This window comes from Macaca fascicularis, chromosome 1, assembly GCF_037993035.2.
Source record: "Macaca fascicularis isolate 582-1 chromosome 1, T2T-MFA8v1.1".
Taxonomy (NCBI): Eukaryota; Metazoa; Chordata; class Mammalia; order Primates; family Cercopithecidae; genus Macaca; species Macaca fascicularis.
In genome coordinates, this window is record NC_088375.1 from 103641919 (window position 1) to 103714007 (window position 72089).

Here is a 72089-nt window from a genome sequence, read left to right on the forward strand (position 1 = left end):
ACAATCAATTCTCCCGGGAGCAAATAGAGCAAGAACTCACTCATTACCACAAGGATGGCACCAAGACATTAATTAAGGATCCACCCCCATGACTGAAACACCTCCAACACTGGCGATCTAATTTCAACATGTGATTTAGAGAGAACAAATAGCTAAACGATATCACCACCTTTCCTGAGTTCCTGCATTAGATTCCTAGGATTGTCAGATAATAAGAACTGAGTGGCTGAAACAATGCAAATTTATTGTCACACAGTTCTGGAGACTAGAAGCCCAAAATCAAGGTGTTGACAGGGCCACACTACCTTTGAAATCTGCAGGGGTATATTGGTCAGCTATGGATACCATAATAAAATATTATAAACTGGATGGCTTAAACAACAAAGCCTTATTTTCTCCCAGCTCTAGAGACTGGAAATTCAAGATCAAGGCTGTGGCCAATTAAATTTCTGGTGAGTGCTCTCTTCCAGTTTTGCAGAAGGCTGTCTTCTATGTCCTCACATGGCCTTTCTCAGAACATATGCATGGAGAAAACTCGCTTGCTCCTTGACGTCTCTTCTTATAAGGACACTAATACTATTGGGTCATGGCCCCACCCTTATTAACTCATTAAACCTTACTTCATTAGAGGCCTCATCTCCAAATACAGTCACATTGGCTGTCAAGGCTTCAACATATTAATTTGGGGGTAACATAAATATTCATTCCATAACAAGAGACACCTGTCCTTGCCCTTTCTTAGCTTCTGGTGTTTGCTGGCAATCGATGGTGTTCCTTGTCTTGTAGCTGCATCAGTCCAGTCCTCCATCTACACACGCCTTCTCTCCATGTTTCTTCCCATTGTCTTCCCTGTTTGCATTTCAGTGTCTGTGCTAAATTCCCTCTTTTTATAAGAACATCAGTCATACTAAATTAGAGACCACCCTCATGACCTCATCTTAAATGGACTGTATCTGCAAAGATCCGATTTCCGAATAAAGTTGCCTTCTGAGGTGCTGGGTTTAGGACTTCAACATATCTTTTCTGGGGGACACAATTTAACCCATGCAGTCCCTCTCCCTCTCCCTCAAGGACATTGCCTCCAGACCGGGAGACACTAGAGTCTAATAAATATGTCTGTAACATCACCTTCCATGTATCCTGGGGTGCCCAGCTAGAGACTACATTTGTTTTTCTTCTTTGTTTATAAATTTTGACAGATGAATCTTTAGATAAATGACTAAAAAAAATTACCCTCAAAGAAGCCTTTCAAAACATTTCCCCAAGTGTTCTCCCTTGGTTATGAAAGTACAGTATGAGCAGGTCACATTTTGGGGAAAGAGAAACTAGACCTTTAGGATTTTAAGACACTTCCTTCCTGTGGGGTACTTTCCTGTGGGGAGTATGGGTGTGGGGATGTCACTGTATAGATGTTGGGTGCAGTGTGGGAGCTCACTGTTGGGGAGGGCAGGTGGTCCAAGGTTCTGGGTCTGTGAGGTGGCTGTCCTGGAAAGAGGCCATGTGTGAGTTGAAAGTGGCTCTCTCCCATGGTCCCTGCATCTTCAGCCTCTTTGAGTGGGCCACTTCCCACTATCAGGGAAGGACCTTGAGACATGGAAGGCCAGATGGCCTTTCCCCAGAAGCTTCAACATCATGGCCAACACTTCCTTTCAGAACTATTTGATCCTCGGATGGTCATCTTCCTACGAAGGGAGAGTTAATGAAGGCCCTGAGCAAGCTCAGTTCACCTGTTTGCTCTCCGGCCCTCTACCTGCACCTGGCCACAGAGGTGCATCTACTCCCATAATGGGGGTTCAGGATCTAGTGTAAATGGCTGCCCCAAACCTTGGCTGTCTCACCCCAGTCTCTCTTTCATCCCCTCCTCCTTGGGACAATCTTGAGCCCTGTGAATGGCTTTAACTTGGACGGGCAAGGCTACTTTGGTTGACAGTCACCCTCACTTAGTTTGGATTTGTGAACAGGGAGCCTGATTCAGAGAAGGTGCAATTGCCAATCACAGCAGTGTCCCAGCACTCACTGCAATTGGAAGAGTGGAAATTTGTCTGACTTCTGTCCGTGTGGCAAGATCCACCAGGAGCAGCCTCTACTTAGTGGGTATCACTGGTCTCCATTCTCCAGCCAGCACATTGCTCCAGGACAGGCTAGGCTGGACTCCTTCTCGCTGAGACTCAAAGAACCCTGAAATACTCAGCATCTCATGGGTACATAAAGGAAGGGGGTGGAGCTAGGAGAAGGAAAGAGTGCATTTCTACCCTTTCTGCTACTGACAAGCGGGCACTGTGTCTGGGGACCCGTTGGACTGTGGCCTTTGTGCTCTGGCTTGCTTAGAGGGCTTTGGCAGCACAGCCTCATCTGACTCTCCTCAACAACCTTTTGTGGGCCAGGTCAGGCGTCTGTGCTGTGCCCCAGGATGCTCTGTGGGAGAGCATAGGCCCCCTCTTGAACTGGGTGACAGAGGAGTGTGAGATGTGGGAGGAGGACTGCGGAGGAGCTGGAGGTGATAAGAGGAGGCTGGTGGCTGAACACTTGCTGCCTCTCCTGTATGGTCCTAGGCGGAACTGGACAGGGCACTGCCCCCTTCATTTGGTTTGGGTGTTTGTCCCCTCCAAATCTCATGTGGAAATGTGATTTCCATGGTTGACAGGGGAGCTGGTGAAAGGTGATTGGATCATGGGGGCAGGTCCCTTGTAAATGGTTTGGGGTCGTTCCCTTGGTGCTCGGTGGGTTCTTGCTCAGTTAGTTTACAAGAGATCTGCTTCTTTAAAAGTGTGTGGCACCTCCCCCTATCTCTTGCTCTTGCACCTCTTCACCTTTGATGATAACTGTGAGATTCCTGAGGCTCCCACCAGGAGCACATGCTGGCTCTCCACTTCCTGTACAGCCTGCAGAGTCCAGAGCCATTTCAATATCTTTTCTTTATAAATTACCTAGCCTTAGGTGTTTCTTTATAGCAACGCAGAAATGGACTGACAAACCCACTAACCCTGTGATGTGGATCCTGAAGGCCTGTAGCTCTGGTGCTAAGGGGTGTTGAGCCTTGGGTGGGGTCTAGTCCCTTAAGGGAGTTGAAGGGAGGGAGTGGAGCCCTGGCCCAGATGAGGGGCCTGGTGAACTGAGTTAGTGAATAACTGCAAACAGAAATATTTGAAATACTTCCACATCTGAGGATTTGCATGAGCTATTCTCTGCTTGCAGTGAGAGCCAGGGATGGGTGTAAGGACAGAAGCAAGGTACTGGCTGGAAATAGAGAGAAATTTATACATTAGAGAGAGCACTGGGCACCCTGCAACTTAGCAGCAAACCCAGGGGGACCTGAGCTGCTTTAAGGAGGAGACGGTTCTTCCTTTAAGATCAAGGGTGTTCTGTGGCAGTTTCCCAGGTCCAGATTGGCCCCACCCTGGTCCCCAGGAAGAACACAGGTCTCTCGGTTCATTGTGGCTGTGGCTAGTGGGCAAGGAAGGGCTCAGGAGGAGGCAAATTGAGGTGGCTGTGGCCACTGGTCAGGGCTCTGTGGGACACAGTGACTGAGGGAGACTGACCGGGGGCCTCATGGGCACTGCGTAGGGAAGTGCTCTCTTGGTGGCAGGGACACAGCACAACCAAACAGTCCATCTGCTCCCCCACACTTTCAGTTCCTAGAAGTTAGCAGAGTCTCCTGACTAGTTCTGTCCAGAAAATATGGGCAAAGATGACATCACTTCTGGACAGTGCAGTGAACGCCTCACAGGTGCCTCTCTTGTCTCCTCCCTTCTCTACCGTGGGGGCTGAGGATGCTGTGAGGAGGGTGTGGGTTCCATATGGAGCTGCTACAAGGTGTGGAGCCTCCATCCATATATGACATGACCCTTCCCTCACTATCCCTTGCAGGACATGTAGTGTGAGTAATATACAAACTTCCCTTGTTCTAAGTCCCTGACTTTTGTAATTGTTGCCACAGGACAACCTGTCTAATTCACTTCCATCCTATCCTGCTCTATCGTATCCTAATTCCCTTCCTAGAAGGAAAGGCAAAGGAAAGCAACCTTCGTCTTTGCCTGCGTTATGTATTGTTGTGTGAGCTTTTACCCTAGAACTTAGTTCCTTAACACAACACAGGGCATTGTTTCACAGTTTATGGAGGTCAGAATCCAAGTGTGGTTCAGCTGAATACTGTGGCTCAGGGTCACAGAGACTGGAATGAAGTTTTTACCCGAGGCTGCCCTCAGCTCCCTGCCATGTGGCCCTCTCCACAGAGCAGCTCACAACGTGGTAGCACTTCATCATCCTTAACAGGAGAGACTGATGGAGACAGAGGGTGTGAACAAGACAGAAGGGACACTCCATCACTTTTGCTGCATTTGCAAGTAATCAATGCAGCCCATACTCCAGGGGAGGGCATTACACAGGGGTGTGCACACACTGGGGAGGCATCCTTGGGAGCCATGTTAGAAGCTGCCTCCTGCAGTTATGCACTTAGCACATGCCAGAAAACGTGCTAGGTGCTTTTGATCTAGGATCTCATTTGATCCTTACTGTCATTATGGGGCAGGTAAGAAAATAGAAGATCGGGGGGTTCAGGAACCTGTTCAAGATCACACTCCACTAGAACCAGGACTTGATTCCAGAATTGCTTCAAGTCCATTATGCTAGGCAGCCCTCCCAGAATCAAGGGAGGATTTTGGATGGATTTCTGTGACTCTGAACCAAAGTTCTGTGGTTCTTTCATTTGTTCTTGATGAGGAAATACTCACGTTTCCTGTTTCCATGCCCTAGGTGTCTGCAGCACAGCAGCCAGCACTTCTGGAGCACATGGCTCTGCAGTGAAGGATTCTGGAGCCCCTATTCATCTGAAGGGGATCCGAGGAGGTTCTGTCTTGTTGCATGTGATCGAGAAGCTCAGAGTAGATGGAGGAGCCGAGCTGGAGGAGGTTCTGTGGGCTTTGGGTACTCCGTCAAATTATACACAGTTGCTGCGAGTCCACAGAGGGGCCGTCTCTCCAATCTGGTGGAGCCTGGAGGATAAGTTCAAGCAGAAGGTTCATGTACCCAGCATGTCATCCCTGAGGACTGAGAACCTGGCCCCTGAGGACAGTGGGCAGAACTTTGCCGTCATCACCTCTACTGAGGAAGATGGGATTTTGCAGGTTTTCTACTTCACTGTCTATGGTGAGTGACACTCCTCCCTCCCCCATCCTCTGGCTTACCTGCTTTTTTTGTCCCTAGAGTGTCACATAGGTCCCATGTAGGGTTCTACTCAGACACCGGCTTTCAGACTCCATTTTCTCCACTAAAAATAAGGCACATGAAGTCCCCAGAGATAGAGCAGAGCTGAGATTCACACCAGAAAATGAAGCCCTTTCAGTGTTTTGGGAGAGGAAATGGAATTCATCAAACTAGCAATTTTTCCAGTAACATTAACTGTCCTATATATGATTAATGTTACTTAATTTGTGTAGTAGGTTTTTTTTATTACAGATGGAAAAATTGCCAAAAATTATTGGCTGAAAGCAACACAAGTGTATTATCTTACTGTGCTGTAAGCCAGAGGTCTGACACAAGTCTCCATGAGCTAAATTGAAGGTGGTGGCAGGGCTGTATTCTTTCCAGGTGCTCCAGGGAAGAGCCCGTTCTTTTGCCTTTTTCACCTGCTAGTGGCTGCTGGCATCCCATGGCTCGTGACCATCATCCTGTACCTCCTAATAGAACACTGATGTTAGTGTTCTATTAGAAGTGTCAGAATCATCTCCCTATTTGAAGGTCAGCTGATTAGCAACCTTAATTCCATCTGGGACCTTAATTCTCCTTGCCTCGCAGCCTAATCTATTCCCAGGTTACCAGGATGGGTCCTGGACATTTTGGAGGCCACTGTTCTGCCTGCCACAGTTAGGAATCTCTATGAATAAAGTCCTCCCAATCTCCTCTCCTCTTAGCCTCAGCCAGAGGCCAGCTTCAGTCACACAAGCCATCACAAATGCAGCTCTCAAAGCCTCCATAGGTGGTGCGAGAAAGCGTACACTGCAACACATCTTAGGACACTCATTTACCAACTCTTTCTTTCCCTAAAGTTCCTCTCCACTTGGAGAAATATCCTGCCATGGAGAGAGTGGCTTTTGCAGCTTTAGGTCCCACGTGATTTCTCAGGCTGCCCTATGAATCCCATTCTTCTCTTCTGCCTGTACCACGGATTCCAGTGGCTTCTTTCTTTCTTTCCTTCTTTCTTTCTTTCCTTCTTCCTTCCTTTCTTTCTTTCTTTTCTTTCTTTTCTTTCTTTCTTTCTTTCTTTCTTTCTTTCTTTCTTTCTTTCTTTTCTTTTTTTTTGAGATGGAGTCTCGCTGTGTCGCCCAGGCTGGAGTGCAGTGGTGCAATCTCGGCTCACTGCAAGCTCCGCCTCTTGGGTTCACGCCATTCTCCCGCCTCAGCCTCCCAAGTAGCTGGGACTACAGGTGCCCACCACCACACCCAGGTAATTTTTTTCTTTTTTAGTAGAGATGGCATTTCACCATGTTAGCCACAATGGTCTCGATCACCTGACCTCGTGATCCGCCCGCCTCAGCCTCCCAAAATGCTGGGATTACAGGCATGAGCCACCATACCCAGCATCCAGTGACACTTTGTTAGCACACTCAGAGTCATTATTCCCAGTCACTATCACTGCATCTCCCACAGATGTGCCTACTTTTCGGAACATGGGCCTTTCTCTGTCCTCCCAGAGCTGGCCTGACGTCCTGCCCCATAAAGGCTGTGCAGTCCCAGGCATGGCCTCAGCTGGAGATGCAGTGGAAGGACACTGGGCCAGTACAAGCCCATCTTCCGGAGACTTCTTCCCCTTCCTAAAAATACCTCAATTTCCTGAAATCACTCTGCCCTGGGAAGGGGGAGTCTGGCCTTTATTTTCTTTGGGACAGTTTTAAGACATGTTGAACCTAGAGAACCAACATGGAGCTGAATACCGTGGCTTCCCTTCTTATTTCATTTCCTCCATATTTAGCTTTGGGCAAATTGTGTTTCATGTTTAGAATACACCCACTTTCCTTATAAGGCCCATGCCATGGCTGCAATGAGAAAATTATGACAAAGTGAGACATGCAATGTTCTCCACACCTGTGAGATTCCCCTCTTTTGTCCCCTTCTGCCCCAGAGCCTGTGCCTCACCCTGAGATCCTGGCAAAGCCACTGTCTATTACACCAGGCTTATGTAACATCACCCAGGAGTGTAGGGTTCCAGGGGCCACAGAGGACCTGAATATGACTTGGGAGGACAAGGTCCTCCTCAGAGAGCTGGAGCAGAGAGAAACACGAGGACCAGTCCCCGACCCCTGGACCCTGGCTCTGAGCCTGCTCCTGAGCCAGCGGAACAGCAGTCTCACCTGTGTGGTCAGCAACCAGGTGGATCAGAAAGCTGCAACCTTAGATCTTGGGAAAGTCTGTCCCCAAGGTGAGTGGTGAGTGTAGCCTGCAGGATAGGAGGGGCTACCCGAGCTCAGGTAGCACTGGGGTCTGAGTGTTCTGGGGTCTCTTTTCCATCATGAGCACTAGCACCAGCTTCTACCTGCTCACCACACACAGCAGTGTGGGAGTCACATACACCTGCATTCTGCCTTCAGTCATCTCTCCCTCCATACCCTCCTCATCTCATCCCCACCATGTCCCTGCCAATTCAGACAGTAGCCTTCCGGGAGGCCCTCCCTGAAGACTTTGTACAAGGTGGAAACCTGTATCCCAGCTACGATCCCTCTGTCTGGCAGTTGGTATTTTCTGTCTTCTCTCGTGGGTGCTAGGCTGCTGTGAACATTGTCTTGTGCATCGCTGCATCCCTGGTACCAAGCAGCAGCTCCTAGCCCATTGTATGAATGGACCTGCCATGCTCCTCCCTCTGCAGCTTCTGCACCAGGCTCCTTCCCACTGCTCCACCTACTTTCTCCCTCTGTCTCTCCTTTGGTAGTTTGTATCTCAAATTATCTCCTGTCTTAACATTTCCACTCTCCCCATGTGACAGAAACAGGTTCACACAAAGAGGACATGGATAGACTGCTGCCAGGCATCCTAGGGGCTGTTGTGGGTGGGCTGTTGGTACTGCGAGCTGGGCTGTACCTTTTGAAGAAGATGAAGGTGGAAATAAAAGGGGCAAGTTGCATTTCTCCTGACATGTCCAGACACCTCCCCTCCCTCACTAGAACCTCAGCTATATTTCTCTGAATTTTGCTCCCAGGGAGTGGACTTTGCAGAGGGGATGATGGGCGTGGTCTTGGCCTTGGGGTTCATGGCAGTGGGGAGCGATACATGTTTTCAAGACAAGGATTCAAGCTTTGATTTTGTTTCAGGTGGAGGATTGCAGGAGAACCAGGGGGTCGATGATGGTGGCATCCCCTTTCAGACGCTCAGCCAGCAAGTGTCTCAGAAGGGCAAGGACAAGGTGAGTACTGGGACACGGGGCACCCTGGGAACTCCCAGGTCTCTCTGCCCAGCCTCAGGCTTCCAATATCGGGATCTGCCATTTCTGGCCCAACTTCCTGTTTATCTATATCTGGACAATCAACAGTATTTACTAAGAAAATTTACATCCGGGTGTGGTGTAGTGCTGGGCACTTCAGAGGAATTCATGAACAGTGTATGTCGGTGGGTATTGGCTCTGTGGGCCCCTCCAGATCCATTCTATCCCTCAGCTGATCCAACAATCCTCTGTCTTGTATTTCAGAGCATCGGTGAACAACATCTGAAAAAAAAGGAGTCTCTCACTCCTGTCTACAGTGTGGTCTGTTATCCAGACCAGAACATGAAGATCATTTGATTGGAGGAAGCAGGAGGATCTGGCATTCCCAGGACACGTGCACTCTGAGCCTAAATCCTGCAGACTCCTGCCTTTCCCAGCTCTGGTTCAGTTCCCGCTTCCCCTTGTCTGTGTTACTCTAACCTTATAGCCACATTTCTACAGGGTACACATGGCCTGGTTATACTCTGTGACACCTCCCCAAGCTGCCCTTATACTTGGTCAAGGGCTGTTCTCTGTCATTGAGATGGCTCCTGACCCCTCTCCTCAGAAGCCTTCCCAAGAGGAGCCTGTCTGATTGAGCAGGTGGCGAATTCCCACCACCTCTGCTGTGTCACTGGTGTGTATACTTCTGAAACACAAGCCCAGACGTGGGAACAGTGCAGAAGTGTTGACTATGCGGCAGAGGAGGGAGGTAGGACCTAGCTTCTGGATGCTGAGTTTGAGGACAGCATGAGTGGATAGAAACCTGCAAAGGTACAGGCCACGGCATCTTTTGAAGATTTTGTGTAGGGTCTCTTGGGGGTATCAGGCAGTGTGTATGCATGCAGGTTGGGAGGATTGTCTAGTGCCCATTATACCACTAAACCAAAGCCACCGTTCTTATCACCTGTGCTAACCTGAGCCTAATTTTCAGCCTCAGCCCATGGATTCAAACTCAAATTCCTGTAGAGTGGAAATAGAAATGTGTATCATCTCAAAACCTTCCCAACCTCTGTGTCTCAGGGATTTATGTTAAGAGGCCACAGTTGGAGGCTGCCTTAGGAAATCAGCCTCAGCTCTTCTCTTCTCCTAGGATAGCGCACTTGGTTGTAAGAACAGATGTGTAGTATCCTTCCATGCCCCCTTGATGAGGGCTACTTGGGCTCTGATGGGTGGAGCTATTGAGAAGATCTATCCCAGCCCTCTCAAGCCTCTTCTTATTCTGACCCTCAGTCTCCCTCAGCCATGCTGGCCCAAACCCCAGGTCAACCACTTCTTTGCTCACTTGCATCCCTCTGCCTGAAATTAAAGTTTCCTCTCTGTGCTCCTCACCCTCACTCCCGCCTGTTGAAATTCTAGGGTGCTGCCCAAAGCCCTTCCCAAGATGCTTGTTCTATGAACTTTATGAATCTTAAAGGTTTAAAAATGACATCTCCCATATCTGACTTTCCAGAACACCCTGGGCACTATGTATGGTCCCGGTCACAGTTTGCCCTGGGTTGGTCATGAGTCTTCCTGAAGTTCCAACCTGGGCTCTCTGAAGAGGGTGTGGGGCTGTGGGAGGACAGGATCAAGAAGACAAGCACCTCTTGGTGCAAAGGTTCTGGAACACCTTTCTCCCATCTCCCATCCCTCTGCTCAGCAGAGGGAGATGCAGCACAGAAGCTACTGACAGACTCTTCTGTGGCTCTACCTGGAAACAGGGGTGGACACAATGACCTTCCTCGACTATACATGTCCTGAGGTCCTAGTTGGAGACTTCCTTACTCCCTTATCAGCCTCTTATTGTGAACCTGGCCATGCTTCCACCATGGTATGTGGGTGGCTCTTCCCTCCTGAGGAGTCCTCACCTTCTTGTGACCTCTGCCTCCTATTTGCATCCCAGCTTTTATGCAGAGATGGGCTAACTCTAGTACCATGAGGTGCTGTGGCATGTCAAGTTGCCTAGATCCTTAGGTTCGTGGTTTCACTCATGTCAACCACAGAAAACAAAGGCCTGAAAAGAGTCCCTGTTAAGAGATTAAGCACCAGTACTTGCTAATGGTGGTTGGGTAGATGGGTGAAAGAAGGCAAAGAGTATACACAATAGGGCTTCATCTCTACCTTATTCCCATTTAGGGTGCACGGAAAGCTGAGGGTGTGCCATCTTCCTCACCGGCTTCCCAGGTGACTGGCAATGACCATATCAGTGTCCATTAGACCTGGGGCAGCATAAGATGTGATCAGCCTACCTTCCCACAGCACCAGTGGCTGCAAAAAAAAAAAAAGAGGAACAGGGCTTTTGAGGCTGTTTTGAACCAGTTTTTGTCCCAGGCACTTTGCAAATATTATTCCTTTTAATTCTTATAAGAACCCACTAGGGTTGGTATTGATCACCAGCATTCAAAAGTAGATGATGGCGAAGTCTGTACTTTTGGTACAATTTTTCTATATATCCAAAACTGCTCTAAAATAAAGTGTATTAAATGACAAGTTTTAAAAAATTGAGAAGGCTGCCTGCAGGGATTGGATGGCACCAATGGACGAAGCTCTGACACCACCCAACTACGTGGTCTGGGCAGGCTGGCCAAGATCCAGACCATGGAGATGGGGTAAAGACTTAGATCCAACACTGGATGATTCCAAAGCCCCCTTTTTTTCTTCTTCATGAAATAGTGACTGAAGACCCCTGCTATGGTTTGGATGTTTCATGTTGGAACTTAATCCTCAATGCAAAAGCATGAAGAGTGGGCTTGGGGAAATAATTAGGCTCCATGAATGAGATTAGTGCTCTTATAAAATGGTTTGAGGACAGTGTCACCCTTTTTGCTCTTCTACCCCTTCAAACATGTGAGAGCATAATGTTCCTCTTTCCACCATCTGAGGACATGGTGTTCCCCCTTCCATCATGTAAGGACACAATCTGTCCCCTCTTCTGCCATGTGAGGACAGTGTTCCTCCTTCCACCATGTGAGCACACAGTTTTCCCCCTTCCAACATGTGAAGACACAGTGTTCCCCACTTACACCATGTGACAACATGGTGTTCCTCCTTCCACCATGTGAGGACCAGGTGTTTTTGCCACCACCATGTGAAGACACAGTGTTCCCTGCTTCTACCAGGTGAGGACATGGTGCTTCTCCTTCTACCATATGAGGACATGGTGTTCCTGCCTTCCACCATGTGAGGGCACAGTATTGCCCCTTCCACCAGGTGAGGACACGGTGTTCCTGCCTTCTATCGTGTGAGGAAATGGTATTGCCCCTTCCACCATGTGAGGACACAGTGTTGCGCACTTTCATAATGTGAGGACATGGTGTTCCCACTTTCCACCATATAAGGGCACTGTGTTCCCACCTTCCGTCGTGGGAGGACAGACTGTTCTCCCCTTTCACCACTGAGTGCAGTGTTTCCCCCCTGCCCACTATGTGATGATGCCACAATAAGATGCCATCTATAGAGCTGAAGGTGAGCTGAAGAGACCCTAAATCTGACTTACCAGATGCTGAATCTACTGGTGCCTTGATAGTATTAGACTTCTCAGCCTCCAGACTGTGAGAAATATGTTTCTATTATATACAAATCGCTCAGTGATTTACACATATAAGGTATTTTGTTATAGTAGCCAAATAGACTAAGACACCCTTGGAATCCTGGAGTATTCAGATGGGAGTAGCTTCCTGTTGTCAATCTCCCAAGGATCCTGGCCTCCTGACTCATGTGCCTCAACTCAGGCTGAGCTCCTTGGTGCTGGAACAACTAATGATTGAAAGAGAAATTACCCCTTAAGTGGCAGTATGGTCCTGATTGGGTAGAAGACATGGCATAAGGGACATTACACTCAAATGCAGACAAGACATTCAGAGTGGTGGTTATCCAAGGTTCCCTCCATCCCTGATCCATGTCAGAGATATCATCACCCAAATCCTCAAACTACTTTCTACTGATGAAATTTTTATTCATAATGTCATTCAGTAGGCTTTACATGAGTCTCTCATTTAGAGTTTCTACAATTCTGTAAGGCATAAACCTCCATTGTACACATGGAGAAACTAAAATCCAGAGAAGTACGTCATGCAATTTTTCTTCGGTGTAAGTGACGGCGTCATGATTTGCATCCAAAAGGAGCCATAATTTTGCTCATTTTTGACTCCTTCTTATTCATTCCAGATGCCCAACCAGCCAGTTTGTTCCACTGGGTTGTCTGTTGTAAAGTGTCTTGTATTCCATCTTCCTCTCACTATTTCATTTTTATTTTTCACCTTTACCTATGCCATTTTACATTCCACCAGTGACGTGTGAGGATATCTTCAAATCCTGCCCAACTCTTGTTATTGTCCATTTCCTTGATTATTGCCTTCTGAGTGTGTGTGAAGTGGTAACTCATTGTGCTTTTTATTTTCATTTCCCAAATGAAATGAAAATCCCAAATACTAATATTGTGGAACATCTTTTCATGTGCACATTAACCATTGGTATATCTTTTTTTTTTTTTTAATCTGTCTTGAATTCTCTTCTGTCATGCATTGCCCCCACCACTCCGTTGAAATGCTCAGGTCCAGGTCAGCAGGAAACTCCCTGTTGCTAAATCCAATGATCAATGTTCAGTCCCCATCTTTCTCGATGTCTCAGCAGCAATTAACATATCCTCCCTTGAGACTGTCTTCACCTTGCAATCAACATTCACCATTCTTTTCCTCCTACGTAGGGGCTGCTCCTTTGTCTTCTTTACCAGTTTCTGTCTTATCTCTCTAACATCTCTATTCAGGAATATCCCCAGGTTTAGACCCAGCTGATCTGTCTTCATTATGCACTCTCATTTTCTTTCTGAGATTGTAGCTATGCAGTAATCCCTGAACCATATGACAATATTACCTTACATGGCAAAGAGAACTTTGCAAATGAGATCAAGTTTAAGGGTCTTGAGATGTAGGTTATCTTAGATTATCCAGGTGGGCTCAGTATAATCACATGAGTCCTAAAAGGTGGAAGAAGAAGATAAATAAGAGTAGGTCAGGGACATACAAGATGAGGACTTGTCCCACTGTTGGTGGCCTTGAAGATGGAGTAAGGGGCCCTCAAGCCAAGGAAATGCGGTAAGCTCTAGAAGCTAAGAAAGGATCTCAGTTTACAGCCAGCAAGAAAATGAGGATCTCAGTCTTATAACCTCAAAGAAATAAATTCTGGCAATAGCCAGGATGAGCAGGAAATCGATTCTCCCCAGGAACCTCCAGAAAAGAACATAGCCTAGTGACACACTGATTTTATTCAAAATAGGCTTGTTCCAGAATTCTGACCTCCAGTATGGTAAGACAATAAATTTGTTCTGTTCTACTTGCCTAAGTTAGTGCTGATTTATTATGATGAAAACAGAAAACTAATAAAGTTGTCATACTGTCTCAAGGTTTTAAATATATTTGCTACTCTGAAATTTACAGCCAGATCCCTCCTATGGGTGCCACATTGTGAATATCTAACTCCTTACTTGACTGCTCCAGTAGGATGTATAACAGGAATCTCTAGATTTACTTTCAAACTACCCAAATAGGCTTCCCACACAGTCTTCCTATTCTAATAAATGTCACATCTATTACTCCATTTGCGGCAGCCACAAAATCTTGGTGCCATCCTTGACTTTGTTCTTTTTCTCACACCCTACAATCAATCAGTGAACAATATCTTGTTATTCAATGTATGTTTTTATGGTATAACTGTTTGCCACTTAACTGTATGACCTCCATCTCTCACCTGGATTATTACAGTAGACTCACAGTATCCCTGTGCCTATTTTTAGCCTCCTAATGTTTAGTCTCAAAATAGCAGCAAATGATCTTTTCAAAACATCAGTTCCGCCATATTATTCCTTAGCTCAGAACTTTTCCCATGGCTCCCACTATACCTGCAAGGCCCTGCACCATCTGACCTCATATCCCATGCTCCCCTCTTTCCTCAATCTACTCTAAGACATTGAGGTTTTTTCTATTTCCTTCAATAGACCAGACATGCTCCTGCCTCAAGGCCTTTGATTCTGCCTAGAATTCTCTTCCTCCAGGTGTTTGCCTGTCTCATTTCCTGTCCTATTTCTGGTCTTTGCCAGTGTGCTTTCTACTCAGTTGAGTCTACCCTGGCCCCTCCCTCCCCATTTCAAACTGCATCCTCCTCCTGGTTCCCTGCTCTTCCTACTTACTTCCTGCTCTACCTCCCTCAACACCACTTATCACCAGGAAGTAAGGCAGGGTGCATTTTATCCAGCTGCCCTTTAATAACAAATATGCAAAGAAGGCCTCAACAAAGCAAAAATTGACAAACGGGATCTAATTTAACTAAAGAGCTTCTGCACAGCAAATGAAACTATCATCAGAGAGAACAGACAACCTATGAACTGGGAGAAAATTTTTGCAAACTGTCCATCTGACAAAGGTCTAATATCCAGAATCTATAAGGAACTTAAGCAAATTTACAAGAAAAAAACAACCCCATTAAAAAGTGGGAAAAGTGTATGAACAGACAATTCTTAAAACACACACACACATGCGGCCAACAAACATATGAAAAAAGCTCAACATTGTTGATCATTAGGGAAATGCAGATCAAAACCACAATGAGATATTGTCTCAGACCAGTCAGAATGGTGATCATTAAAAAGTCAAGAAACAACAGATGCTGGCAAGGTTGCAGAGAAATAGGGATGCTTTTACACTTTTGATGGGAATGTAAATTAGTTCAACCATTGTGGAAGACAGTGTGGCAATTCCTCAAAGACATAGAAAAAGAAGTACCATTTGACCCAGCAATCACATTACTGGGTACATACCCAAAGGAATATAAATCATTCTGTTATAAAGATACATGCATGCAAATGTTTATTGCAGCACTATTCACAATAACAAAGACATGGAATTGACCCAAATGCCCTTCAATGATAGACTGGATAAAGAAACTGTGGTACATATACACCATGGAATACTACACAGCCATAAAAAGGAACAACATCGGGCATCTGGCAAGATGGCTGAATAGGAAAAACACTGGTCTACAGCTCCCAGTGAGACCAATGCAGAAGGCAGGTGATTTTTGCATTTGCAACTGAGGCACTCAGTTCATCTCACTGGGAGTGGATGGACAATAAGTGCAGCCCATGGAGGTCAGCAAAAGCATGGTGGGGTGTTGCCTCACCAGGGAAGTGCAAGGGGCCAGGGCCCTCCTCCCCCAGCCAAGGGAAGTCGTGAGGGACTATGCTATCTGGCCCAAATACTATGCTTTTCCCATGGTTTTTGCAACCCACAGACCAAGAGATATCCTCATGGGCCTATACCACCAGGACCCTGGATTTCAAGCTCAAAATTGGGCAGCTGTTTGGACAGACACCAAGCTAGCTGCAGGAGTTTTTTTCTCATACCCCAGTGGTGCATGGAACCCCAGTGAGACAGAACTCTTCACTCCCATGGAAAGGGGGCTGAAGCTAGGGAGCCAGGTGGTCTCACTCAGCGGGTCCCACTCCCACAGAACCCAGCAAGCTAAGAACCACTGACTTGAAATTCTCACCAGCAGCACAGCAGTCTAAAGTCAACCTGGGATGATCAAGCTTGGTGAGGGGAGGGGCGTCCACCATTACTGTGGCTTGAGTAGGCAGTTTTCCCCTGACAACATTAAGGAGACTGGGAAGTTCGGACTGGGTGGAATTCATCACAGTGCAGCAAAGTGGCTGTGGCTAGACTGCCTCTCTAGATTCCTCCTCAAGGGGCAGGACATCTCTGAAAGAAAGGCAGCAGCCCCAGTCAGGGGCTTATAGATAAAACTCCCATCTCCATTGCACAGAGACACTGTGGGAAGGAGCTGCTGTAGGTGAAGCTTTGGCAGACCTAAATGTTCCTACCTGCTGGCTCTGAAGAGAGCCACGGATCTCCCAGCATAGTGCTCAAGCTCTGCTAAGGGACACACTGCCGCCTCAAGTAGGTCCCTGACCTGGGTTCCTCCTGACTGGGAGATACCTCCCAGCAGGGGTCAACAGACACCTCATACAGGAGGGTGCCAGCTGGCATCACATGGGTGCACCTCTGGGACAAAGCTTCCAGAGGAAGGAGTAGGCAGCAATCTTTGCTGTTGTGCAACCTCCACTTCAGGCAAACAGGGTCTGGAGTAGACCTCCAGCAAATTCCAGCAGACCTGCAGAAGGGGGGCCTGTTAGAAGAAAAACTAACAAACAGAAAGCAATAACATCAACATCAACTAAAAGGACGCCCACACAAAAACCCCCTCTAAAGGTCATGAGCCTCAAAAATCAAAGTAGATAAATCCAGAAAGATGAGGAAAAGTCAGCAAAAAAAGGTTAAAAATTCCAAAATTCAGAATGCCTCTTCTCCTCCAAATGTTTGTAACTCCTCTCCAGTAAAGGCACTAAACTCAGTGGAGAGTGAGTTTGACAAATTAACAGGAGTAGGCTTCAGAAGGTGGGTAATAACAAACTCCTCTGAGCTAAAGGAGCATGTTCTCACCCAATGCAAGGAAGCTAAGAACCTTGAGAAAAGGTTACAGGAACTGCTAAATACAATAACCCGTTTAGAGAAGAACATAAATGACCTCACGGGGCTGAAAAACACAGCACATGAACTTCGTGAAGCATACACAAGTATCAAAAGCTGAATCAATCAAGCAAAAGAAAGGATATCAGAGATTGAAGATCAACTAACTGAAATAAGATGGGAAGACAAGATTAGAGAAAAAAGAATAAAAAGGAATGAACAAGGCCTCCAAGAAATATGGGACTATGTGAAAAGGCCAAACCTACGACAGATTGGTGTACCTGAAAGTGACAGGGAGAATGGAACCAAGTTGGAAAACACACTTCAGGACATTATGCAGGTGCACTTCCCCAACCTAGCAATACAGAAGAACATTCAACTTCAGAAAATACTGAGAACACAACTAAGATATTTCTCGAGAAGAGAAACTCCAAGACGCATAATTACCAGACTCTCCAAGTTTGAAACCAAGGGAAAAAAATGTTAAGCGCAGCTAGAGAGAAAGCTCGGGTTATCTGCAAAAGGAAGCCCATCAGACTAACAGCAATCTCTCTGCAGAAACCCTACAAGCCAGAAGAAAGTGGGGGCCTATATTCAACTTTCTTAAAGAAAAAAGTTTTCACCCCAGAGTTTCATATCCAGCCAAACTAAGCTTCATAAACAAAGGAGAAATAAAATCCTTAACAGATGAGCAAATGCTGAGGGATTTTGTCACCACCAGGCCTGCCTTACAAGAGCTCCTGAAGGAAGCAGTAAATATGGAAAGGAAAAACTGGTATTAACTACTGCAAAAACACATCAAAATGTAAAGACCAATGACACTATGAAGAAACTGTCTCAACTAATGTGCAAAATAACTAGCTAGCACCATGAGGACACGATCAAATTCACACATAGCAATATTAACCTTAAATGTAAGTGGGCTAAATGCCCCAATGCTAAATGCCCAATTAAAAGACACAGACAAGCAAATTGGATAAAGAGTCAGGACTCACTGGCGTGCTGTATTTAGGAGACCCATGCGACACACATAGGTTCAAAGTAAAGTGATAGAGGAATATTTACCAAGTAAATGGAAAAAAAAAAATAAAAGGCAGGGGTTGCAATCCTAGTCTCTGATAAAATGGACTTTAAGTGAAGAAAGATTAAAAAAAAAAAGAAGAAATGCATTACATAATGGTAAAGGAATCAATGCAACAAGAAGAGCTAACTATCCTAAAAATATAGGCACCCAATACAGGAGCACCCAGATTCATAAAACAAGTTCCTAGAGACCGTCAAAGAGACTTAGACTCACACACAATAATAGTGGGAGACTTTAACACTCCACTGTCAATATTAAACAGATCAACAAGACAGAAAATTAACAAGGATATTCAGGACTTGAACTCAGCCCTGGACCAAGCAGACCTAATAAACGTCTGTGAAACTCTCTACCCCAAATCAACAACAAACTATCATCAGAGAATAATATAAACACTTCTATGCAAATAAACTAGAAAATCTAGAAGAAATGGACTAATTCCTGAACACAAACCTCTTCCCAAGAATAAACTAGGAAGAAGTTGAATCCCTGAATGGACCAGTAACAAGTTCTGAAATGGAGACAGTAGTTAACAGCCTACCAACCAAAAAAAAAGCCCAGGACCAGACAGATTCACAGCCTAATTCCACCAGAAGTACAAAGAAAAGCTGGTACCATTTCTTCTGAAACTATTCCAAATAGAAAAAGAGAGACTTCTTTCTAACTCATTTTATGAGGCCGGCATCATCCTTATTCCAAAACCTGGCAGAGATACAATAAAATAAGAACATTTCAGGCCAATATCCCTGATGAAAATCGATGCAAAAATCCTCAATAAAATACTGGCAAACCAAATCTAGCAGCACATCCAAAAGCTTATCCACCACGATCAAATCAGCTTCATTCCTGGGACACAAGTCTTGTTCAACATATGCAAATCAATAAAAGGAATCCATCACATAAACAGAACCAATGACAAAAAATACATGATTATCTCAATAGATGCAGAAAAGGACTTCGATAAAACTCAACACCCCTTTATGCTAAAAACTCTCAATAAACTAAGTATTGATGAAACAAGGGCTATTTATGACAAACTCATAGTCAATAATCATACAGAATGGGCAAAAGCTGGAAGCATTCCCTTTGAAAACTGGCACAAGACAAGGATGCCCTCTCTCACCACTCCTATTCAGCATAGTATTGGAAATTCTGGCCAAGGCAATCAGGCAAGAGAAAGAAATAAATGGTATTCAAGTAGGAAGTGAGGAAGTCAAATTGTCCCTGTTTACAGCTGACATGATTGTATATTTAGAAAACCCCATTGTCTCAGCCAAAAAACTCCTTAAGCTGATAAGCAACTTCAGCAGTTTCAGGAAACAAAATCAATGTTCAAAAATCACAAGCATTCCTATACACCAATAATAGACCAGCAGAGAGAGAAATCATGAGTAAACTCTCACTCCCAATTGCCACAAAGACAATACAATACCGAGGAATACAACTTACAAGGGAAATGAAGGGCCTCTTCAAGGAGAACTACAAACCACTGCTTAAGGAAATAAAAGAGGACAGAAACCAATGGAAAAACATTCCATGCTCATGGATAGAAAGACTCAATAGTGTGAAAATGGTCATACTGCCCAAAGTAATTTACAGATTCAATGCTATTCCCATTAATCTATGATTGACTTTCTTCACAGAACTAGAAAAACTACTTTCAATTTTATATGGGACCAAAAAAGAACCCGTATGGCCAAGACAATCCTAAGCAAAAAGAACAAAGCTGAAGGCATCACACTACCTAACTTCAAACTATGCTACAATGCTACAGTAACCAAAACAGCATGGTGCTGGTACCAAAACAGATATATAGACCAATGGAACAGGACAGAGGCCTCAGAAATAACACCACACATCTACAACCAATTGATATTCAACAAGCCTGACAAAAACAAGCAATGGGGAAAGGATTCCCTATTTAATAAATGGTGCTGGGAAAACTGGCTAGCCATATGGAGAAAACTGAAACTGGACCCCTTCCTTCACCTTATACAAAAATTAACTCAAGATGGATTAAAGATGTAAATGTAAAACTGAAAACCATAAAAACCCTAGAAGAAAACCTGGGCAATACCATTCAGGTCATAGGCATGGGCAAAGACTTTATGACTAAAACACCAAGAGTAATTGCAACAAAAGCCAAAATTGACAAATGGGATCTAATTCAACTAAAAAGCTTCTGCACACCAAAAAAACCATCATCAGAGTGAGTATGCAACCTACAGAATGGGAGAAAATTTTTGCAATCTATCCATCTGACAAAGAGCTAGTATCCAGAATCTACAAGGAACTTCAACAAATTTACAAGAAAAAAAAACAAACAGCCCTGTCAAAAAGTGGGTGAAGGAGATGAACAGACATTTCTCAAAAGAAGACATTTATGCTGCCAACAAACATGTGAAAAAAGCTCATCATCTCTGGTCACGAGAGAAATGCAAATCAAAACCACAATGAGACACCATCTCACGCCAGTTAGAATGGCGATCATTAAAAAATCAGGAAACAACAGATGCTGGAGAGGATGTAGAGAAATAGGAACCCTTTTACACTGTTGGTGGGAGTGTAAATTAGTTTAACCATTGTGGAAGACAGTCTGGCGATTCCTCAAGAAGTACCATTTGACCCAGACATCCCATTATTGGGTATATATCCAAAGGATTATAAATCATTCTACTATAAAGACACATGCACACGTATGTTTATTACAGCACTATTTACAATAGCAAAGACTTGGAACCAACCCAAATGTCCATCAATGATAGCCTGAATAAAGAAAATGGGGCACATATACACCATGGAATACTATGCAGCAATAAAAAAGAATGAGTTCATGTCCTTTGCATGAACTGGAATGGATGAAACTGGAAACAATCATCCTCAGCAAACTCACACAGGAACAGAAAATGAAACACTGCATGTTCTCACTCATAAGTGGGAGTTGAAAAATGAGAACACATGGACACAGTGAGGGGAACATTAAACACCAGGGCTTGTCGGGGGATAGGAGGCAAGGGGAGGAAGAACATTAGGACAAATATCTAATACATGCAGGGCTTAAAACCTAGAAGATTGGTTGATAGGTGTAGCAAACCACCATGACGCATGTATACCTATGTAACAAACCTCCACGTTTTATACATGTATCCCAGAACTTAAAAAAAAAGAAAAAAGAAAAAAAAAAGATAGCACAGCAATAATTTATATTGTACGATATTCTCAATGATTTGTAGAAAATAATTGTCAACTTTGAATTGTATACCTCAGTAAACGCTCTTCAAAAACAAGGGCAAAACAAAGATATTCCCAGAAAATTAAAACTGATAATATTTTCCACCAACAGACAATCACTAAAGGACTATTTCGTGAAGAAGAAAAATTGTCTAGAAGGAAAAGTTGAAAACAAAAGGCATGGTGACAATAGAAAGTGGTAAACAGGGAGGATACTTGAGCACTGTTTGCATAAAAACAATGACAATTTACAATTGTTGCAGCGAAAAATAGAAGAGAAATATTGGGTAACTATAGTATTTAGAAGAAGAAGAAAATGAGAAGAGTGAAAGTGCTCTAAGTTCCTTTTCAGTGTCTGGAAGCGGGTGGAGATCCTGATTTAGACTTTGAATTAGGTATGTGTGTTAATATATTAAGTCAAATCCTGAATGAAGAGAAATGCAGTGTACAACTTCTATAAAAGCAGAGGAATACATGGAGTAAAATTTTACACTTAATTACAAGAAGGAAAGTAGAAAAGACACATAGAGAAAAGAGAAAATAGAAAGATATAATAAGATGAGAGAAATAATGCCACATGCATTCATAATCACAATACCTTAAATGGAGAAACACCTCACTAATTAGATAATGCACATAAACAGATTGGACAGAAAACTCAATCCAGCCATCTGCAATACAGCTATTTATATGGGGAAATTTAGAGTTTACAAGAGACATTTTGGGGAAGAAAAGGAATCATACAACAATTCTAAATATACTGGCAATACATAGAAATGCTTTCAATAACACACTCTCATACCATATAATGCAAAACTCACAGAATTGCAAGAAGAAAAAGACTAATCTATTTTCATAATAGATGATCTTAGTACAAGTGTCTTAGTAACTGAAAAAGCATACAGACAAAAATTAGGAAAGAGAGCAGATTTGAACAACACAATTGAAAGATTTGATTAATAAATACCAAACCTAACACCCAGTAAATATAGAATGCATGTTATTTTCAAGTACACACAGAAGAGCTGTAAAACTTCACAACATACTAAGCCAAAAGCAAATTTCAATAAGTATTAAAGAGTTTGCATCATTATATTTCAAATTCAATGCTCATTGTACAAATTTCAATAGAAAATAATGACATAGGACCTCATTTTTAAATATTATAAAACAATTATCTAAATAATAATAAAAATAAAAATAGTATATGTATAAATGTATGAGTTATAGCTAAAATAGTATTTAGAAAATTATATTAGAAAACAAAAATTCTACAAATTAATGAGCAAATTGTCCACTTCATAAGATTAAAAAAAAAAAAAGCTCAGAGAAATAAAAGAAATTGAATACAGCTATAAAAGGGGAAAGTAATTTAAGTGAAATAAAGATACAGTAGACATGGTTGACAAAGCCAAATGCTTGTTTGTTAAGAGGACAAAACAGTAGACAAAAACCTAGCAAGAATAACCACATAAAGAAAGAGAAGGCCTACAAACAATACAATTTAGAAATAAAAACAACACAGCAATACAGGCAGCGGAGATTACAAAAAGAATGCTAATATTATAAATAACTCAGGCTAATATACTTGAACACTTTAGTGAATAATTTTCTAGAAAAATATAATCTACTAATACAGTCCCAAGAAGAAATATAAACCACACAGTACTGTTATTTTAAAAATTACAAATTACACGTCTACCTGAGGAAGAACAAGACCAAAGCAGTACCAAACAGTTATAGAAGTAAATTAATTCAATTCATTCAGCAGTTTTTACTTGAACATCTATGAGGGTAGAGGTAATGTTCATCAAATGATTTCCTTTGTATTTTCCTGGCTACACTGGAAAATTCCATTCTCTCCAGACTATTCTGTAGTTTGGTGAACTATGTGATTGAGTTTTGATCAATGGAATGTGGTTTCTTAAGATCCAGGGTGAGACACAAAAGAAATGCCTGACTTTCCTTGTCCCAGTGGCTTCAAGCAAAGGACTCCTGCGTGGTATTGCCAGGTAATGGAAGAACCTGTGTGTGAAGTCACTGCTTGAACGTAAACTGCCAGGCAGAGCTGCTCAGTGTAACAGAAATGATGTAATTAGGAAATAAATTCTTATTTTCTAAAATTCCAAGATTCCAGGGTGGTTGTTATAGCAAGTAGTGTAAACTTTCCTGACAGATACACCTGCATTTGATATCCTTCTAGGATTCTGGGATACATCAGTGCTCACAACAGAGAGCACCTGCTCTTCTAGAATATATATTCTAGTTGAGGAGGTGAGAGATAGATAAAATTTAAGATAATAAAAACACATAATATGTTAAAAACTGTGAGTCGTTATGGAAAAACTAAAATTAGAGCAAGGTAAGGAGGATCAGGAATTCTGGGAGTGAGGGGGGAGACTGGCACGTTGCTCTTTGAAACAGAAAGCAGGGAGGCCTCACTGAGGTGAGATTTTCAGAGTAGAAGGAGGTGAGAGAGTCAATCACACTCACTCCCACCAACGTTCAAGGAACAGATAAACCAAATCTCATACAAACTCTTATGAAGAATGAGAAAGGAGGAATATTCTACAATGCATTTTATGAAGTTTGTTTAAAATTGCTACAAAATCCAGTACAACAGGAAAGAAGAGAAAGGAAAATGATAGTTCAATCTCACTTATGAATATAGAGATAACAACGGTAAACAAAATACTAAGAAACCAAGTCTAGTAATGTTTAGATATTAAAACAAAAACAAAAACAAAAAACAGCACCCAAGCCAAATTGGATTCATCCTTGGAATCAAAGAATGGTTTAACACTGGAAAAATCTATTTGTGAACTCCAGTACATTAGTTAGCAGGTTTAAAGAAATGAGTCTCATATTATCTTGTTATAACTAAAGTCTTTGTGTGGTTCATTGTCATTGCTAGAAAGGAATAATACTTGAGGCTGGTTAATTTATAAAGAAAAGAGCTTTATTTATGGCTCATAATTCTGCAGGCTGTACAGAAGCATGGCAGTGGCATCTGCTCCTGGTGAGGCCTCAGGAAGCTTCCAATCATGGTGGAAGGTGAAGCGAAGCTAGAATGTTACATGGTAAGAGAGGGAGGAAGAGGGGTAAGGGAGATGCCACACTGTTAAACAAGCAGATCTCACATGACCTCAGAGCAAGAACTCACTCATTACTGCAAGAAGGGCACCAAACCATTCATGAGGAATCCACCCCCATGACCCAAACACCTTCTGCTAGACCCACCTCCAACACTGGAGGTCACATTTCAATATGAGATTTGGAGGGGACAAAATGTCCAAACCACATCAATACAACTCAATTTTCACTTTGAAAAAAACTCATAGAAATCCAGGAACAGATGCATTGTTAGTGGAAGTGTTTTGAGATGCCCTGGAATGTGTCCTGAAAGGAAGAGGCTGCCCTTATTTGATTCCCCCTCCTGCTGCTTAGGGTGGTGTGATGAGTGGAGTCCAGGCTATCTTTTTTGACAGAGAAGCCAGGAATTCAGGACAGTGATACACAAGACGCTTGGGCTTCAGTGCTGTTGCTATGTCCTGTGATAATACCCTTTAATCTATACAAAATCATCTGTACCCTGGATAGCTTTCTTACTGAATAACTTTTAACCCTCTAAATCATATTTAAATGAACTTCATTGTTTTCTGAAAGGAATAGGTTATTTGCAAATTTTTTTGTTAGGCTGGAGGATGATCACTGGCATTTTCCCCTTCCCTACATGCTGTGGAGGAAAAGTTAAATACACAACTGAAAGTGGACACAAACAATGGTCACCAAGTCCCCGAACAGGTGTGTGAGCCCCTTGATGCATTCATCCAGCACTGTTTCAGAGAAATCTCTATTTCAGTCTATTCCTGTATGTTAGTTATTGAAAAACAACAGACAATTGTGAAAACAAGTTGACCTTTTTGTGTTCCTTGAGCCCAGTTTCAAAGGGCCCTCATGACTGGGCCTCATGCCGAACAACTTACAAAAAGACCTAGGGTCCCAGGCCACACCAAAGCCTCATGAGACCTCTCCTCATTCTGTGCACAGATGGGTGGCTGACTCTGGAGCCCAGGCTGTTGCTTCCCCCATCTGGTGATGATTCCTCTATAATCTGGTGAATATATATTTTTATCTTTTTCCTTCTCACCTTCCCATTGCAATTATCTTATTATATCTGTGGGAAAAAGAAAGAGAGATCAGACTGTTACTGTGTCTATACAGAAAGAAGTAGACATAAGAGACTCCATTTTGTTCTGTATTTGAGATGCTGTTAATCTGTAACCCTACCCCCAACACTGTCCTTGCAAGAGACGTGCTGTGGTGACTCAAGGTTTAATGGATTTAGGGCTGTGCAGGATGTGCTTTGTTAAACAAGTGCCTGAAGGCAGTATGCTGGTTAAAAGTCATCACCATTCTCTTAATCTCAGGTCCCCAGGGACACATACACTGCGGGAGGTCACAGGGACCTCTGCCTAGGAAAGCTAGGTATTGTCCAAGGTTTCTCCCTATGTGATAGTCTGAAATATGGCCTCGTGGGAAGGGAAAGACCTGATCGTCCCCCAGCCCGACACCCGTGAAGGGTCTGTGCTGAGAAGGATTAGTAAAAAAGGAAAGAGGCCGGGCACGGTGGCTCAAGCCTGTAATCCCAGCACTTTGGGAGGCCAAGGCGGGAGGATTACCTGAGGTCAGGAGTTCGAGACCAGCCTGGCCAACATGGTGAAACCCGGTCTCTACTAAAAATACAAAAATTAGCAGAGTATGGTGGCAGGCGCCTGTAATCCCAGCTACTCAGGAGGCTAAAGCGGGAGAATCGCTTGAACCCAGGAGGTGGAGGTTGCGGTGAGCCAAGATCGTGCCATCGCACTCCAGCCTGGGGGACCAGAGTGAGACTCGGGCTCAAAAAAAAAAAGAAAGAGGAAAGAAGGCCTTTTGGCAGTTGAGATAGAGAAAGGCATCTGTCTATCTGTCTCCTGCCCATCCCTGGGCAATGGAACTTCTCGGTGTAAAACCTGATTATCTGTTCTATTTACTGAGATAGGAGAAAACCACCTTAGGGCTGGAGGTGGGGTGTCCTAGCAGCAGTGCTGCTCTTTATGCACTGAAAATGTTTATGGAGATGTTTGCATATATGCACATCAAAGCACAGCACTTTTCCTTAAACTTATTCATGTCACAGAGATCTTTATTCATATGTCTTTCTGCTGACCTTCTCCCTACTATGACCCTATTGTCCTGCCGCTTCCCCTTTTCCAAGATGGTAAAGATAATGATCAAAAATTCTGAGAGAACTCAGAGACCGGGGCTGGTGCGGGTCCTCTGTATACTGAGCACGGGTCCCCTGGGCCCACTTTTTCTTTCTCTATACTTTGCCTCTGTATCTCATTTCTTTTCTCAAGTGTCTCATTCCACTTGATGAGAAATGCCCACAGGTGTGGAGGGGCAGGTCACCCCTTCAATATCATTTGCTTATTGTATCATTTGCTTATTAAATCTGTATTGCCGTATGCTTCGGATAAAGGCTGTTTACCCTTAAAGGTATTGTGTGTGTGTCTTTTCTTTTCCCTTTGCACATTTCCTGCAAAGAACATTTTTTGGCATCATGAACAGGATTCAAAAAGGAAAGTATGTCATTTTTCAGTTGAAAGAACAGAGCTGGAGGCTCAGGGACTTCCCATATCCTGGATGGGAACTCCCCTAGTTCTCCCCACTGGGCGATTAAATGATCCAGGGGAACTGGCCTTTGTGAAAACTGAGAAATCTAAATTAGTGCATTATAAACCATTGGCTGTGTGTGAGGCACTGCAGGGAATCCCAGTTGGTAAAGGGGACACTGAGGGAATTTCCTGGTGGGGATGGTGCTTGCTTACTGCTTAAAAGTTAATATATCAAGATAGGGACTTGTTGCTGCAAGAGAAATGTAAGCCAGAAAAGGAAAATGCTAATCTGACTTCCAGACTGGCCCTGACCCAATGCCAGACCTATGTCTTGACTGCTCAGGCTCAAAGCTATCAGCTTATTGCTGAAAAAATACAGCTGTCCGAGTGGCCAGGTCGGGGTAAAACTGAAGAACTAATTAGCCGGGACTTGGAGCAGGTAAAAACCCAGCTCCTATCTCAAGGATGGGAAATTAACCCGAGTAAAATTCAAGGACCTGCACAAACTGTGAAGTTCCTTGGCATCCTATGGAATGCAGGGAAACAGTCAATTCTACCAAAGGCTAAGGTTAAAATACTAGAATTTGCAATACCTACCACTAAAAAGGAGGCACAACAATTTATTGGCTTGTTTGGATTCTGGAGACATCATATTCCCCACTTGAGTAACATTTTACAACCTCTTCATGCAGTCACTAGAAAAAACTATGACTTTCACTGGGGAAAGAAAGAGAACATGGCTTTTGAACAAGCTAAACAAGCGGTGCAACTGGCCCTGGATCTATGGCCCTTACAGGATGGGCCAGTAACTGCAAGTAACTGTCCTAGATCAACATGCTGATTGGAGCCCTTGGCAAAAACAAGATGGGAAGAGGGTGCCTTTGGGATTTTGGACCTGGAAGCTGACAGAGGCCGGCAAAGCTTATACCCCTTTTGAAAAGCAACTGTTAGCTTGCTATTGGGCTTTGCTGGAAACAGAGCACCTCTGCTTCAACCATGATGTCTTTATGAGGCCTGAAATTCCTATTATGACTTGGGTCATGAGCTCCCCCAAAATCCATTGAATAGGGCGTGCTCAAAAAAGTAGCTTTATAAAATGGAAATGGTATATAAAAGATAGGGCTAAGCCAGGACCAAAGGGGGTATCGTTTTTACCAAATTTGCCAACTCGGGAAACCACTGAGCAAGACCTACAGATAGGGAAAGAAATCTTCCCCATCCAATGGGGCAAATCCTTTAAAGAACTAAGCCCAAAGGATCAGAAGCATGCTTGGTTTATTGATGGATCCACCAAATATATTGGTGGGATCCAATGCTAGAAGGTCATAGTTTATAATCCTATTTAAAAAAAAAAAACATATGCATTTCTGATGAAGAAAGGGGTGGGAGCAATCAGCTGACTGAATTGGTAGCCATCCTCTGAGCTACTCAGGAGGAGGCCAGAGAGATTTTTCACTTGTATACCAACTCTTGGTCAGTAGCAAATGGTCTTACTACCTGTATTCCCCAATGGGAACAAAACCAATGATTAATTGGGAATAAAGAGGTTTGGGGAAAACAATACTGGGAAGATATCTAAATCCTGGTGCACACCACCATTATCACTGTTTTCCATACAGTGATATGCCTACAGATGCTCATGCATCTCTGCTTTCTCTTACAAGACTATTCAATCAGCAGGCAGATCAACAGGCCAATATTGCCACCATAACTGCAAACTTGAATGTGGATGAATGGATTACAACACGTTCAAGCCTTGCAGTGAGAGGCATTATAGTGTATGGTGGTATAATTGATAATGATTACCGGGGAGAGTTAAAAATCATTTTATACAATACCACCCCAGATTCTTTTGCCATAAAGCTGCACATGCAGGTTGCCCAGCTACTGGTAACACCCTGTCAGCAATTAACCCCAGAGGAAATTTCTACCCCAATAGAAACAACACATACAACTGGAGATTTGGGTCCATCAGAGTTGGCTTAAGTCCTGGGACTTAAGTGGACATTTAAGTCCTGGGGCCAAAGTATGGGTAAAACACTCATCAGATCCCGACCCCTAGGGCTGGTGAACTTATAGCTATGGGGGCAGAAAATGAAGAGATAATACCATGTTTCTCTCTGTTTTTGTTACTACAGAGAATAACCTGTCTGCTAGTAATCAGTACCTAGATAGTCATGTCTGAGGACGAAAATGAGTAAATCGACTGAGTAACCGCTGCTAGCTATGAGTTGAATTGCCAGAGGCTGCAGGAAATGGACTACCCTGGAGAGTCATCCCTGCCAACATTTCTGAATGGCTATGTCACTACCAGTGGGGCCACAAAAACAACACTTGCAATCCAATCGGGACTTCCTTTGACCAAATCAAGCAATCTATCTTTGCCCAAGTCAGGTGAAAGGTGAACTCCGCCCTTGCCTTGCACCAAAAGCCTTGGTATGCTGCCCAATATGCCTGGAATGGCTTATACTGGGAGCCTACTGTGCTGGTAGCTGGACTCCATATAGCCCCACTTTGTTTGGAGGCCTTACATGGCTCCTCCAATGCCATTCTGGGGTTTCTCCCACCAGACAATTGTCAATACGTACTCCAAATAACACTGCCCCCAGTGAAACACAATCTCTTTCTTACTTTAATAACACCATATACACTATAATTATAGTAAAACCATTGCTGTCCCCTGAGGGCCCTCTGGGTATGTGGATCCTATGGGTGGTGATACCTGCCCCAACACTGGATGGAGATATGCACTTAGGGGTGGCCATTAATTCCATTCACAGTCCAGGATAATATTCCCCTCCCCAGTAATCTAGATACTTACAAACCTGGCTGGTTACAAATGCACCAGACTCCCTGGTGGTGGTACCCTATCACAGTATTCTCCTCTGCCACCGGTATAATCCTGCTACAAAAACAAATTAAAATATTAAGCTTACATGTAGAAAAGGCTCTTAATGATAGTAGCATTGGGATTATGTTTTTATCGGATGAATTTGCTCAGCTGCATACTGTTGTGTTGCAAAATTGAATGGCATTACATACGCTTACTGCAGCCCAAGGAGAGGTTTGCATCTTACTGCATACTGAATGTTTTGTGTATATTCCTGATGATTCTCAGTATTACTGTCCTTGCCCAAGATATGCAAAAACAAGTAAAACGGTTAGAATCTAACCATCAGCACCCCATCATGGACTGGCTATCTAACTGGCATTGGCATTGGCCATGGTAGGTGTAGTTTTTATTAATTATGCTTTTAAGCCTCCTGTGCTTACCCTGTATCTGTAATCTATAACAACTATGCCTTCCCCATGTATCTGTAAGGGTATTTTCCTACAATTGAATATTAAACTGAGGTCAAATGTGGAGGAAAAGTTAAATATTAAATTTGAACTCAATTGAACATGGACACAAACAATAGTCACCAAGTTCCAGAACAGGTTGTGTGAGTCCCTTGATGTATTCATCCAGCACTTTTTCAGAGGAATCTCTATTTCAACCTATTCCTATACGTTAGTTATTGAAAAACAACAGATAATCACAAAAACATGTTGACCTTTTTGTGTTCCTTGATCGCAGTCGCAAAGGGCCCTCGTGACCAGGCCTCATGCCGAACAACTTGTTACAAGAAGAGCTAGGGTCCCAGGCTGTGCCAAAATTCATGAGCCCTCTCCTTGTTTATGCACGGATGAGTGGCCAACTCTGGAACCCAGGCTGTTGCTTCCTGGTCTGATGATGAATCTTCCTTAGATTACACCATAATCTTGAGTGTAGTGGCCAACTCTGGAGCCCAGGCTGTTGCTTTTTGGGCTGATAATGAATCCTCCATAGTCTGGTGAGTGTAGTGTCCAACTCTGGAGCCCAGGCTGATGCTTCCCAGTCTGGTGATGAATCCTCCATAGTCTGGTGAGTGTAAATATATAGATATATTTTCCCTTTTCCCCTTCTCATTGCAATTTGCTTATTATATCATTTGCTTACTATATCATTTGTTTACCATATCATTTGCTTATTATATCTGTATTGCTATACACTTGGGATAAAGGTGACAAAGCAGGATCATCACCATCATGGACAAGCACATCATTTTAAAATTCACCTTAATCAAAAACCACCTAAATCCAAAGGGCATCAGTCTAATGGCTAAGATCAACATGACCATAAACTACAAATAACATCTCCAACCAAAAACATGTCAAACTCTTCCTCAACCAGAGACATGCTAGCCCCAAGATAGCCCCACTCTGGCCGGGAAGATGCCAGCCCCCAAATAACTCTCCTCCTGCTGGAAAGATGTCTGCTCCAAAATAACCTCTCCTCCTTCCAGAGACATTCCAACCCCTCTATAAAACTTCTCCCTCACACAAAAACATTCCAAGCTTATAATAAGCCCCCTCACCCTAATATATACTCTTAGTCTTTAAAAAAAACGAAAGCACTCATAACCAAAAATCAGCCAGATGCCCCTCTCAGGTTTTATCTAAAGTAAACCTGTCTTTAACTGTCAGCTGCATTTTGTGTTTCTTTCCTCTTTCTGTAAGTCTTACATTTGGTGCCGAAACCTGGGATGGGTGCTGGGGGCAGAGGCTTTCTTGCAACCCAGGAAGCAATAGGCTATGGCAGCTCATCCTAAGTAAATTCCTGGATCCTGAGGGTCTCTGGCCATCTGCCTCATCTTTTCTCTCACATCACTTTTCGAGCAATTTGGGTGAGGAGGACAATTAACCTAAAGGGGGCTGTGAGGCTCTGGCCGGGGCTACTCCCCAGTGAGTTCTCTAAACACTCAAATCTCAGGAATTTCCTCCTGAAATCACCTCCAACCACCCATAATGGGTATTTCACTCTCTCCCCTCCTCCTCTTATCCTCCCTTCTCCTTCTTTCTCTTTTTCTGTCTTCCTTTTGTGGCTCCAGCCTGAAGGACTCTTTGCCGATTCTAACCAGAACACCCAACATCAGACATTAATCCAGCTGAATGATAAGATCTGCCCTCCCCTGGCTTTCTCTCAGTACCTGGGAAAGTCAGGTCTGCTCTCCTGGTCCCTGAAGGACCAGTGGGACTAAGCTAGAGGAAATCTGGGGGACACCCAGTTTCTTCTCACCTTGACTGTCCTCTTTAGAGAAAAGATTTCAAGTCTCTGTCTTTTGTCTGGGGATGCCTAAAACAAAAAGAGACACCCTGAGTTTCTTCTCATCAGTCCACATGGGTTCCAAACAATCCCACATTCCTACACCCTGTCCACTGTGCTGTCTTCTTCACAACCTCGCCAAACTTGGCTTAAGCATTTAGTCTTTTATTGTAATACAGCCCGACCCCAGTACACAATAGATAACAACAGTCGATGGCCCCAAAATGACACCTTTAACTTGGAAATCCTCAGGAACCTTAGCAACTTTATAACCAGGAATGGCAAATGGCAAGAGGTTCTCTCTATTCAGGCTTTCTTCTATGTCTACCTTAAATCCCAACCCTCACTGTGTCAAGCTTCCAGCTCTCATAAAATCTTTCTTCTTAATAAAAACCCTCCCCAGGTCTCTCTCTCCTCCAAAACTCCTTTTAACTCATTCTCCCTCTGCAGGAAGTGGCTGGGGCTGAAGACATTGCTTGTGTTTGTGTCACTTTCTCCATATCTGATTTGTCACCGATCAAAGTTGTAAGTATATTCAAAGGGCTTTATGATTTTCTCTTCACCAATCTTATTTTCCTGGAAAAGGTTTTTTCCCAGTTAACTGAATTACTTTTCTCCACTCTGTCTCACCACTTTTTTTCATGTATAAAAAACCCCAAAATGACTTCTGGTGGCCAGGGACTCCTTGGGAAAATGGAAAAGTCACCACAAATCCCATTTGGGAAAAAATCTGTTTTCCTTATGGAACCCATGGAATTAAAGGTAAACAAGTACCTCTCAAAATCTGTCTTTGTCTTCCAGCTATACTCGTTTGGCCCTAAAAACTGTTTTCCTGGCCCTGTTCTTAAAGGGCCTCACCCAAAGGCCAATAATCCAATTGGGAAATTAGCAAAAGAAAGATCTTATAACTACTGAATCTTCTTCTGGTTGTCTGTGTGGCTATATATGTATTAGGTGTGCAATGTCTATTTAAAATGATTTAATTAATAGGTCTAAGAAAAATAAACACTTAAATCAAATCATTTTAAGGAAAAGGTAAAAGCTGTGACCATTCAGTTCATGTGACTTTAATTTTTAAAACTTACTGGTATAGTAAAATTAGAAATGTCTTAAAAGTTGCTAGCATACATTTTTGTTTGCATTTTTAATCAAGCAATTTCATATTTATCTCTGCCAAATACTGTAACATGTCAAAACTTGGCATAGAGTTTACAAAACTATAACTCAGCCCCCAAAAGTAGTCTTTGCATGAGTAATTTTTTAATAAATAAAACATTAATATTGGTTTAATGAAAATAGCTACATCTTAAACTGTTTAGTAAAATACCCTAACTTCTAATATTGTGGCCTTAGGCAGTCTAGACCACAGACATGAAAGAAGATTGTCTTGGGAAAAAACTGTTATCTTTAATATTTTTAAAAAAGAATTTATATTAAAAAGAATCTTGGCCAGGAGCAGTAGCTCATGCCTGTAATCCCAGCACTTTAGGAGGCTGAGGCGGATGGATCATGAGGTCAGGAGATCAAGACCATCCTGGCTAACACGGTGAAACCCCGTCTCTACTAAAAATACAAAAATTAGCCAGGGGTGGTGGTGGGGGCCTGTAGTCCCAGCTACTCGGGAGGCTGAGACTGGAGAATGGCATGAACCCAGGAGGCGGAGCTTGCAGTGAGCAGAGTTCGCGCAACTGCACTCCAGCCTAGGCGACAGAGTGAGACTCCATCTCAAAAAAAGAAAAATAATAGAATCTTATATGATAAATTCTTATCCTAAAGTAAATTAACTGGTTGTTTAAAAAAAGGATGTTTACAAGTCAGAAAGTTGAAGCACGTCAAAAATTGCCTGTCAAAGTCATAAACAAATTTATAAAAGATAATTTATGCAAGAAATGTTGTACAATGTAATCATAAAAGAAATTCTGTGTGTAAACATATTGGCTAAAGTTGTAGGGGTATCATCCAGATTTTCTGTAAATGAAGCATTAAAATAAAGCACAATGGGTTCTTTTAAAGCACTAACCCGCTCTTTAACAAAAAATGTAAAGGATTAAAGAAGGTCTATGAAAATCTTACCTTATGGTGAAACATTAACACTGGGTAAATATGTCTACAAGGCTTTATTAAAAATTAAATTTAACATTAAAGGCACACTAATATAAAGGTAAAATTTGGCTTATTTGGTATAAAATCAAACAGGAAACATTCTCAAATATAAAATAATGTTTGGCTTTCTTTGGGCTATATTTGTATAAAGATGTTATTGGTATGTGTTCCAAAGTTATGGGAAACTTCTATAACTCTAATGTATCTTAGTGTGTGTTATCAGAAATAATTATCATGTTAAAATTATTGTGTGCCACAGAGGTAACAAATATCCTTGTCAATTATGTCCTTAATTATGGCTACCCTAAAACTTTTTGTCATCCAGAAACAATTGTTATCTTGTTTTGATCCTCTTTAAAACCTGGTATTATAATCAGCTATAAAGTTCTAACAGATACTCTTAAATGCAGATTTCTAATAACTTTAAAGATTGTAACATCAAAATAAAGGAAAAACATTCAGAACTCTTAAAAAGCTAACATGTTAATATCAAGAGGGACAAAAATTAACTGCATAAACTAAACTAACAGGAAACTGGAGTAATCTTTTTAACATTTTACTTAAAATATTCCTAATCCTTTGTTTTTCAATGTCAAACTTTTCTTTTAAGCTATTGACAGCTCTTAACAATTTAGTGTACTCCCATAAACAAAATTTAAAGCATGCTTATTAGGCTGGGCGCGGTGGCTCAAGCCTGTAATCCCAGCACTTTGGGAGGCCGAGACAGGCGGATCACGAGGTCAGGAGATCGAGACCATCCTGGCTAACACGGTGAAACCCCGTCTCTACTAAAAAAATACAAAAACCTAGCCGGGTGAGGTGGCGGGCGCCTGTAGTCCCAGCTACTCGGGAGGCTGAGGCAGGAGAATGGCGGGAACCCGGGAGGCGGAGCTTGCAGTGAGCTGAGATCCGGCCACTGCACTCCAGCCTGGGTGACAGAGTGATACTCCGTCTCAAAAATAAATAAATAAAAATAAAAAATAAAGCATGCTTATTTCTCTTTACTTAATTTTCTCCAAAAATTTAAAAACTATCTGTAAGTACTCTTAAGTTATGGCAAAATAGTTACTTTCATAAGTGCAGTAAAAATCTATTTTATTTTGTAATAGAACACACTTTTAAAAACTGGTTATTTTTACCAGGGTTTTAACTTAAATAGTATACTTTCCTTTAAAAAATCAAACTTGACTTATAAAGCCAATGCCCTTGGGAAACGGGCCTCATATTTTGTGTACACAGTCCCTGTACAGGGTTTCTGATCTGTGGTAAGTAAAGAATGTCACTTTCTGACAGGCCGGGAACCCCAAGTTGTCTTGGAAACTCAAAAAAAAAAAATTCACCCAACTCATAAATATTTAATGTTATAAATCCATGGCTGGGCTTGGCCTTAAAAAGGTCTTATCTCAAATTATTTCTACAAAACAAAGTTCCATCAAAGCCAATTTAAAAGGCCTATGTAACAAATAAGTATTCTTGCTGCACTGTATGCAAATAAGTAAGCCATGTATAATAAAGCAAACCAGTCCTACAATGATTTGTCTTTTAATAAAAATGGAAAACTGGAAAAAAAATTATGTTTCAAGAAATACAGCACACCTGTTGTTAAATTCTAGTATTGCCTAATGTTTTTCAATTTTTATTATTTTCTACTGTTTAAATTAAATTCTAATTTTTCTGGCTACAAGTTTCAAAAATAAGCTGTGCTTTCTTAAAGCCCTATAAACTAAATGTTTCAGCAGGCACTGCCTCTAAGCCCCCCAACCATCACAAGAGGAAATCTCTTCACTGTTGGCACTGACAACTAATAACTGAGGGTGCCTGGAATCCTTCGCCCCCCACGTCTAGTGAGTCTACAAAACCCAGGGTAATTAAAACTGTATTTGTTACAGGAATCAACTCCTAAATACAATCACACTCAAGTCAAAGCCTGGAAAGCTGAGAAAGCAACCCCTAACAGCCCAAAAATAGTCTTAAATATCAATGTAAAAAAATAGGAAATCCTAAGATAAAAATCACTAAAAAAAAAAGTAACTAAGTAAAAACTACTCATCTTACTCAGTGTCACCCCTACTTCATCAAATACTTTTTGTCATTCCTACCTCCTCTCTTTTTAAGCTAAATATTAAAACTTTTTAATGGAAATTATTTACTACGCCACCCTTGTGGAAATTGCTTTACTCACTCTGCTATTTGCAGTAAAACTGTATACTGTGGCACCCTCAGGGTGCAATATCAAACCAAAAAAATCACAATGAATGTAGCATTTTGCTTAATTATTATCCTCATAGCAGGAATAATGGTTACTACAAAAAATAACACATGGGCCTTTCCAAACAAGTGTCTCTGCCTCTCATTAGTTAAAAATGTTCTTTCTATATCAACCAATTGGGCCTAGTAAAAAAACTCTGCTAAAAAGCTTAGGGGGAAAAAAAAAAAGCTATACACGCCTGTAGTCCCAGCTACTCGGGAGGCTGAGGCAGGACAATCGCTTGAACCCAGGAGGCGGAGGTTGCAGTGAGCCAAGATCATGCCACTGCACTCCAGCCTGGCAACAGAGTGAGACTTCATCTCAAAAACAAAACAAAACAAAAGAAAAAAACAAAAAAAAAAGAGCTAAGAAAATGTCAAAACAACAAAATCAATTCTTTTTTAAAAACAAAATCATAGCATGGGTCATTCCATTTCTGGGAATAAGCCTAGAACTAATGTTGTTACCCTGCCTAATTAACCTTTTTCAAGAATTTTTAACTAACAGAATCATGGCCACTTCACATACAACTACCCAAAAACATCTACAGATGGCATTGTTCCTACAGTCAACCAAAAACCAAAAAACTCTCTATCCCTTTGTCAGCAGAAAGTAGGCAAATAAAAATATTTTTAAAAAACACTGTTCCTCATCCTTTTTATAACTATAGGGTCTGGATTGACAACGCAGGAGCATTGCCATCGTGGACAAGCACTTCATTTTAAAATTCACCTTAATCAAAAACCACCTAAATCCAAAGGGCATCAGCCTAATGGCTAAGGTCAGCATTACCATAAACCACAAATCACATCTCCCACCAAAAACATTCCAAACTCCTCCCCAAAACCAGAGACATGCTAGCCCTGGCCAGAGCAAGAGCAAGAGATACGGGAGGGACCATACACTTTTAAACAAGCAGATCTCCTGTGAACTAACTGAGCAAGAACCCATCTAGCACCAAGGGAATGACGCCTAACCATGTATGAGGGATCTGACCCCATGATCCAATCACCTTTCACCAGCTCCCCCGTCAACCCTGGGAATCACATTTCCACATGAGATTTGGAGGGGACAAACATCCAAACCTTGTCAGTGGGCCAGTGCACTGTCCAGTTCTGCCTAGCATACAGGAGAGGCAGCAAGTGTTCAGCCACCAGCCTCCTCCTATCACCTCCAGCTCCCACACAGTTCTCCTCCCACATCTCACACTCCTCTGGCACCCAGTTCAAGAGGGGGCCTATGCTGTCCCACAGAGCATCCTTAGTCCACACTAAGTGAGGGTGACTGTCAACCAAAGTAGCCCAGCCCGTCCAAGTTAAAGCCATTCACACGGTTCAAACCTGTCACAAGGAGGAGGGGATGAGAGAGACTGGGGAGAGACAGCCAAGGTTTGGGGTGTCCATTGCCACTAGACCCTGAACCCCATTATGGGAGTAGATGCACCTCTGTGGCCAGGTGCAGGCAGAGGGCCAGAGAGCAAACAGGTGAACTGAACTTGCTCAGGACCCTCATTAACTCTCCCTTCGTAGGAAGATGACCATCCGAGGATCAAATATTTCTGAAGGGAGGTGTTGGCCATGATGTTGAAGCTTCAGGGAAAAGGCCATCTGGCCATCCACATCCCAAGGTCTTTCCCTGATAGTGGGAAGTGGCCCAAAGAGGCCAAAGATGCAGGGACCATGGGAGAGAGCCACTTTCAACTCACACATGGCCTCTTTCCAGGACAGCCACCTCACAGACCCAGAACCTTGGACCACCTGCCCTCCCCAACAGTGAGCTCCCACACTGCACCCAACATCTATACAGTGACATCCCCACACCCATACTCCCCACAGGAAAGTACCCCACAGGAAGGAAGTGTCTTAAAATCCTAAAGGTCTAGTTTCTCTTTCCCCAAAATGTGACCTGCTCATACTGTACTTTCATAACCAAGGGAGAACACTTGGGGAAATGTTTTGAAAGACTTCTTTGAGGGTAATTTTTTTGGTCATTTATCTGAAGATTCATCTGTCAAAATTTATAAACAAAGAAGAAAAACAAATGTAGTCTCTAGCTGGGCACCCCAGGATACATGGAAGGTGATGTTACAGACATATTTATTAGACTCTAGTGTCCCTCAGTCTGGAGGCAATGTCCTAAAGGGAGAAGAAGAGGGACTGCATGGGTTAAATTGTGTCCCCCAGAAAAGATAGGATGAAGTCCTAAACCCGGCACCTCAGAAGGCAACTTTATTTGGAAATCTGATCTTTGCAGATATAGTCCAATTTAGATGAGGTCATGAGGATGGTCTCTAATCCAATATGACTGGTATCCTTATAAAAAGAGGGAATTTAGCACAGACACTGACATGCACAGGGGGAAGACAATGGGAAGAAACACAGAGAGAAGGCGTGTGGATTGATGCAGCTACAAGACAGGGAACACCACCGATTGCCAGCAAACACCAGAAGCTAGGAAGGGGCAAGGACAGCTTTCTCTTGATATGGAATGAATATTTATGTTACCCCCAAATTCATATGTTGAAGCCTTAACAGCCAGTGTGACTATCTGGAGATGAGGCCTCAGATGAAGTAAAGTTAAATGATTTCATAAGGGTGGGGCCATGACCCAATAGTGTTAGTGTCCTTATAAGAAGAGATATCAAAGAGCAAGCGCATTTTCTCCATGCATGTATTCTGAGAAAGGCCATGTGAGGACATAGAAGACAGCCTTCTGCAAAACTGGAAGAGACCCCTCACCAGAAATTTAATTGGACACAGCTTTGATCTTGAATTTCCAGCCTCTAGAACTGGGAGGAAATAGCTTTCTGATGTTTAAACCATCCAGTTTATTGTATTTTGTTATGGTATCCATAGCTGACCAACATACTTCTGCAGATTTTAAAGGTAGTGTGGCCCTGTCAACTCCTTGATTTGGGGCTTCTGGTCTCCAGAACTGTGTGACAATAAATTTCCATTGTTTCAGCCACTCAGTTCTTGTTATCTAACAGTCCTTGCAATCTAATGCAGTAACTCAGGAAAGGTGATGATATCCTTTAGCTATTTGTCCCCTGTAAATCACATGTTGAAATTTGATCCCCAGTGTTGGAGGTGGGCCTGGGTAGGAGGGGTTTAGGTCATGTGGGTGGATCCCTAATTAATGTCTTGGTGCCATCCTTGTGGTAAGGAGTTAGTTATTGATTGATTAGTTCCTGATATTGAAAACAGTCTGGCAGCTCCCTCCCCTCTCTCTTGCTCCCTTTCTTATCATATGATGTCTGCTCCATTTCACTTTCCACCATAAGTGGAAGCTTCCCAAGGCCCTTACCAGAAAGAGATGCTGATGCCACGCTTCTTGTCCAGCCTGCAGAAACATGAGTCAGATAAACCTCTTCTCTCTATAAATTACCCAGCCTCAGGTATTCCTTTATAGCAACACAAATGAACTGAGAAAGTGGCACCCAAGGATTATATGTGGACCTTTCAGGGATTCCTGGAGAGTCAGGGCTGAGCCCTTGGCCAGCAAATCACATGAGGCACAAGCTCTGGAGTGAGACAGACCTTGGCTCAATCCCAGATCCACCATATATACTGGCTGAGTGATCTTTAGCAAGTTGCTAAACTAACCACTATTGTTCATTTTTTCCACAGATGAACAATAGAGATAATAGTTGCAAGTATTCGTGGTCTGCTACAAGCATTAACACAGATGATACATTTTTTAAAATGCATTCAACAGTGGTGTTTAGTTGTTGTGATTGTTACTATTATTAGGGCCCACCTGCCATGGAATTGCCACAGTTACTGTAGGTGGATTTCTCCCATTGCTTTCCCTATATGGGAAGGAGGTTGCCCAACTTCCATGAAAGTGATTCCCAGTCCCTACATCTCAGCAGCTCCTTCAGATACTGAATTTCTGATGATTCTCAGGACAACACTTCAAGGTTGGAGGTTACAGATTATTATCCCCATGCAAAGGTTGAGGAGATTGCATTTCAGCAATACCAAGAGGTTTTTTAATTTTCTTAATTTTAATCAGATTATACATCCATGGTTTTTATTAAAGGAGGGGGAAATTAAGGAGATTGAAAATGAAGTCTTCCTCCTGTCTCTGACTCCCATTGCCTGGTTCTGGTTCCTAGAGGCAGGCACTATTATCAGTGTCTTGTGTTACCATGCAGAGATAGTTTATGCACTGACATGCACACATGTGAATCTCCACATACACAAAACACGCTATGTGACTGTCCTGTTCTTTGCCTTTTCTCAAAGCAACATTTGTTGGATCCCACTCGGGATCTCTACACCTGGCTGTGTCTTGTGTCCTGTCTGCTTACTGTTCCTTGTGGGGCTCTAAAGCTCTTCTGCTTCTGATATTTACATTGTTGCTTGACACCACAAACAGTGTTGCAATGAATACCCTTATATTTGTTTCTTTGCACCCGTGGATGTGTATATATTAGGGAAAATCATTGGGGTGGATCTAATATATCAAAGGCAAACATACCTAAACTTTTGATTGATATTATTACCTCCAAAGAGTGTTAGTATCCATATTCCTACCAATAATATTTAGGTTTCTCACCAATACATAGTGATCAAACTTTTCAACCTTTGTCAAGCTGATAGGAGAAAATATCTCCTTATGGTATGAATGGGTATTTCTTCTATAAATGAGATTCAACATTGTCATTTTAGATTACTAAGTCATTCTTACTGCCTTTTTGTGAACTATTAGCTAATGTGCTCTATCCATTGGGTTTTTTTTTTTCTGCTAGTTTCTAGGAGTTACACATATTTTAAGAAAATTAGCCTTTTTTCTAACATAATACAATTTTTTTAGTTTATTTTTCAAATTTACCTACCGACTATTTGCAATGCCAAAATGTTATTAGCATAAAGTCCAATGTATCCATTTTTATGGCTTATTCTTTTTGTATCTTGCTTTAAAAGATAGTCCACAATTCAAAAGTAGGTTTTTAATTCTTTCTTGTTTTCTTTAAGTACATATATAGTTTTAAATTTTATGTTTACTCTTAGATACATCTGAAATTTATTTTGGAGTCAACTAAGTGACATAGTTGGCTGGTGTCACCCGTCTGTGACATGACTCTGGTTTCACAGAGTGATGAAAAGTTTGGACTTTAGAGCCTGTGAGAATTAAGTCCAGGTCCTGTATTTTCTGGCTGTGTGAACTACAGCAGCTATTTAACCTCTCTGACTTCAGCTCTCTCATATGTGATATGAAAACAAGAAAATGCTTACTTCATTGAAATCTTCTTTGGGTTTAAATAGAGAAAATGTTGCAGTACAGTGTTCAGTAACTGTCCTATTAACATGAGCTGCTCTCTATGTCATGATGAGTATTACTTCACCAAGCCCACCTGGAATCAGAACCAGGTGTTCCCAGCTTCCAGGCTGGTATCCATTCCTCCGCAGCAGCCGCCCCTCTCAGGGGTCCCCTCCTGGGTCCAAGGATGAGTCCTAGATGGTTAAATCTTTCTGGATTAAATCCTATAAGTGGCTGCAGAGTGTCAAGCTCCACTCAAGACCTTCTTGTTTACCAAAGCCTTGAGTTTAAAAGGAAGTTCATTGCTGTGTCCACACAGACCATCATCAATTCCCATATCACCAACGAGCTAAGAATATCTTTGTAGGGGGGAGAGTGGTAAAGATGGGTGGAAGTTCTGGGTGCAATGGCTCACACCACCCGTAATCCTAACACTTTGGGAACCACAGGCCAGGTGATGGCTTAAGGCCAGGAGTTCAAGACCAGCCTGGGAAACACAGTAAGACCCCATTTCTACAAAAAAATTTTTAAAAATGAAGAAAGAAGAGATAACTTTTTATTTCAAGTGTGAACCAAAAAATTATATTATTAACCTTATTGGGTTTATCCATTTTCGCCTTTCTTTAGTAGGTTGTTTACAACATAATTATATGTTACATTGAAAATTATACATGGTGTGGAGCAGCTTCAAGTAAAAATTCAGAATGTAGCTTATCCCAAAGGAAAGCACTTTAAATAGTGTGTATCCTCCAGACAGTCATCTGTGTACCCACAAATACCATAGACCCTGTGATCACAGGGCATCTATTGGTAAATTCATTTCAGCATTCCTGCTGCCCTACAGAAGTATCTTTGATGCTCCCTTTGAACGAGTTATAACATCTTACTAGGCCCCTTATTAATCAATGAGTAAAATAGAAGTATTCTTTAACTCCTCAGTCAAGCATCCCATCCCTCCCTTTCAGAGTTAATTGTGTGGTTAAATATACAATTTTTGGTGCAACAATGGACACAAAACATAAGTGCTCTATTGAATGTAGGGCTCAAAAACACAGTCCCCTTTCTGAATGTGGGAAATAAGACAATTGGACCAGCTAGAGAGACAGCATTTCAGACTCCACAGAAGGACCTTCCTAAGGCATTTTCATGGATAATTCTGATCAAAATAATGTTTGTCTTTCCCCTTGCCAGCACTGAAAGAGGGATCACTGAGAAATAAGCGAGTCTTTTCTGAAAGCAGATAGGAAAAGGTCTGGCTGAGACTTTTATTAGCAGCTTCTAAACGTCACAGCTTCAGCAGACCTTCCTGAATGCAGTGTACAGACCACATTTCCATACACTGTGGGATGGGGGTGGATGTCTGATATGATTTGGATTTGTGCTCCCACCCAAAACTCATGTCAAAACGTAATTCCCAATGTTGGAGGAGGGGTCTGGTGGGAGGTGATTGGATCATGAGGGCGGACTTCCCACTTGCTCTTCCCATGATAGTGAGTGAGTTCTCACAGGATCTGGTGGTTTAAAACTGTGGGACCTCCCCTGCTATCTCTTCCTCCATCTTTGATCATGTAAAATGTGCCTACTTCCCCTTCCCCTTCTACCATGGTTGTAAGTTTCCTGATGCCTCCCCAGCCATGCTTCCTCTACAGCCTACGAAACTGAAAGTCAGTTAAACCTCTTCTTTATAAACTACCCAGTCTCAGGTAGTTCTTTATAGCAGTTAGAGAACAGACTAATACAATGTCTTTCAGCAGGTGGCCTGAGGGCAATGGCCCCTGAGATTCCTCTCAGGAGCAGAGGCAGAGAAAGCAGAGGCTCAGGTGGAGGGGCTGAGAGAGGAGGAGTCCCTTCCTCCCCCAAAGGCTGAGGAAGTGGCCACAGGAACATGGAAGGTCTTCTCTCTGAAGAAGCCTGAAACTGACACTGAGTGTCAGTGCCTGTCAGGCCACAGGATAGGACAGGACAGGATGGGGAGACAGAGCAGAGACCTTGATAGAGCCACCAGAGTCACCAAATCCCAGAGCCTCACTGCTGAGAAGGGACTCAGGGATGATCTGCCCAAGTCCCTGCTTTAACAGAGGAGGCTCTAGGGGCTAGACTTGTCCTGGGTCACACAGGGCAGAGCCACACCTGGAGCCCACTTTCCCCTACAGCCCAGGGCCTCCCCCTGCAGGACACGGTCCATGAGCTCTTCCACCCTCACCTGCCCTCCCTGGAGCTCTGCCGCACTGTGGTCTGAGCCCCCCAGGACCTGAGCAGCTGCCAGGGTCTCCACCCCAACTGCCCTCTCCCAAAAACAGGAAGCAGGTACTTTCAGTGGCAGAGCAGAGCAGGGACTTCTGGCTAGCAGAGGGTTAAACAGGCAGCCTGGACAGACTCTACTTCCTGGATGGGGGAACCAGGGAGAGAGGAGGCTCAGTCCTCAGGCTGCTAGGAAGGATCTACCCCACAAGGTGGATGGTGAGCACAGCCAGGAGGAAGATGAGGGAAGACTCAGAGAGGGAAGGAAGGCAGCAGGATCTCTCTGATCTACATAGATGCTAATCCTGAAGAAGAGAGAACAAGCCAGGGAGTGGTTGGTCATTTACAAGGTGGAGCTAAACATTCATTTAAGTTTTATAAAATTTCAAGCTCTGTAAACAACCTAAAGTATTTCTTGTTTGTCTGACATAGCCCCCATCAGCGCACTCACAAACCAACAATTCATGTTTGATGCCCAAACTGCACTTTTTGGTGCCATCTCCATTGTCTCATGTCTCTGTCTGGAGCCCCTAATGCAGAGATGCTTCTCCTCCAGCTCTCTGCTGGCAGACCCAGGGTGGGCATTCAGTAAGTGCTATTATAGTTATGGTCAGGGGGTCCCCACAAGTTGTGTACCACCCTCACCTGCAGCTGCCTGTGTCTCTGGGACGTTATCTGTGAGCTGACCCACCTCAGGTTCCCTCCTTCCCTTCCACACTTCCCCATCCAAACACACCTTCAGGAAGGGTATAAGAATTTAAGAATTATGATCACAAATTCCTCATCCCCACCTTCATCATCACTGCTTCACCACCCATCCCTCTCCCTGGGTCAAGGGTGAACTGGAACGGGGATAATCCAGAAACCACAGAAAAAGAATGCGTCCAACTCTGGAGCCTCAGGATTCCTAAGAGGACACAGAGCAATTTCACAGTGATGTTCCTTCCACAAACAGCCTCTGACCAAACTTCACTGCAAGGGGGCTTGTCTCATTCAGTACCACAGAGGTCAGGCCTGATGGAACAACCAATTTCAATTTCATTCCTTCCCAGTGGTTCCCTGAGGGATCACTTCCTTTGTCTGAACACAGATCTCCTACCCCTAAAATGAGAAATCCTAAGTCCTTTCTTTCTCTCTCTCTCTCTTTACTTCTTCCTTCCCCTTCTTCCATCCTTCATTTCATCCTTCCTTCCTTATTTTTCTTTGTTTAGTAATCTTCCAACCCCAGTGCCTATAAAGAAAATTCTACACAGTTAGACATATTTCCAGATAAATTGTAGAAGTGGAGAAAGCCTACATTTTGCTGCTGACAGGTCAGGGATCTAACTTCTTGCTATTGCAAAGTTCATTATTCCTTCAAGACCCCCTGTGTTACAAATGCTCTCTAATCCATTAGATTTCATATAATTACCTATAAGTTCAGTTAGTGTCTGGGATGTAAAAGCAAAAATTATAGCAAAACTTTCATCAAAATTCATTATCACTAGATCTTATTATTTTCTCATTTTAAAAATTAATTTTATTATACATGCAAACATGTAATTACTCATAAAATAACAAATGTCATATACAGCCTAGATTAGGACAGTTTTTCTTTCAGTTCACTTTTTGCTTAACTTTCTGTGTTCTCTACTTTCTCCCTCTCCATGTTTTCCTCCCCAATTTTATGCCCTTCTATAGCCCATGTTGGCAATCTACTGATTCCTTCCACATTTTCAGCATAGTCTTAGAAACAGGTTGGTTTATAAACACTTAAATTTTGATGGCAGCTTCTCCTTTTATAAAGTGAAGATTGCATTGTATTCAGTTTCCTGAATCTTGCTGATGGGAATCTATGCATCTTACTTCATGGAAGTTGAACATTCCTTCCAGATAACTAGAACATTTATTTTTGTAACCTCCATAATATGCCATGGAACAGATACTCCTCAGTTTGTTTAATTGTTCCTGAATTGATGGACCCATCTCATTTCTTTCCAGGGTTTTTCCTAGAACAGTGCTGTGATAAACATGGTTTCATCTGAGGGTCTGAGCAGCATTTCCGAGTGGAGGAAAGGCAACTCACAGGGATGTGAAGCACGCCCACTGTAGACACATTTTACCCAAATATAAGTTCTTTTTAACTTTTAAAATGAACACTAATGCAAACTACAAAAACAATTTTAAGGGTGAGACTTTCAAGGGCCCTCTCCTTTCTGATGATTTGCTTGGAGATCAGCCCTAGGCCCAGGCAGTGGGTGATGATTCTCTCAATGCAGCTAAGGCAGCCCTGGCTCAGGTTCCCAGCCTACTCACCAACAAAAAGAGTTTTCGTTCCTTTCATCTTGGGATTCCAACCAAAGATGTTGCATTTGTAAATCATAACAGAGTGGTTTTCTCTTTTTGTTGCCCAAGGACATCAGAACCTGAACAGCCCACCCGGTGGTCAGGACCCAGCAAGCCCAGCCCCGTCCAATTGCTCTCCCTTCCCAGGGACCCTGCCACTCACTGAGAAGGAGGCTGATAAATACTAGGAGCCCAGTCACCCAGCAAAAGGACCGGTTCTTGGAGCAGGGCCCCATGGCAGGGTGCCTGCTGGCCTGTTCAGCTGCAACAGAAACAGAAGAGGGGGAGAGGTAAGAAAAGAGGATGAGCTTGATCAAGGAGCCCTTCACACTCTTGCCCACTTCGAGGGCAGGGCCAGAAAGTTACTACTGGGAGACAGCCCACCAGTCTAGAGAAAGCCATTTAGCTCTTTCATCCTCTCCGAGTCCCTACAGTACCATACACAGTCAGTAAGAAATTGCAGAAGAAATAAAGACATAACCTCATTCTCTGATGTTCCTGGCAGTATATTAGACAGGCCCCCTTCTCTAAGGCACAGCCAGCTTGCTGTTTTCTCACACCCTCCCCTGACACTTACCTGCTTCCGTGGGGTCACAGCTCTGCCCCAGGTTGCCCTGGTCACCAGTGCCAGCCTATGGTCAGGCACAAAAGTCACCCTCTTGCAGTAGGGCTGGGCTATGCCATTCCGGAACTTGGTGACTTTCCTTTATCTCTATCACATATAATAAGTTAAATTAAATTCCTTTTTTGATTTTTCAAAAACTTCAACTCTCAGCTGCCTAAGTAAGAAGCTGTAAGCAAAAGAACAAATCTCCTGTGGAGAGTGTTAACTCCCCCACATCTCCAACACAAATATCAGCATTTACTTGTTGCAGGTGGCTATATGGTTTCTCAGCTCCCACTAGTGGTCATCACCTCTCCACAGGCTCATGACTCACTGCTGCCCTCAAAGCCACTCTCCCATCCCATTGTGTGGTCCCAAGCAAGTAACCTCAAGTACACTCTGCTCTCATCCAGAGCTGCTTTGCAGATTTCCAGGAGAGAGGATGTTCAAGATTGGCTTGATTCTCACTACTCCACCTGGTAGTGGGGAAGTTACTGCAAAAGGCAGTCCATGAGTTCTAGAGTTAGACACTCCTTCTTATGTGGAATCAAAATCTGGGCAGCTCATCTGCTGGCCACCCTCAGGGAAATGGGGATGAAGCTTCATTTGCACCCCACCCCTGCTGAGACCAGCTCAGTCGGGGAGACCCTAACCCAGTGGTGCTAGAGGAATTAAAGACACACACACAGAAATATCGAGGTGTGAAGTGGGAAATCAGGGGTCTCAAAGCCTTCAGAGCTGAGAGCCCCAAAAAGAGATTTACCCACATATTTATCAACAGCAAACGAGTCATTAGCATTGTTTCTGTAGATATTAAATTAATTAAAAGTATCCATTATGGGAAACGAAGAGATGGGCTAAATTAAATGAATAGGTTGGGCTAGTTAAACTGCAGCAGGAATACGCCCTTAAGGCACAGATCACTCATGTTGTTGTTTGTGGCTTAAGAATGCCTTTAAGCGGTTTTCCACTCTGGGTGGGCCAGGAGTTCCTTGCCCTCATTCCTGTAAACCCACAACCTTCCAGCTTGGGTCTTAGGGACATTATGGACATGTCCCAGTGCTGCAGAGATTTTGCTTATGGCCAGTTTTGGGGCCAGTTTATGGCCAGATTTTTGGGGACTTGCTCCCAACACACCCCCATGCCTACAGCTCTCCAAAATGAACTTATTTGAGAAGTGCTGGGCTATGAACACTATTTGTAAGGAAGGGGAATGCGAAAGACAAGCCTGCAGAGAGGAAACCAGCCCTGTGGCTGGAAGCCAGGAACCCTGGAGAGAGTCAGCAAATGAACATTCCACCCTGGCAAAACACCAGGGACATTTTAAAAATCCAGACCCATTTTACCATATACATGTAAGGGCCTAGTATCTAGAAAATACAAAGAACATTTATATCTCAACAGTAAAGAGACAAATAATTTAATTTGATGACAACGGATTTGAATAGGCATCAAAGGACTTATACAAATGGCCAATAAAATAATAAAAAGATATGCCACAGCATTAGTCATTAGAGATAAACTAGTTAGTAGAAAAGTTTCTAGAAAGACATGAACTATGAAAACTGACTCAAGAAGAAATAGAAAATTTAGGTAAACTTATAACAATTAAGATAATGAATTAGTAATGAAAACACCCCCACAAATTAAAAACAGAATGGCTTCACTGTGGTACTACACCAAATGTCTAATTAAAAATTAAGACCAATCCTTCAGAAATTCTTCCAGGAAATAGAATAGAAAGTGATATCTGCAACTCATTCTATAAAGCTAGAATTATACTGATACCAAAACCAAAGATACAAAAAGTAAATGATAGACCTATATTTCTTATGACTACACATGCAAAACCCCTCAACAAAATACTAGCAAACTGAATTCACCAACATATAAAAAGGATTATACAACACAACCAAGTGGGATTTATTCTAAGCATACAGAATTATTCCACATGCAAAATCAATCAATTTAATAGAAGATATGAATAGATAAAAGGGAGGGAGAAATACATGATTACTGCAGTCAAGGCAAAAAGGTATTTGACAAAACTCAACACATTTTTAATGAAGAAAAATAACTGAGTAAGTAAGAAGTGAGAAGAATTTCTTCAACCTGATAAATGACATTTATGTAAAATGTGCAGCTAACGCAATACATAATGATTAACTGTAGAAAGCTTTCCCCCTAAATTCAAAACAACACAAGGGTGTGTGCTTGTAACATTTGTATTCAAAATTGTACTGTAGGTTCTAGCCAGAACAATTAAGTAAGAAAAACAGTTAGAAGGTGCCCAGATTTGAAAGGAAGAATTAAAACTATCTTTAATTAAAATGACATGATCTCATATCTAGAAAATTCAAAAGAATTTACAAGAAACTATTAGAGCTCAGAAACAAGTTCATCATGGTTAAAAAATGCAAGATAAATGTAAAAAATACTGGTATAGTTTTATATACTCACAATCAGCAATCAAAAATGAATTAAGAAACAATTCCATTACAATAGAATCAAAAAGTGCTTAGGAATAAATTAACAAGAGAAGTGCAAGACAAGTGAACCAAAAAATGCAGAATATTGTTGAAATAAATTAAAGTGGACTTAAATAAATGGAAAAACATGCTACACTTATGAATGACAAGATTTAATATTGTTAATATGGCAATATTTCCTAAAATCATCTACAAAATCAATGCAATCCCTACCAAAGTCCAGCTGGATTTTTTGCAGGAATTGACAAACTAGTCTGGAAATTACTATGGTAGTGCCAAAGGAATAGCCAAAAATTTTGAAAAATAGAAACATATATGGAAGATTCACACTTCACAGTTTGAAAACTTACTACAACACTGAAGTAATCAAGACAATGTAGTACTGACATAATGATAGACACCTGGAATAAAATAGAAAGTGTGGTAATACACCCATACCTCAATAATCAATTGATTCTCAACGAGGATGCTAAGACAATTTAATGGAGAAAAGAATAGTGTTGAATAGTGTTGTCAAAGAATGGTGCTGAGAAAACTGAAGATATACATGTGAAAGAAGATATACATGTGAAAGTCTTTAGCTCAGACCATTATCAAAAATTAATTCAAAATGCATTAAAGACATAGTTATAAGAGCTAAAACTAAGAGCTACTTCTTCAAGGTAAGTAAAAATATTCATTTATTAGACAATGGTCTCTGAAGTAAAACACCTAAAACACAAATAATTAAAGGAAAAAAACAGATAAGTTAAACTTCAATGAAATGAAAAATTTTAGTACATCAAACAACACCATCAAGAAAGTGAATGATGACCCAGAGAAAGGGACAAAATATTTGCCCATTTTACCATATACATGTAAGGGCCTAGTATCTAGAAAACATGAAGAACATTTATACCTCAACAATAAAAAGACAATTTCTTTCATGACAAAGGATTTGAGTAGACATCAAAGGACTTATATAAATGGCTAATAAAATAATAAAAAGATATGCCACAGTTTTAGTCATCAGAGAAAAAATCAATCCAAAATAAGATACCACTTCATTTCCACTAGGATGATTATAATAAAAAACACTGGACAATAATAGCAGGAAAAAATAAAGCCATCATTTATTGCTGGAGGGAATATAAAATAATTCAGCCACATTGGAAAACAGGTTGGAAGTTTCTCAAAATAGTAGTAATAGAGGTACCATGTGGTCCAGAAGTTCCACACCAAGTTAAACAGCCAACAAAATTGTAAACATGCTCATAGAAACACATGGCATTATTTATAATAGTCAAGAAGACAGAACAACTGAAATGTTCATCAACTGAAAAATGGATAAATGAAACATGGTATAACCATACAACTGAATACTTGATTTTTCTTCTATTTACTTTGGTTGGATTTGCTGTTCTTTTTCTAGTTTCTTAAGTCTCAAGGTTAGGTTACTGATTTGAGATCTTTCTATTTTAATTTAGGCATTTATATCTATAAATTTGCCTCTATTTAATACTTTCAACATATCACATTAAGTTTTGGTGTGTTGTGTTTTTAGGATTTTTTATCTTAAAGTATTTTCTAATTCCATTGTGATGTTATCTTTGACACTTTGGTTGTTGAAGAGTGCATTTTTATATTTCCCAGATTTGTGATTTTTCCAAATTTCTTGCTGCTGTTACTTTCTAATTTCATTCTGTTGGCTTTGGAAAACATACTCTGTGTAACTTCATGCTTATTAAGTTAATTGAAGCTTGTCTTATGACCTAATATATTGTCTTTTCCCAAGTATATTTCATAAACACTTGAGAAGAATTTGTAATCTGCTCAGTAGTTAGAAGAAGTTCAATAGATGTGTATTAGGTCTAATTGTTTTTTGGTATTCTATTGTCTTCTATTTACTTGATAAACAACTGTCTAGATGTTCTGTCCATAACAGAAATTGTAATATTAAAGTCTCCAACAAATATTGTTGAATTGTCTATTTGTGCTTTCACTTATGTCCATTTTTGCCTCATAACTATAGGGCTCTGTCGTTACATGCATATATGTCTATAATTATTACAGCTTCTTAATGAATTGACCCTACTATTATTACTATTTTTTTATGAGAGGAAATCTCACTCTGTTGCACAGGCTGGAGTGCAGTGGCATGATCTCGACTCACTGCAACCTGCACCTCCTGGGTTCAAGCAATTCTCCTGCCTCAGCTCCTGAGCAGCTGGAACTACAGGCATGCGTCCACCATGCCCAGCTACTTCTTGTATATTTAGTAGAGACGGGGTTTCACTCTGTTGGCCAGGCTGATCTCGAACTCCTAACCTCATGATCTGCCTGCCTTGGCCTCCCAAAGTGCTAGGACTACAGGCGTGAGCTACCACATTTTGCCTGACCCTACTATTATTATACAATACACATCTTTGTCTCTAATAACAATTTTATCACATTCTTTCTTGCATAGTATTATTAAAGCCACTCCAGTGGTCTTGATTAATGCTTTATGGCATATCTTTTTCCATCTTCTTATTTCCATCTATCTGTCGCTCAGTAGGCATCATATAAAATGATCTTTTTATCTATTCTGTCTATCAGTATTTATTGGAATGTTTAATTCATTTACCTTTTATGTAACTATTGATAAGATTTACATCCACCATTTTCCTGTTGTCTGTATATCTTATGTATTCTTTCTTTCTTTATTCCTCCATTGCTACCTTCTTTGTGTTCAATAATTATTTTCCATGTTACCATTTTAATCTCCTTGTCTTTTTCTATATTTTGCAGTTATTTTCTACAAGGTTGTCATGATGATTCAATTGACATATTAATTTACAAACATATAGATTGTACTAATTCCAACTTAATATAAACATTGGTAGTATTGTAGCATATAACATTTATATAAGGATTTAATTAAGTGTGCTGAATTTAAGAACAATGTATCAAAATACATAATATAGTACTTACAACCAAATAGAAATGTAATTGAAGGAAAAATATATGTAATTCACAAGAATAGAATGGTTTCTTTCTAAATATCATAAAAGTCAACCTTAACTGAAACCTGTCTCTCACTCTGCCTCCCCTGAACCACTCTAGAGGTTGGCAATCATTTAATCACACTCACATATTTTAGGATAGACATGTGTTCAAACCTTCTTTACTTCTCTCTTGTATCCATGTAACAATTTCTCCATAAAATATTCAATACCCAGTCCTTTGAGAACATATCTGACTATTATGACACTCTACACCTCCTCATTATGGTCATCTATCTATCAACTTCCTGATCACTTCTCATCTAAGACAAGCTGAGGGCCAGGTGTGGTGGCTCATGCCTGTAATCCCAAAACTTTGGGAGGTTAAAGTGGGAGAATTGCTTGAGCCCAGAAGTTTGAGACCAGCCTGGGAAACATGGTGAAACCTTGTCTCTACAAACAGACAAACAAAACAAACAAAAAAAGCAAAAATTATCCAGGCAAAAGTCTCTGCCTGGTAATTCAGAGAATACTTCTAGATGTTATCCAATACCACCAAGGCAGTACTTTTACAAACTACAGGGTTACTAAGCTTGGGGTGCCCCCTAATATAGATATGGCTGCAGTAACCAAAAATCTAGATTGCAACACCCATGTCATCTTGAATACCTGAAAATCCTTCCCAAGAAGGGTTGGATTTAATGGGTATAAACAAGCCCAGACTGTAAAGACCACAATAAATACCTAACTCTACAATGCCTAAACACTGATGAACATACAGAAGCATTAAGACCATTCAGGAAAACATGACCTCAGCAAATAAACTAGATAATGCACCAAGGGCAAATCCCAGAGAAACAGATATGTGACCTGACAGAGAATTCAAAATAGTTAATTTGAGGAAACTGAAAGAAATTCAAGACAACACAGAAGGAATTTACATTCCTATAAGAAAAATTTAACAAAGAGATTAAAATAATTATAAAGAATCAAGCATAAATTCTAGAGTTGAAAAATGTAATTGGCATACTGAAGAATGCATCAAAGACTTCTAATAGCAGAACTGATTAAACAAAAGAAAGAATTAGTGAGCTCAATGACAGGCTATTTAAAAACACACAGTCACAGGAGACAAAAGAAAAAAAAATAAAAAAGAATGAAGCACGTCTACATGATCGAGAAAGCAGCCTAAAAAGGGCAAATCTAAGAGTTATTGGCCTTAAAAAGGAGGTAGAGACAGAGATAGGGGTATAAAGTTTGTTCAAAGGGATAATAACAGAGAATGTCTCAAACCTAGAAAAAGATATCAATATTCAAGTACAAGAAAGTTAAAGGACACCAAGCAGATTTTACACAAAAAAGAAGTCCTTTAAAAAGAACTCCTTGAAACATGAAGAAGATATAAAGATTTTCCCAGAGGAACAAAAGCTGAAGGATTTCATCAACATCAGACCAGTCTTATAGGAAACACTAAAGGGAATTCTTCAATCTGAAAAAAAAAGGACATTAGTGAGCAATGAGAAATCATCTACAGGTACAAAACTCATGATGGTAGTAAGTACAAAGAAAAACACAGAATATTATAACACTGTACCTGTGCTATGTAAACTACTCATATCTTAAGTTAAAAGACAAAAATAACTGATCAGAAATAATAACTATAACATTTCAAGTTATAGTTATAACTATAGATATAAATAGAAACAATAAGATATAACATATAAATAGAAATGATAAGATATAAATAGAAACAACAAAAGATAAGATATAAATAGAAACAACAAAAAGTTAAAAAGCAAGGAGATGAAGTTAAAATATTTATTAGTTTTCTTTTTGCTTGTTTTTTGTTTATGTAATTAGTGTTAAGTTGTCATCAGTTTTAAATAATGGGTTATAAAATATTATTTTCAGGCCTCATAGTACCTTAAATCTAGAACATAAAATGGCTACACACAAAAAAAGCAAAAAACTAAAGTATACCACTAGAGAAAATCACTTTTGCTAAAAGAAGGAGATAAGAGAGAAAAGAATAAGAAGACTAGAAAACAATTAACAAAAGGAAGCAGTAAGCCCTTACTTATAAAATAATGGCATTGAATGTAAATAAACTAAAATCTCCAATCAAAAGACATAGAGTGGCTGAATGGGTATTAAAAAAAACTCCAATGATCTGTTGCCTACAAGAAAAATGCTTCAGCTATAAAGACATGCAGACTGAAAATAAAGAGATGGGCCTTGTGCTATGGTGGCTCACACCTGTAATTTCAGTACTTTGGGAGGAAAAGGCAGACAGATAACTTGAGGCCAGGAGTTGGAGACCACCCTGGCCAACGTGGAAAAACCCCATCTCTATTAAAAATGTAAAAATTAGCCAGGAGTGGTGGTACATGCCTGTAATTCCAGCTACTGTGGAGGGTGAGGCATGAGAACTGATTGAACCCAGGAGGTAGAGGTTACAAGGAGCTGAGATCCTGCGACTGCACTCCAGCCTGGGACACAGAGAGACAAACTGTGTTTAAAAAAAAAGAAAAGTAAAGAAAAAAAAAGACGAAGAGGGCCACTATATAATGATAAAGGAATCAATTCAAAAAAGAGCACATAAAAATTGTAAATACATGTACACCCAACACTAAAGCACCCCAGATATAGAAAGCAAATATATTACAGTTAAAGAGAGAAAGACTCCAGTCCATGGGAGGTGTTTTTTAATGTTCTCCACTCCCTCTCATCACACTATAATACAAGATGCCATGTTTCCTTTCTGTATAATATGGACTTGGACAAAAAACGATGGAAAATTCTTCTCCCATAGGGAATAGAAGCAGAAGCGATTATCATCTATACTATCTAGTAATAAATGTGTGCATTATTTCATAGGTAAAGTTCAAGTCGTTTCAACCGATTTACTCAGGATTAAGAAAAATTACCGAAATACACACCTTTTGTTATCACTTTTTCAGTTCTTTTTCCCTCCATCTCTGGTCCTCCCTAGTGAGGTAGGAAAGTCTTACTGATACAGTTTTGCTCTGTGTCCCTACTCAAAATCTATCTTGAATTATAATCCCCAAAATCCCCGTGTGTTAAGGGTAGGACCAGGTGGAGGTAATTGAATCATAGACGCAGTTTCCTCCATGTTTTTCTTGTCACAGTAAGTGAGTCTCATGAGATCTGATGGTTTTATAAGCATCTGGCATTTCCCCTGCTTACACTCACTCCATCCTGCCACCCTGTGAAGAAGGTGCCTACTCCTCCTTTGATTTCTGCCATGATTGTAAGTTTCCTGAGGCCTTCTCAGCAATGTGGAGTTGTAAGACAATTAAACCTATTTCCTTTATAAATTACCCAGTGTCGGGTATTTCTTTATGGCAGTGTGAGGACAGACTAATAAACTCACTCACCAGAGTTCCAAGGGGGAGGCTGCAGGAGCTGAAAGTCTGGCTAGGCAGCTCCCTCAAAGAAGGAACTGGAGGAAGGTGGACTAGGTTACCAAGCCCAGAGAACATCACAGACAGGAGGGTGGTCCTGTATCAGGCAGAACTCCGGCTGTAGAAGGCGGCAAATATGAAAGTGACAGCTAACAGGGGAAGCCCGTGTGTGGCCAAGGAGAGCTGATGCCTCGCTGAGATAGACTCAGACTTGCAGTGAAGTCAATGACTGAGCACCTTCTTGAATCCATGGGGTTTTTTTCTGAAAACCAGGGCAGAACAGAGCCAAGACAGTAGGTGTAGGTGCAGGTGGGAAAGGTTAGCACGGGAGGGAAAGGAAGTGGATGACAATAAGACAGTAAGATGGACATTTATAGAAGGATGGTGGACTTCATTGTGTAAAACTCTGGAGAGGGGTGAAACAAAGCTCAAGTGTATTTCTGAAGACAAAATGGCAGATGTCCTGAATGGCCTCATGCAACATCCATTACACTCCTGATCTAGGATGCTGTATTAGTCCATTCTCACACTGCTACAAAGAAATACTTGAGACTGGGTAATTAATAAGGCAAGGAGCCATAATTAGCTCACAGTTTCACAGACTCTACAGAAGCATGGCTGGGGAGATCTCAGGAAACTTACAGTCAACACAGAAGGTTAAGGGAAAGCGGGCACATCTTACATGGCCAATGCAAAAGGAACAGGAAGGGTGGGAAGGTGCTACAAACTTTTTAAAAATCAGATCTCACAATAACTCACTGACAATACCCAGAACAGCACTATTGGGAAAATCTGCCCCCAGGATCCAATTGCCTCCCAACAGGCCCCACTGCCAACACTGAAGATTACAATTTGACATGAGATTTGGGTGAGGACTCAGACTCAAACCATATCAGGTGCCATCCTGTACTATAGGGGATAAAAAGCTCAAAACTATATTTTCCAGATGTATTTCAACTGAGTCTTTTCGTATATCTGGGACTTTCATTGAAACTGAGTAACACTGGGGTTGAGGCAAGGTGCAGGATACGTCTTTTTGGTCATGGATTGCTGGGAGTAATGGCATGGTCAGGACCGGTGACTACTGACCTTGAAGTTTCCTGTCTTTGGCACAGGCGGCAGCTCTCTCCACAGCCAACTTCTGCAGTGTGGCTCTGGAAGGCATTTCTGGAATCTCTGGCTTGAATTTGTGTTTTCAACCCTATCACATGTTCTGTGATGAGCAGTTATGGCAAATTTACCCGCAAAGACCCAGGGAGCTGAGAGGTTGCAGAAAGAGGCTGACAAATCTGGTTTCTTAAAAAAAAAAAAAAAAAAAAAAAGACATTTAATAGGGAGTTACAAACAGAAGTCACATCTCAGGCAGCTGCAAGATGGTGTGTTCCTGCAGTTGCTGCACCCGCTTTCCAGTAAGGTACTTTCTACAGAAAGTTTTTTGGTAAGATAGACATCTTCACGAGGGGTTATTTATTCTCTAGACATTGTTTATTTATGAGGGGTTGTTTCTGCTATAGACAGTGTGTAAAGAACTGCTGCAGATGCAGGAGTCAAACATCAATCATCTTACAGGTTTTGCTTCAAGATGGCATCATTCTTGCCATGTAACAGGCTAGTTTTCTACAACAAAAAATCATAAAATATATCCTTTACTACACCATTTTGTTTGTAGAGTAGCTACAATGTGGTTGTCCTAACAAAAACTTTCACTAATGCAAAGCGATATAAAATCAGTTGCTGGCAATAGACTGTAAAGGAAAATGTAATATGAAACTCTCTATCTGACCTGAGTGGATTAGAAGAATCTTATATTTTTATTTAATTAATTTGAAAGTTACATTGTATAATGAAAGGAATCTGAGGCAGTTACAAATATAACTATTATATTATGAGACAGTGGTAGTTTATAGCACTCAATTGAAAACATTTACTTAAACGATCACCAGTTGTCACCTGGAACAAAATGCCTGTTAAAGATAAGATGCTGCCAGATTGAAGTGGTTACTGTGATTAAAAATTATGGGGAGAAGGCATAGTGAATATGAGATATATAGGGTAGCCTGGATTCTTCTAATTCTGCTGAAGACAAGTTCAAGGTTAAAAATTTTCTGTTTAAGAAATGTTTTAAAAACCAGAGACTTTCTATGCTCATCATAAAATAATTTCTTATTTCCTGTAGTCAAAAATTAGATATTATGGTCCTGTGGGTGGTTGGATTTCAAAGTAGGTTGAATTCTCAGCCTGCTGAATTTTATGGTGGTAAAAGGCAGCACATTGATTAGGAAAAAAATATGACCCTGGGAACAGCAAAAATGGTCAAATAGAAACAGCTCTGCTCTGCAGCTCCCACTGAGAATGATGAAAATGGTGAGTGAATTCTGCATCTCAATTGAGGTCCCAAGGTTCTTTCACTGGGAATGGCTAGGCAGTCGGTGTGACCCACGAAGAGTGAGGAAACTCAGGGTGGAGCAACGGCCAGCCTGGGAGCTGCAATGGGATAAAGGGAGCTCCCTCCCGCAGCCAAGAGAGGTGGGGAGGGATTGTACTACACCTTCCTGAAAACCATGCTTTTCCCATGGATCCTTGCAAGGACATCAGGAGGTCCCCTCATGTGTCCACTCCACTAGGGCCTTGGGCACCAAGCACAGAGCTATGCAGATTCACAGTGGCTGCTCAGATGGGTGGCCACTCAAGCCAGCACTGAGACACAGGAGTATTTGTGTACTCCAGCTCTGGGAACTCTGATGAGGCAGGAGATCCATTCACTCCCACTGGAATAGAGAAAAATTTACCAAGCAAATGCAAAACAGAAAAAAGCAGGGGTTGCAATCCTAATTTCTGACAAAACAGACTTTAAATCAACAAAGATCAAAAAAGACAAAGAAGGACATGACATAATGATAAAGGGGTTAATTCAACAAGAAGAGCTAACTATCCTAAATATATATGAACCTAATACAGGAGCACCCAGATTCATAAAACAGGTTCTTAGAGGCCTACAAAGAGACTTAGACTCCCACACAATAATAGTGAGAGATTTTAACACCCCACTGTCGAAATTAGATCATTGAGAAGGAAGATTAACAAAGATATTCAGGGCCGGGCGCGGTGGCTCAAGCCTGTAATCCCAGCACTTTGGGAGGCCGAGATGGGCGGATCACTAGGTCAGGAGATCGAGACCATCCTGGCGAACACGGTGAAACCCCGTCTCTACTAAAAAATACAAAAAACTAGCCGGGCGAGGTGGCGGGCGCCTGTAGTCCCAGCTACTCGGGAGGCTGAGGCAGGAGAATGGCGTAAACCCAGGGGGCGGAGCTTGCAGTGAGCTGAGATCCGGCCACTGCACTCCAGCCCGGGCGACAGAGCCAGACTCCGTCTCAAAAAAAAAAAAAAAAAAAAAAAAAAAAAAAAAACAAAGATATTCAGGACTTAAACTCGGCTCTGGATGAAGTGGACCTGATAGATATCTGTAGAACTCTCCACCCCAAAACAACAGAATATACATTCTTCTCAGCACCACATAGCACTTATTCTAAAATTGATCACATATTTGGAAATAAATCACTCACAGCACAATCAAATTAGAACTCAAGATTAAGAAACTCACTCAAAAGTACACAACTACATGGAAATTGAAGAACCTACTCCCAGATGATTCCTGGGTAAATAATAAAATTAATAAAATCAAGTTCTTTAAAACCAGTAAGAACAATGAGACAACATACCAGAATCTCTGGGATGCAGCTAAAGCAGTGTTAAGAGGGAAATTTATAACATTAAATGCCCATATCAAAAAGCTAGAAAGATCTCAAATCAACATCCTAACAAAACAAACAATAAGGAAATGATTCCCTATTTAATAAATGGTGCTGGGAGAACAGGCTAGCAGTTTGCAGAAAATTGAAACTGGACCCCTTCCTTACACCTTATGCAAAAATTAACTCAAGATAGATAAAAGACTTAAGTGTAAAATCCAAAAGTATAAAAACCCTAGAAGAAAATCTAGACAATACCATTCAGGACATAGGCATTGGCAAAGATTTTATGACAAAATTGCCGAAGGCAATTGCAACAAAAGCAAAAATTGACAAATGGGATCTAACTAAACTAAAGGGCTTCTGCACAACAAAAGAAACTATTATTAGAGTGAAGAGGCAACCTACAGAATGGGAGAAAGTTTTTGCAATCTATCCATCTGACAAAGGTCTAATATTCAGAATCTACAAGGAACTTAACCAAATTTACAAGAAAAAAAAAAACTCCATTGAAAAGTGGACAAAAGACATGAACAGACAATTCTCAAAAGAAGACATTCATGCAGCCAGCAAACACATGAAAAAAAACTCAATAACACTTATCATTAGAGAAATGCAAATCAAAACCACAATGAGATACCACCTCATGCCAGTCAGAATGCCAATTATTAAAAAGTCAAGAAACAACAGATGCCGGCGAGGTCATGGAGAAATAGGACGGCTTTTACACAGTTGGTAGGAATGTATATTAGTTCAACCATTGTGGAAGATGGTGTGGTAATTTCTCAAAGACCTAGAACCAGAAATACCATTTGACCCAGCAGTCCCATTACTGGGAACATACCCAAAGGATTATAAATCATTCTATTACAAAGATAAATGCATGTGTATGTTCATTGCAGCACTATTCACAATAGCAAAGACATGGAATCAACTCAAATGCCCATCAACGATAGACTGGATAAAGAAAATGTAGTACACATCCACCATGGAATACTATGCAGTCATAAAAAGGAATGAGATTGTGTCCTTTGCAGGGACATGGATGGAGCTGGAAGCCATTATCCTCAGCAAACTAACACAGAAACAGAAAACCAAACACTGCATGTTCTCACTTATAACTAGGAGTTGAACAATGAGAACACAAGGACACAGGGAGGGGAAGAATACAAACTGGAGCCTGTTGGGGGGTGGGATGGGGGAAGGGAGAGCATTAGGAAAAATAGCTAATGCATGCAGGGCTTAATACCTAGGTGATGAGATGATAGGAGCGGAAACCACCATAGGACACGTTCACCTATGTAACTAACCTGTACATCCTGCACATGTGCCCTAGAACTTAAAATAAGTTTTTTTAAAAAAAGAAAGTGTATACCTATTCTTATTTTATCAAAAGCTTTATCAAAAATAAAATGCCAAATATTATCATCGTCCTTTCTGCATTTGTGAATATATCATATGATTTTGCTCTATTTTATGTGTATTAGTAAGAGATTAATAGATTTCCTACTATCAAACCATTCCTACATTATTGGGATAAAACTCAGTTAATGTATTATTCTTTTAATGTGCTATTGTTAGATAATATTTTTATTTGTGATTTTTGCAACATTATTCATAAATGACATTCTGACATTCTCCTATAGTTTTTATGCTTTACTTTGTTAGTTTTGTGTTTGTGTTATGCTTATTAAGGATTTATTTATTAAGTATGTATTTTATCTTTCCTTCTTTTAATAATTCAATAAAATATTTTTATAGTAAAAACGCTCTTTTAAAAAATAGTTTTATTACTAAGAGTTTATTTAAATTATTTTTATTACAATGTTACTTAAAGACAAACATAAAACTATGTATAATGTCTTGTGGTTATAACTTTTATATTATAAACCAAAAATGTATGTAATGTAAATAAAAACAAAACAGTAAAACAAGGAAACAATGGTTATTAAACTAATATTCAAACCTACAAACACAAGCTAATGTGATGGGTGTTTTTGTTTTGTTGAAAATAAATAACTGATGTTAGGATTAAGAAGAAAAACAGGCTTTGCGTCAGGTTCTATAACTTTTTTTAAAAAGTTTAATACAAGGAATGGTAATTCATATATATTTATTGTATAACACTTGATTAATTTAAAGTCTTTGTTTACTAGTTCAAGATAGTTAACCTTATTCTTAACCAAAAGGCTGCCAGGTAACAACAAATAGATCTGTAAAATTGTTTTCTTCACCTGATAAAAATTAACATTTCAGCATTATTGAAATTTCTACTCAATTCATATTATCTACTTATTATTAGAATAATAGAACAAAATACCCTGGGTGTTTGCTACCATAGTGAGCATTTACTGCAGTATTGCTAATGAACTATTGCAAGCGGTTACAACAAAAATAGAATCCCACACCTCTGCTTGAAAGTCAGGTATGTCCCTGAGAGCTGTGGAACAAGGACTTTTGGGTTTGACAGGCCTGTTTTAGAGGCGCTACGGGACAGAAGTGAGCCAATTTGCCAGGTGCCAATTCAGTGAATGATCAAGTCATCAATATTATCAAAGTCATCCATTTATCAAAAACTTCTTTCTTTTAACTATGGATAAGGCTTAAAGCATATTGTACAGGATGGTTTAAACAGCTTTTAAAGATTTCTGTGCTTGGCCGGGCGCGGTGGCTCAAGCCTGTAATCCCAGCACTTTGGGAGGCCGAGACGGGTGGATCACGAGGTCAGGAGATCGAGACCATCCTGGCTAACACGGTGAAACCCCGTCTCTACTAAAAAAATACAAAAAACTAGCCAGGCGAGGTGGCAGGCGCCTGTAGTCCCAGCTACTCGGGAGGCTGAGGCAGGAGAATGGCGTGAACCCGGGAGGCGGAGCTTGCAGTGAGCTGAGATCTGGCCACTGCACTCCAGCCTGGGTGACAGAGCGAGACTCTGTCTCAAAAAAAAAAAAAAAAAAAAGATTTCTGTGCTAACAGAGTCTGTGTTAACAGATTCTGTTTTAACAGAACCATTTTAGTTAACAGGTTTTCATTATTTTTTAAACCTTAAGAGGTTTTCATTATTTCTTTCTAGGAATGCCTTAAGAATGTTTAAGTTTCTCTACGCAAGTCCCTGCTAAGAGAAAGAAAGATAAGTCAGTTCATAAGAATCTAGGGTTGCTGATTCCTAAAAGTGGGGGATTGAGGGGCAGAGAGAGGAGGAGACTGACGAGGAGAGGAGAGGCAAATGACTTCCAGGGAAGAAATCTGAAGCCAGAACCTTTTCTTCCCAAAGGTCTTATAACCTATCTGATTCAAATCATTCCAAACTTTATCAAAAATTGATAGAAATACATATTTTATAAATTTAGCCAATTCAGCAAATTGGTCATTCAGTGATTTCCTCACTCATGAAATGGATTCTCTAGTAAACTGTCTTTCAGCAAATTGGTTTTAGATTAGTTGACCTTTGGCCAAATTGATGTGAGCCTTACAGCTTAATTCATAAGAAATTTGACTTTGGGGCCAAGCTGTCTGTGTTACAATCCAAACTCCACTTTCTGGCTGTGCAGGATTTTGAACAGGAACTTAGCCTCCCAGTGGTTTTATCCATGAAAATGGGAGTAATACATACAATGTGTAATAATTACATCTGTGTAATTGGGGCATCTATCTCTTGTACAAAGCAGAACTACCATATGATCCAGCAATCCCACTTCTGGGTACACATCCAGACTTAATGAAATCAGTATATTGAGAGATATCTGCACTTCCATGTTTACGACAGCACTATTCACAACAGCCAGGATTTAGAATCAACCCTTCATTCTGACATTTAGGGGATCCCCAGCATAGTGGCCAGCTCCCTGCCCCACCCCCTAAAGTGGAGCCTGCAGAACAACCTGGGTTTATTTAGATATAAGAGGATGACCAAAGATCACCAGACAGGTGAGAAAAGCTGGCAGAGTCAGGAACAATTCCACTTCCAGAGCTGAGTGGAAGCAGTGTGGGGGTAATGAGCATGAGTTAAGTGCCCCTGGAATAGCAGGAGGGCACTGGATGATATTTCAAATTGAAAACTCCACAAATAGCCTTAAAAGCATTACCTAGAAACAGAGAAATGGCCATAGAAAAACTAAAGGCAGAAATAATAACAGAAGTAGGTGCCTCTGGGGAGAGAAACTGGGACCAGCAGGGGACTGGGAATTTTCAGTATGTTTTTATAAACCACATACATGTATGACTTTGAGATATATATATGTAATGTATTTAATATCTCTGATTATACATGTATACATTTAAAAAGAAGAAATCAAACTGTAAGGCAGCACTTGTCAAATTTGAATGTGTATATAATTCACTTGGCAATTTTCTAAAAAAGTGCATTCTGATTTCCTCAGTCTGGAGTGGGGCTGAGACTCTGCATTTATTACAAGATCCTGGATGACGCCAATGCCACTGGCCTAAGGACCACACTCTGAGTACCTAGGCTGTAAATGATGCTAAATACCAGGCTGAGACATCTAAAATACATTCCGTGGATAAGTGGAAATCGCTGATGTTGTTTGAACAGGGGTGAGGCAGGATCAGAGGATGCTTTAGGTGGCTTGATCAGTGCAGCCTGACTTTTTGGGAGATAATTGAGCCATAGGGCCAGACAGGAGATGCTGTAACAATCCAGGCAAGAGATGAGGGACTTAGTGAGGGCAGTGATGGAGGCAGAGGTGATAGGATAAAGAAAGAGACATTGCTGCAGCAAGATCACCCGTCAGAGGATTGGTTACGAGGGTAAAGGCAAGAAGGACATCCAACTATCAAGAGGGGAGGGTGCTGGGCCTTTAGAGACTCTAGGGAGAAAGGGGATGGTTAGTCTAAGGGGGCTGAGTGTGAGGGGCCTTCGAGACCATCAATAGTTGGCAACACAACATGAGAGTTCAGAAGAAGTGGAAATTAGTGGAGAAGTGACCCAAAGGCAGGAACTGTTCATCATAAACAAACAAACACTGAAGAAAGCCCCCTGTTAGGAGCACACCTAGGGCCTGCGTCTGTCATGGGCTCCAGCTGTGGTGTCACACTGAGGCCATTTGGGCCACCTCTTTCCTCCCCCACCCCATGCTCTCTGTCTCCATTCTCCAATCCTAATATGACATTTCTAAGCCTGCAGCCTAAGGCTGACTAGAAGAGCCAGGACAGTTCTGGCCCCTGCAGAGAAGGGCTCCAGGACCTTGGAACAAACCTCATTCTCAAGGAGGTGATGACCTTCCTCTATGGCTGGGGCTCAGAGCTGCACCTTACATACACCAACCACCACAAGGGATTGGGATGAGGCTGAACAGCAGGAGAGATGGGAACATTCCATCAGGTGACCTTCATCTCAACTCAACAATAATGACTGAGCAGAGATAAAATGTTCCATATGGGCATGATCTCAGGAGATGCACAGAGGAACCCAAGGATGGATCACAGTTTGTTATACTTTTCATATCTTTTTCTTGTAAGGTTTAAAAAATATTTGTAATATTATCTGCTAGTATATTGTAGTTATTTGATATAATATCGAAAGAGAAAGCCTCACTGTTTTGTATGAGACAATTGGAGACTTTCTCCACTTTGTGAGGCTGGGCAGCCTGAGACTAACTATTCTGATGGGGAGGGGATCTCAAAGGTCAGTGATGGAAGGTCCTGTGCTCAGATCACTGAACTGGGCCCCTGAGCCCATGGTAATGAGACGGGTTCCTGGCCTGAACTAAGTTCCATGGGATAAGAATGGGGAGAGCCTGACCCATGGACACATTGGGGCACGTCACCTGTGAGGGGTATAGAGGTATCATTATGATCAACTTCTCCTTTTACAGATGAGGAGACTGAGGTTCCAAAGAGATGAACTGGTAAACCCAAGGTGCAGAAAGCCAGTAACTAACACAGACAGGCCTAGGACAAGGTCCCTGGCCTCCTAAACCAATGGTCTTTCCAAATTCAAGTCCCTTCTCAGTGAAGTGAGTCTCCCACACTAGTATGGCTTCAGACCTTGAGAAGCCACACCAAGGGAGAGAGAGGCCAGGCCTGTCCCAGGCAGCATCTCACCTCCCTCACACCCCCCGCAGGCAGAGGGACCGAGGTCTGTGGCTGCATCTCCAGAGCCTCTGGGCACCAAGGCAGCCCTGGACCCACTGCAGCCACCTCCCTTTGCACGCTGTGAGTCACAAACAGGCCTGCACTGCCTTGTGCCCAGCACAGCCCTGCATAGGTGCTGGCCTGAGAAACTTCAGCTGTTTTCGCAGCCTGGGAGACAAGGCTCAGGCCTGTGCTGGGGCCCAGCTCCCACCCAGGGCTCTTGCCCTGCCTCAATGTGTTGGTGACATTCACACCCAACCACAGCAGACAGGCTCCTTTCTCTATCACCAGATAGAAGCCTTCCTTTATCATGACAATTAACTCTCAGTTCCTGGTTCCTCATTTCCCAGCATCCGTCTTGTACAGCAGAAGAGGACAGACCACATTATCCAACACAACCTTCAACCCACCAGAGACTCAGGACTTAGGTGCTCCACCCATCTAGGGATGCATGTGGTCTTAGGAGATTCCACCTGCTGCCCCGGCAATGTGCCCACAGACCTTTACACCCTTCCCAATGTGGCACAGAGGGGAGGGGGAGCCCAGCAGGAGAAGTTCATTGGGAAAACAATCCCCCATTTATGGGGGTCAGCCCCATCCTTTACTCACAGAAGGCCGCCCTGTCAGCTTCCAGTCTGCCCACCTGCACCCAGTCCCTGAGTAAGAGCCTTCCCTGCCATCCCCTGTCAAATGTCTGCTGCCCCTTCCACATGGAGCTCACGTGCCCCTGGGGAGCTGGTCCTGACCTGCCCCAGGTGAATTAGGGGCTCTGGGCTCTCCCAGTACTCATAGCAAGTTGTCAATCATCTGTGATGTAACCAGGTGCCCTGGCTCTCCCCGCCCCGTGCTGATGCAGGACCAGGCCCCATGAACAAGTGAGGTGGGGAGGCCCTCACTCTCAGTATATTAGTCAGCTCAGCTCAGGCTGTCACAGCAAAGACCACACACCGGGAAGCTTAAACAACATATGCTTATTTTCTCACAGTTCTGGAGGCTAGAAGAACAAGGTTAAGGTGCTGGCAGATTGGGTTTCTTTGGAGGCCTCTGTCTTCCCCCCGTGTCTTAACCTGGTCTTCATGTTCCCCTGCCTAAACTCCCAATCTCCTGTTCTTATAAGGACACCAGATGTATTGGATTAGAGCCCACCTATTTGACCTCAGTTTACCTTCATCAGGCCTTTAAAGGCCCCATCCCAAATACAGTCACATGCGAAGGTCCTGGCGCTTAGGACTTCAATCCCCCGCTGCCTTCTGTGGGGAACAATTCAGTCCATAACACTGGTGCAGGGTGGGCACCTGAGAGTGGGGGTCATGCTGCCCCACCCCAGTCCCCACCCTGCCCGTGAACAACTTAGGGGTATCAGGAACACGCAGGAACAAGACAAGCACCTATGCCACAGGCAGCAGCCTGGACTGCTTGTCATGCAGCACATATTTACTGAGCACACCTGAGCCTGGTACTGGAGGAGACTTCCCTTCCTGTCCAGTCACCATCTGCTGCTGTCACTGAGCCCCTAGGTGGCTTCACAGAGAGCACAACCTCACCCAGCACCTCCCCTTCTGACAGTCACCTCAGCCCACAAGGGCCCAAGCTACGTGTTCTGTGGTAAAATGAAGGAGAGCTCCTCTCCCTTAAATGATATCAGGCGACCCTGAGCAGTCAGGTGTGCGCTGTTGTTCCATAGCTGACAGTACAGCCCACCCTGGCACTGTGGTGCCCACCTCCTTAGGAGCCAGCAGGGCTCCAGCTCAGGGCTGGCCCCAAGACACATTCCAGCGTCAGCCATCTTGCTTGCCGGGGGAGGCACCTCAGGTGCAGGTTGAACTTCTCAAATGCAGTTTTTCACCCTCAGCAAAGAAAAATGAGAGAGAAAAGTAACAGTTTAAATAGTACAACTTTCTACCCCAGTAGAATCAACTTTGTTCAAATACCTAAAGCCTTGGAATGAATATAAGTTGGGATTTGTAAATCCATGGTTCCCTTGGTCCATCTCTCTGTTCCCACCCACCTTTCTGGGTGCCCATGGTTTGCTAGTGTCTGATTAAAGGCCAGCTCTCAAGGAGAGAAGAGCCCGGGTTTAAGCGTTTGCCAATTTCTGTGGTTCAAATACCCCACTTCAGCTGATTTCAAGCTACCAACACCATGACTGTGAATGTAGATTTGGGAGGAGATGCACAAAACCAGCTCACAAGTGGTTTCCAGCTGGCTCCAGCACACACTGTCTGTGGGTGGATCTAACGTTTAAATGTAAAGGACACATTTTTCACATAGCATGGCCCCTAAACACCAGCCAATCATTTCATCAAGAAGAAAATGCAGTCTCTTCCAAAGCAGGAGGAACTCTAAGAGATTCACAGGAGTAATTGTATTTATTTTTCTGTTTTTAAAATGTTATTTTTATTTAATTGACAAAATCATGTATATTTATTGTATATGACATGTTTTTAAATACATGTACATTATAGGTGGCTACATTTAACCAATTAACATATACACTACCTCACATACTTATCTTTGTGTGTGTGTGATGAGAACACTTAAAATCTACTTTCTTATAAATTTCCAAGAATACAGTGTGTTACTATTAGCCATAGTCACCATGTTTTACAATAGATCTCTTGGACTTATTATTCTTCTCTAAATGAAATTTTGTAACCTTTGCCTAATATCTCCTCCCACTCCCCTGCTTCTGGTAATCACCATTCCACTTTCTACTTCTATGACTTCAACTTTTTAGATTTTATATATGTGAAGTCATGAGGTATTTTTCTTTCCATGCTGGCTCATTTCACTTCACATAATGTCCTCCAAGTTCATCCATGTTGTCATAAATGATAGCATTTCCTTCTTTTTAATGGCTACATAGTATTCCACAGAGTATAGATACTACATTTTTTTTAATTTATTTATTATTATTATATATATATATTTATATATATATTATTATACTTTAAGTTGTAGGGTACATGTGCATAACGTGCATAAACATTTTTTTAATCAGTTCATCAGTTGATGCACACTTAGGTTGATTCCATATCCTGGCTATTGTGAATAGTGCTGCAGTAAACATGGAAGTGCAGCTATCTCTTCAACATACTAATTTCATTTCCTTTGGATATATATCCAGAACTGCGTTTGCTGGATCATATGATAGCTCTGTGTTTAATTTTTTGAGGACCCTCCATGCTGTTTTCCATAATGGCTGTACTAATTTCCATCCCCACCAAGAGTGTGCTTGGGTTCTGTTCTTCCACATCCTCATCAACACTTGCTATCTTTAGTCTTTTTGATAATAACCATTCTAAGAGGTGTGGGGTGATAGCTCACTGGTGTTGATTTGCATTTCCCTGATGATTAGTGAGCATTTGTTCTTTATTTGTTTATTTATTTATTTTTTGAGACAGAGTCTCGCTCTGTTGCCCAGGCTGGAGTGCGGTGGCACAATCTCGGCTCACTGCAAGCTCCACCACCCAGGTTCATGCCATTCTCCTGCCTCAGTCTCCTGAGTAGCTGGGACTACAGGCGCCCACCACCACACCTGGCTAATTTTTTGTATTTTTAGTAGATACCGTGTTTCACCGTGTTAGCCAGGATGGTCTCGATCTCCTGACCTCGTGGTTGAGAGGTGGGAAAACAGGTGCAGGACTGCTACATCAGTGAGCGTAACGAATCTGATAAGCAGAGGTCCATGGGTGGTTACGCACCCTGGAAAGGAATAAGAATTAAGACCATAGAGGATGCTCTAGGACTAATGTTCATTAGAAAATTACTAGGTGTGCTGGCATCCCTATGTTCTTTTTTCAGATGGGAAACATTCCCCCCAAGGCAAAAATGCCCCTAAGATGTATTCTGGAGAATTGGGACCAATTTGACCCTCAGACGCTAAGAAAGAAATGACTTATATTCTTCTGCAGTACCACCTGGCCATGATATCCTCTTCAAGGGGGAGAAACTTGGCCTCCTGAGGGAAGGATGAAGTATAACACCATCTTACAGCTGGACCTCTTTTGTAGAAAAGAAGGCAAATGGAGTGAAGTGCCATATGTACAAATTTTCTTTTCATTAAAAGACAACTCGCAATTATGTAAAAAGTGTGATTTACACCCTGCAGGAAGCCTTCAGGGTCTACCTCCCTACTCCAGCATTCCCCCGACTCCTTCCCCAACTAATAAGGACCCCCTTCAACCCAAACGATCCAAAAGGAGATAGATAAGGGGGTAAACAATGGACCAAAGAGTCCCAATATTCCCAATATGCCCGCTCCAAGCAGTGGGAGGAGGAGAATTTGGCCCAGCCAGGGTGCATGTACCTTTTTCTCTCTCAGACTTAAAGCAAATTAAAATAGACCTAGGTAAATTCTCAAATAACCCTGATGGTTATTTTGATGTTTTACAAGGGTTAGGACAATCCTTTGATCTGATATGAAGAGATATAATGTTACTGCTAGATCAGACATGAACCCCAAATGAGAGAAGGGTTGCCATAACTGAAGTCCGAGGGTTTGGCGATCTCTGGTATCTCAGTCAGGTCAATGATAGGATGACAACAGAGGAAACAGAACAATTCCCCACAGGCCAGCAGGCAGTTCCCAGTGCAGACCCTCACTGGGACACAGAATCAGAACATGGAGATTGGTGCCGCAGACGTCTGCTAACTTGCGTGCTAGAAGGACTAAGGGAAACTAGGAAGAAGCCTATAAAATATTCAATGATGTCCACTGTAACACAGGGAAAGGAAGAAAATCCTACTGCCTTTCTGGAGAGACTGAGGGAGGCATTGAGAAAGCATACCTCTCTGTCACCTGACTCTATTGAATGCCAACTAATCTTTAAGGATAAGTTTATCATTCACTCAGCTGCAGACATTAGAAAAAAACTTCAAAAGTCCACCTTAGGCCCAGAGCAAAACTTAGAAACCCTGTTGAATATTTGAAAGTAATTCCCTCACTCCAGGAACTACTGCTCAGCTGGCAGAACTAATAGCCCTCACTCGGGCACTAGAATTAGGAGAAGGAAAAAGGGTAAATATATATACAGACTCTAAGTATGCTTGCCTAGTCCTCCATGTCCACGCAGCAATATGGAGAGGAAGGAATTCCTAACTTCCAAGGGAACACCTATCAAACATCAGGAAGTCATTAGAAGATTATTATTAGCTGTACAGAAACCTAAAGAGGTGGCAGTCTTATACTGCTGGGGTCATCAGAAAGGAAAGGAAAGGGAAATAGAAAGGAACTGCCAAGAGGATATTGAAGCCAAAAGAGCCTCAAGGCAGAGCCCTCCATTAGAAATGCTTATAGAAGGACCCCTAGTATGGGATAATCCCCTCCAGGAAACCAAGCCCCAGTACTCAGAAGAAACAGAATGGGGAACCTCACAAGGACATAGTTTCCTCTCCTCAGGATGGCTAACCACCAAAGAAAGAAAAATACTTTTGCCTGCAGCTAACCAATGGAAATTACTTAAAACCCTTCACCAAACCTTTCACTTAGGCATTGATAGCACCCATCAGATGGCCAAATTCTTACTTACTGGACCAGGCCTTTTCAAAGCTATCAAGGAGATAGTCAGGGCCTGTAAAGTGTGCCAAAGAAATAATCCCCTGCACTGCAGGCCATAAATTTCAATCCCTGTATCTTTAACTTCCTTGTTAAGTTTGTCTCTTCCAGAATCAAAGCTGTAAAACTACAAATCATTCTTCAAATGGAACCCCAGGTGCAGTCCATGACTAAGATCTACTGCAGACCCCTGGACTGGCCTGCTAGCCCATGCTTTATGTTAATGACATCGAAGGCACCCCTACTGAGGAAATCTCAACTGCACGACCCCTACTATGTCCCAATTCAGCAGGAAGCAGTTAGAGTGGTCGTCGGCCAACATCCCCAACAGCACTTGGGTTTTCCTGTTGAGAGGGGGACTGAGAGACAGGACCAGCTGCATTTCCTAGGTCCACTAAGAATCCCTAAGCCTAGCTGGGAAGGTGACCACTTCCACCTTTAAACACAGGGCTTGCAACTTAGCTCACACATGACCAATCAGATAGTAAGGAAAGCTCACTAAAATGCTAATTAGGCAAAAACAGGAGGTAAAGAAATAACCAGTCATCTGTTGCCTGAGAGCACAGTGGGAGGGACAAGGATTGGGATATAAACCTAGGTAGTCGAGCCAGCTATGGCTACCCTCTTTGGGTCCCCACCCTTTGTATGGGAGCTCTGTTTTCACTCTATTTCACTGTATTAAATTCTGCAACTGCAAAAAAATAAATAATTTTAAAAGTGTACATTTCAATAGTTTTTAATATATTCACAAATTTGTGCAGCCACCAAAAGAGTCCATTTTAGGACATTTTCATTACCTCAAAAAAATTGTATCCTTCAGTCACCCACCATTTTTATCCTGTTCCCCATCTTTCCTCAGCCCTAAGTAACCACTAATCTAATTTCTGTCTCTATAGTGTTCCCTATTCTGGACTCTCGTAGGAGTGAAATCAAATAGATGTGGTCTTTTTGGCTTCTTTAATTCAGAACAGCAT

General features: G+C 41.9%; 1 protein-coding gene across 1 annotated transcript; it reads left to right on the forward strand.

Annotated features, from left to right (window-relative positions):
• Positions 1 to 1632: 1632 nt before the first annotated feature.
• On the forward strand, positions 1633 to 31982 carry LOC123571756 (uncharacterized). The gene is made up of 5 exons (XM_074034007.1): positions 1633 to 1768; positions 4720 to 5145; positions 8301 to 8392; positions 27266 to 27361; positions 31833 to 31982. Exons 1-5 carry the CDS (start codon positions 1633 to 1635, stop codon positions 31980 to 31982), a joined length of 900 nt encoding a protein of 299 aa, XP_073890108.1.
• The last annotated feature ends 40107 nt before the right edge of the window (positions 31983 to 72089 follow it).

Excerpts from the sequence above, each read along its gene's own strand:
- LOC123571756 (XM_074034007.1), top strand. The coding sequence starts at position 1,633 with ATGGCCAACACTTCCTTTCAGAACTATTTGATCCTCGGATGGTCATCT. Across the intron at positions 8,393-27,265 it reads CTCAGAAGGGCAAGGACAAG|GCTCAAAGCTATCAGCTTAT; the intron begins GTGAGTACTGGG and ends TTGACTGCTCAG. Across the intron at positions 27,362-31,832 it reads TTAGCCGGGACTTGGAGCAG|CCTGAAGGACTCTTTGCCGA; the intron begins GTAAAAACCCAG and ends TTGTGGCTCCAG.